At 38.8% G+C, this 60,948-nt stretch overlaps 2 protein-coding genes, 1 long non-coding RNA gene and 1 pseudogene across 3 annotated transcripts; 1 reads left to right on the top strand and 3 right to left on the bottom strand.

Moving 5' to 3' along the window:
* Positions 1-4,218: 4,218 nt before the first annotated feature.
* Positions 4,219-36,885, top strand: LOC125771633 (uncharacterized). The gene is made up of 2 exons (XM_049442437.1): positions 4,219-4,876; positions 35,439-36,885. The coding sequence occupies exon 2, from the start codon at positions 35,830-35,832 to the stop codon at positions 36,487-36,489; it is 660 nt and encodes a 219-aa protein (XP_049298394.1). The 5' UTR covers positions 4,219-4,876; positions 35,439-35,829; the 3' UTR covers positions 36,490-36,885.
* On the bottom strand, positions 30,127-33,422 carry LOC125771635 (uncharacterized). Its single transcript, XR_007419347.1, has 3 exons — positions 32,030-33,422; positions 31,130-31,319; positions 30,127-30,419 (listed from the first exon to the last, which is right to left on the bottom strand). It is a non-coding gene; the product is annotated as an uncharacterized LOC125771635 (long non-coding RNA).
* Positions 36,886-38,082: 1,197 nt separating the features above from the next.
* On the bottom strand, positions 38,083-42,701 carry LOC125771956 (uncharacterized). The gene is made up of 2 exons (XM_049443177.1): positions 40,827-42,701; positions 38,083-40,346 (listed from the first exon to the last, which is right to left on the bottom strand). The coding sequence occupies exons 1-2, from the start codon at positions 40,916-40,918 to the stop codon at positions 38,669-38,671; spliced, it is 1,770 nt and encodes a 589-aa protein (XP_049299134.1). The 5' UTR covers positions 40,919-42,701; the 3' UTR covers positions 38,083-38,668.
* A 94-nt stretch (positions 42,702-42,795) lies between these two features.
* LOC125771941 (mucin-2-like) lies at positions 42,796-60,671 on the bottom strand (annotated as a pseudogene).
* Between the last annotated feature and the right edge of the window lie 277 nt (positions 60,672-60,948).

A 60,948-nucleotide genomic window follows, 5' to 3' on the forward strand; every position in this document is an offset into this window, starting at 1 on the left:
AATTTTGGTTTTTTTTTTTAATTTTTTGATTTTTTTTATTATTTTTCACTCTTTTTTTTATTTCAAGCATTATTAGAGTGAAAAGAAACTCATTGCAACCCATTGGCATTAAAATAAAACAATTTAATTTTTTTTGCAAAATTTCCCAAAAAAATCGTAAGGGGTAAGCCTTATGAAATTTTCGAGTGGAATTTTTTTTTGAAATTTTTTTATGATTTGTTGTTCTTTTTTTAATTTAAAGCACTATTTAAGTGAAAAGAAACTTATTGCAACAAATTCCCATCAAAATATATCACATTTAAAATTTTTGCTACATTGCTCAAAAATGAGGAAAATTTTACATTTTCTCAAACAGGGTAAGGAACTTGGTTCCTCGAATAACTTCTGGCACAGACATCTGAGGGCATGGCCGTCCAAGAAGAAAATGTAGCCATTGGTGTCATCTACCGACCACAGGTTAAAGTTTGGTGATCCGTTGGATACCGACCGAGTTATAGGCGAAACTTGGTGCAAAAATGAAGAAAATTTTACATTTTCTCAAACAGGGTAAGGAACTTGGTTCCTCGAATAACCTCTGTCACAGACATCTGAGGGCATGGCTGTCCAATAAGAAAATGTAGCCATTGGTGCCATCTATCAACCACAGGTTAAAGTTTGGCGATTCGTTGAATACCGACCGAGTTATAGGCAAAATTTGGTGCAAAAATGAGGAAAATTTTCATTTCTTTTGAATTTTTTGATTTTTTTATTATTTTTCATTCTTTTTTTATTTCAAGCATTATTAGAGTGAAAAGAAACTCATTGCAACCCATTGGCATTAAAATAAAACAATTTAATTTTTTTTGCAAAATTTCCCAAAAAAATCGTAAGGGGTAAGCCTTATGAAATTTTCGAGTGGAAATTTTTTTTGAAATTTTTTTATGATTTGTTGTTCTTTTTTTAATTTAAAGCACTATTTAAGTGAAAAGAAACTTATTGCAACAAATTCCCATCAAAATATATCACATTTAAAATTTTTGCTACATTGCTCAAAAATGAGGAAAATTTTACATTTTCTCAAACAGGGTAAGGAACTTGGTTCCTCGAATAACTTCTGGCACAGACATCTGAGGGCATGGCCGTCCAAGAAGAAAATGTAGCCATTGGTGTCATCTACCGACCACAGGTTAAAGTTTGGTGATCCGTTGGATACCGACCGAGTTATAAACAAAACTTGGTGCAAAAATGAAGAAAATTTTTCATTTTCTCAAACAGGGTATGGAACTTGGTTCCTCGAATAATTTCTGGCACAGACATCTGAGGGCATGGCCGTCCAAGAAGAAAATGTAGCCATTGGTGTCATCTACCGACCACAGGTTAAAGTTTGGTGATCCGTTGGATACCGACCGAGTTATAAACAAAACTTGGTGCAAAAATGAAGAAAATTTTTCATTTTCTCAAACAGGGTATGGAACTTGGTTCCTCGAATAATTTCTGGCACAGACATCTGAGGGCATGGCTGTCCAAGAAGAAAATGTAGCCATTGGTGCCATCTATCGACCACAGGTTAAAGTTTGGTGATCCGTTGGATACCGACCGAGTTATAAACAAAACTTGGTGCAAAAATGAAGAAAATTTTTCATTTTCTCAAACAGGGTATGGAACTTGGTTCCTCGAATAATTTCTGGCACAGACATCTGAGGGCATGGCTGTCCAAGAAGAAAATGTAGCCATTGGTGCCATCTATCGACCACAGGTTAAAGTTTGGCGATCCGTTGGATACCGACCGAGTTATAGGCGAAACTTGGTGCAAAAATGAGGAAAATTTTCATTTTCTCAAACAGGGTAAGGAACTTGGTTCCTCGAATAACTTCTGGCACAGACATCTGAGGGCATGGCTGTCCAAGAAGAAAATGTAGCCATTGGTGCCATCTATCGACCACAGGTTAAAGTTTGGCGATCCGTTGGATACCGACCGAATTATAGGCAAAATTTGGTGCAAAAATGAGGAAAATTTTGGTTTTTTTTTTTAATTTTTTGATTTTTTTTATTATTTTTCACTCTTTTTTTTATTTCAAGCATTATTAGAGTGAAAAGAAACTCATTGCAACCCATTGGCATTAAAATAAAACAATTTAATTTTTTTTGCAAAATTTCCCAAAAAAATCGTAAGGGGTAAGCCTTATGAAATTTTCGAGTGGAATTTTTTTTTGAAATTTTTTTATGATTTGTTGTTCTTTTTTTAATTTAAAGCACTATTTAAGTGAAAAGAAACTTATTGCAACAAATTCCCATCAAAATATATCACATTTAAAATTTTTGCTACATTGCTCAAAAATGAGGAAAATTTTACATTTTCTCAAACAGGGTAAGGAACTTGGTTCCTCGAATAACTTCTGGCACAGACATCTGAGGGCATGGCCGTCCAAGAAGAAAATGTAGCCATTGGTGTCATCTACCGACCACAGGTTAAAGTTTGGTGATCCGTTGGATACCGACCGAGTTATAGGCGAAACTTGGTGCAAAAATGAAGAAAATTTTACATTTTCTCAAACAGGGTAAGGAACTTGGTTCCTCGAATAACCTCTGTCACAGACATCTGAGGGCATGGCTGTCCAAGAAGAAAATGTAGCCATTGGTGCCATCTATCGACCACAGGTTAAAGTTTGGCGATTCGTTGGATACCGACCGAATTATAGGCGAAATTTGGTGCAAAAATGAGGAAAATTTTCATTTTTTTTGAATTTTTTGATTTTTTTTATTATTTTTCACTCTTTTTTTATTTGAAGCATTATTAGAGTGAAAAGAAACTCATTGCAACCCATTGGCATTAAAATAAAACAATTTAATTTTTTTTGCAAAATTTCCCAAAAAAATCGTAAGGGGTAAGCCTTATGAAATTTTCGAGTGGAAAATTTTTTTGAAATGTTTTTCTGATTTTTTATTCTTTTTTTAATTTAAAGCACTATTTACGTGAAAAGAAACTTATTGCAACAAATTCCCATCAAAATATATCACATTTAAAATTTTTGCTACATTGCTCAAAAATGAGGAAAATTTTACATTTTCTCAAACAGGGTAAGGAACTTGGTTCCTCGAATAACTTCTGGCACAGACATCTAAGGGCATGGCTGTCCAAGAAGAAAATGTAGCCATTGGTGCCATCTATCGACCACAGGTTAAAGTTTGGCGATCCGTTGGATACCGACCGAGTTATAGGCGAAACTTGGTGCAAAAATGAAGAAAATTTTACATTTTCTCAAACAGGGTAAGGAACTTGGTTCCTCGAATAACCTCTGTCACAGACATCTGAGGGCATGGCTGTCCAATAAGAAAATGTAGCCATTGGTGCCATCTATCAACCACAGGTTAAAGTTTGGCGATTCGTTGAATACCGACCGAGTTATAGGCAAAATTTGGTGCAAAAATGAGGAAAATTTTCATTTCTTTTGAATTTTTTGATTTTTTTATTATTTTTCATTCTTTTTTTATTTCAAGCATTATTAGAGTGAAAAGAAACTCATTGCAACCCATTGGCATTAAAATAAAACAATTTAATTTTTTTTGCAAAATTTCCCAAAAAAATCGTAAGGGGTAAGCCTTATGAAATTTTCGAGTGGAAATTTTTTTTGAAATTTTTTTATGATTTGTTGTTCTTTTTTTAATTTAAAGCACTATTTAAGTGAAAAGAAACTTATTGCAACAAATTCCCATCAAAATATATCACATTTAAAATTTTTGCTACATTGCTCAAAAATGAGGAAAATTTTACATTTTCTCAAACAGGGTAAGGAACTTGGTTCCTCGAATAACTTCTGGCACAGACATCTGAGGGCATGGCCGTCCAAGAAGAAAATGTAGCCATTGGTGTCATCTACCGACCACAGGTTAAAGTTTGGTGATCCGTTGGATACCGACCGAGTTATAAACAAAACTTGGTGCAAAAATGAAGAAAATTTTTCATTTTCTCAAACAGGGTATGGAACTTGGTTCCTCGAATAATTTCTGGCACAGACATCTGAGGGCATGGCTGTCCAAGAAGAAAATGTAGCCGTTAGTGCCATCTATCGACCACAGGTTAAAGTTTGGCGATCCGTTGGATACCGACCGAGTTAGAGGCAAAACTTTGTGCGAAAATGAGTCTTATGAAATTTTTAAAATTTTATAATTTTTTAATCTTTATATATAAAATTCTCGTGTCGCGGTGTTAGTGTGCAAACTCCTCTGAAACGGCTCAAGTAGCCAATAGTATGAGTTCTTTTCTGTTTTTCCTACGGGAGTTATCAAGTAGGCGTAGCCATTTTTTTAACACGAATAATGTTAAAAACTTCTCAAAACAAAAAAGTTTTAACGAATAAATCAATCAAAGTAGGTACACATGACGATTTATTTGTGCAATTTTATTCATTCAAGCGTAAAGTGAGTGATAAATAATTAAAAAGCAAGTGTGTGAATAATTAAAAGATGCTATTTAGTGATTAGCGGCTAGGTGGTACATTCGGAATCGGCGCCTTACACGGAAGTACCAGGTATTAAATCCCAATCGTCAAGGAAAGCCAGAAATTTCTCCTGAAGTAGCAGAAAAGAAGAAGAAGAGCCACCAAATAAAGAAGAAAAATTGCTTTGATTGGGAATATGATTTGGATTAAGAATGGCAATAATTTAAGAATTTTCAAATAATCAACGATATTCTCTAATCGCCACTCTAATACTACCACACGAATCAAGATTGAACACTCAAAATGTTTGCTTTAATTACAAAAGGCATGTTTAAGGGCAAAGCTGGGTTTGACGGGTAACCTAGTTATAAATATCATCGTTCTAAGATACGTTTACGGGGACTTTTGTCCGACATTGAAAAACTAGCGTTTGTGGTCTTTGCCCGGAGTTCGATGAGGTAGTTATACTAGATCCAACAGATGGAACATTCACGACAGTTATACATATGCTACATTATAAATCTTCATGAAAACACCAAGTCTTTCTGGGTGCATAATGTTCGAATACATCCAAACAAACTCAGGTACGATCAGCAGTAATATTTATCCCGAGGGTCATGTTTTCGTCTAAGGTAAACAATTCTTCTACAGCAACTGTAGGGTAGTTAAGCGCATTTTGCGTAGAGGTAAATTTGTCAACCTTCTTCAACATATAAAAAGGGGACACAGCTGGATGGAACGACATCAGTCGCTAAAAGATATTCGTCACAGTAACGTGTGTGCATAAAACTAGCACGGCTATTCATCAGTTACTGGATCCTGTTCAAAACATCGAACAAAACATCGAGACTCAAGTCAACATGGCTTCTCATAACGACGGTACATCAAGAAAGTCAGCGAAGCTCCATGAAACAGAGGATACAACTCCGAGTTTCAGCATCGAAAACCTTTTACAACTGAAGCAGTCCAAACCCAGCCAGAATAGAGACATCGATGTGATAAGCAGTATGACAACAAACCGGAAGACTTCTACGTTGTCGGACAACTCGAGCTATTTAGAAAGTGACGACAGTTGCGACAGTGGACGCCTGCAGATCGCTTGGAGCGGCACCAACTCAACGAGCAACGACGCCCAATCAATGATGTTCTTCAGCAATTCACTTCGATCTCATCCGCTCAAACGATACAACGCACTAATATCGATGACAGATGCCAAAATTCCGTTTGTTTATCACAAGAGCATGGTACGACAATTCCCAACCATAGAACGCACCCCGGAACAAATGGAAATGCGTCGACGGAATACGGAAGCAGCACGAGTCAGCAGATCGAAGATGAAGATGGCGGAGCTTTTGATGCAGCAGGAAACGAATGAGCTGAGCACAGCGAATACAACCCACAAACAAATGATCGCATCACAGTTGGTGTATGCGAATACACTTTCCAAGCTGTTGGACATGCAACCGGTAGAGTTGAAATTTGTCGAACGAGTCGGCCGAAGGAATAGTATTAATGTTTAAAATCAAGCTTAGCTTGTATGTTCTGTTTCGAAAGTAATAATTTAAATCAAATAGAAAAGCTCTCAGTACATTATCTTTGTGTCATAACCGTTTTTTCTTGTTTGAAATAAAATGATAATTTCAAATGAAATACACAAACTATTCTGAACTGTTAGATGCCGAAAAAGGTTATATTCAATTACACAACATATGCCCTAAAGCAGATGTGTCAAACTCTATTCAGTCGCGGGCCGCATTTACACCGAATCATACCGACCGAGTTATAGGCAAAACTTGGTTAAAAAATGAGGAAAATTTTACATTTTCTCAAACAGGGTATGGAACTTGGTTCCTCGAATAACTTCCGACACAGACATCTGAGGGCATGGCTGTCCAAGAAGAAAATGTAGCCATTGGTGCCATCTATCAACCACAGGTTAAAGTTTGGTGATCCGTTGGATACCGACCGAATTATAGGCAAAACTTGGTGCAAAAATGAAGAAAATTTTACATTTTCTCAAACAGGGTATGGAACTTGGTTCCTCGAGTAACTTCTGGCACAGACATCTGAGGGCATGGCTGTCCAAGGAGGAAATGTAGCCATTAGTGCCATCTATCGACCACAGGTTAAAGATTGGCGATTCGTTGGATACCGACCGAGTTATAGGCAAAATTTGGTGCAAAAATGAGGAAAATTTTCATTTTTTTTTAAATTTTTTGATTTTTTTATTATTTTTCACTCTTTTTTTTATTTCAAGCATTATTAGAGTGAAAAGAAACTCATTGCAACCCATTAGCATTAAAATAAAACAATTTAATTTTTTTTGCAAAATTTCCCAAAAAAATCGTAAGGGGTAAGCCTTATGAAAATTTCGAGTGGAAAATTTTTTTGAAATTTTTTTCTGATTTTTTATTCTTTTTTTAATTTAAAGCACTATTTAAGTGAAAAGAAACTTATTGCAACAAATTCCCATCAAAATATATCACACTTAAAATTTTTGCTACATTGCTCAAAAATGAGGAAAATTTTACATTTTCTCAAACAGGGTAAGGAACTTGGTTCCTCGAATAACTTCTGGCACAGACATCTGAGGGCATGGCTGTCCAAGAAGAAAATGTAGTCATTGGTGCCATCTATCGACCACAGGTTAAAGATTGGCGATCCGTTGGATACCGACCGAGTTATAGGCAAAACTTGGTGAAAAAATGAAGAAAATTTTTCATTTTCTCAAACAGGATATGGAACTTGGTTCCTCGAATAACCTCTGGCACAGGCATCTGAGGGCATGGCTGTCCAAGAAGAAAATGTAGCCATTGGTGCCATCTATCGACCACAGGTTAAAGTTTGGCGATCGGTTGGATACCGACCGAGTTATAGGGAAAACTTGGTGCAAAAATGAAGAAAATTTTACATTTTCTCAAACAGGGTATGGAACTTGGTTCCTCGAGTAACTTCTGGCACAGACATCTGAGGGCATGGCTGTCCAAGGAGGAAATGTAGCCATTAGTGCCATCTATCGACCACAGGTTAAAGATTGGCGATTCGTTGGATACCGACCGAGTTATAGGCAAAATTTGGTGCAAAAATGAAGAAAATTTTCATTTTTTTTTAAATTTTTTGATTTTTTTATTATTTTTCACTCTTTTTTTTATTTCAAGCATTATTAGAGTGAAAAGAAACTCATTGCAACCCATTGGCATTAAAATAAAACAATTTAATTTTTTTTGCAAAATTTCTCAAAAAAATCGTAAGGGGTAAGCCTTATAAAATTTTCGAGTAGAAAATTTTTTGGAATATTTTTCTGATTTTTTATTCTTTTTTTAATTTAAAGCACTATTTAAGTGAAAAGAAACTTATTGCAACAAATTCCCATCAAAATATATCACATTTAAAATGTTTGCTACATTGCTCAAAAATGAGGAAAATTTTACATTTTCTCAAACAGGGTAAGGAACTTGGTTCCTCGAATAACTTCTGGCACAGACATCTAAGGGCATGGCTGTCCAAGAAGAAAATGTAGCCATTGGTGCCATCTATCGACCACAGGTTAAAGTTTGGCGATCGGTTGGATACCGACCGAGTTATAGGCAAAACTTGGTGCAAAAATGAAGAAAATTTTTCATTTTCTCAAACAGGGTATGGAACTTGGTTCCTCAAATAACCTCTGGCACAGACATCTGAGGGCATGGCCGTCCAAGAAGAAAATGTAGCCATTGGTGTCATCTATCGACCACAGGTTAAAGTTTGGCGATCCGTTGGATACCGACCGAGTTATAGGCAAAACTTGGTGCAAAAATGAGGAAAGTTTTCATTTTTTTTTTGAATTTTTTTGATTTTTTTATTATTTTTCACTCTTTTTTTTTATTTCAAGCATTATTAGAGTGAAAAGAAACTCATTGCAACCCATGGGCATTAAAATAAAACAATTTAATTTTTTTTGCAAAATTTCCCAAAAAAATCGTAAGGGGTAAGCCTTATGAAAATTTCGAGTGGAAAATTTTTTTGAAATTTTTTTCTGATTTTTTATTCTTTTTTTTAATTTAAAGCACTATTTAAGTGAAAAGAAACTTATTGCAACAAATTCCCATCAATATATATCACATTTAAAATTTTTGCTACATTGCTCATAAATGAGGAAAATTTTACATTTTCTCAAACAGGGTAAGGAACTTGGTTCCTCGAATAACTTCTGGCACAGACATCTAAGGGCATGGCTGTCCAAGAAGAAAATGTAGCCATTGGTGCCATCTATCGACCACAGGTTAAAGTTTGGCGATCGGTTGGATACCGACCGAGTTATAGGCAAAACTTGGTGCAAAAATGAAGAAAATTTTTCATTTTCTCAAACAGGGTATGGAACTTGGTTCCTCGAATAACCTCTGGCACAGGCATCTGAGGGCATGGCTGTCCAAGAAGAAAATGTAGCCATTGGTGCCATATATCGACCACAGGTTAAAGTTTGGCGATCCGTTGGATACCGACCGAGTTATAGGCAAAACTTGGTGCAAAAATGAGGAAAGTTTTCATTTTTTTTTTGAATTTTTTGATTTTTTTATTATTTTTCACTCTTTTTTTTTATTTCAAGCATTATTAGAGTGAAAAGAAACTCATTGCAACCCATAGGCATTAAAATAAAACAATTTAATTTTTTTTGCAAAATTTCCCAAAAAAATCGTAAGGGGTAAGCCTTATGAAAATTTCGAGTGGAAATTTTTTTTGACATTTTTTTCTGATTTTTTATTCTTTTTTTAATTTAAAGCACTATTTAAGTGAAAAGAAACTTATTGCAACAAATTCCCATCAAAATATATCACATTTAAAATTTTTGCTACATTGCTCAAAAATGAGGAAAATTTTACATTTTCTCAAACAGGGTAAGGAACTTGGTTCCTCGAATAACTTCTGGCACAGACATCTGAGGGCATGGCTGTCCAAGAAGAAAATGTAGACATTGGTGCCATATATCGACCACAGGTTAAAGATTGGCGATCCGTTGGATACCGACCGAGTTATAGGCAAAACTTGGTGCAAAAATGAAGAAAATTTTACATTTACTCAAACAGGGTATGGAACTTGGTTCCTCGAATAACTTCCGACACAGACATCTAAGGGCATGCCTGTCCAAGAAGAAAATGTAGCCATTGGTGCCATCTATCGACCACAGGTTAAAGTTTGGCGATCCGTTGGATACCGACCGAGTTATAGGCAAAACTTGGTGCAAAAATGAAGACAATTTTTCATTTTCTCAAACAGGGTATGGAACATGGTTCCTCGAATAACTTCCGACACAGACATCTGAGGGCATGGCCGTCCAAGAAGAAAATGTAGCCATTGGTGCCATATATCGACCACAGGTTAAAGTTTGGCGATCCGTTGGATACCGACCGAGTTATAGGCAAAACTTGGTGCAAAAATGAGGAAAGTTTTCATTTTTTTTTTAATTTTTTGATTTTTTTATTATTTTTCACTCTTTTTTTTTATTTCAAGCATTATTAGAGTGAAAAGAAACTCATTGCAACCCATGGGCATTAAAATAAAACAATTTAATTTTTTTTGCAAAATTTCCCAAAAAAATCGTAAGGGGTAAGCCTTATGAAAATTTCGAGTGGAAAATTTTTTTGAAATTTTTTTCTGATTTTTTATTCTTTTTTTTAATTTAAAGCACTATTTAAGTGAAAAGAAACTTATTGCAACAAATTCCCATCAATATATATCACATTTAAAATTTTTGCTACATTGCTCAAAAATGAGGAAAATTTTACATTTTCTCAAACAGGGTAAGGAACTTGGTTCCTCGAATAACTTCTGGCACAGACATCTAAGGGCATGGCTGTCCAAGAAGAAAATGTAGCCATTGGTGCCATCTATCGACCACAGGTTAAAGTTTGGCGATCGGTTGGATACCGACCGAGTTATAGGCAAAACTTGGTGCAAAAATGAAGAAAATTTTTCATTTTCTCAAACAGGGTATGGAACTTGGTTCCTCGAATAACCTCTGGCACAGGCATCTGAGGGCATGGCTGTCCAAGAAGAAAATGTAGCCATTGGTGCCATATATCGACCACAGGTTAAAGTTTGGCGATCCGTTGGATACCGACCGAGTTATAGGCAAAACTTGGTGCAAAAATGAGGAAAGTTTTCATTTTTTTTTTGAATTTTTTGATTTTTTTATTATTTTTCACTCTTTTTTTTTATTTCAAGCATTATTAGAGTGAAAAGAAACTCATTGCAACCCATGGGCATTAAAATAAAACAATTTAATTTTTTTTGCAAAATTTCCCAAAAAAATCGTAAGGGGTAAGCCTTATGAAAATTTCGAGTGGAAAATTTTTTTGAAATTTTTTTCTGATTTTTTATTCTTTTTTTTAATTTAAAGCACTATTTAAGTGAAAAGAAACTTATTGCAACAAATTCCCATCAATATATATCACATTTAAAATTTTTGCTACATTGCTCAAAAATGAGGAAAATTTTACATTTTCTCAAACAGGGTAAGGAACTTGGTTCCTCGAATAACTTCTGGCACAGACATCTAAGGGCATGGCTGTCCAAGAAGAAAATGTAGCCATTGGTGCCATATATCGACCACAGGTTAAAGTTTGGCGATCCGTTGGATACCGACCGAGTTATAGGCAAAACTTGGTGCAAAAATGAGGAAAGTTTTCATTTTTTTTTTAATTTTTTGATTTTTTTATTATTTTTCACTCTTTTTTTTTATTTCAAGCATTATTAAAGTGAAAAGAAACTCATTGCAACCCATTGGCATTAAAATAAAACAATTTAATTTTTTTTGCAAAATTTCCCAAAAAAATCGTAAGGGGTAAGCCTTATGAAAATTTCGAGTGGAAATTTTTTTTGACATTTTTTTCTGATTTTTTATTCTTTTTTTAATTTAAAGCACTATTTAAGTGAAAAGAAACTTATTGCAACAAATTCCCATCAAAATATATCACATTTAAAATTTTTGCTACATTGCTCAAAAATGAGGAAAATTTTACATTTTCTCAAACAGGGTAAGGAACTTGGTTCCTCGAATAACTTCTGGCACAGACATCTGAGGGCATGGCTGTCCAAGAAGAAAATGTAGCCATTGGTGCCATATATCGACCACAGGTTAAAGATTGGCGATCCGTTGGATACCGACCGAGTTATAGGCAAAACTTGGTGCAAAAATGAAGAAAATTTTACATTTACTCAAACAGGGTATGGAACTTGGTTCCTCGAATAACTTCCGACACAGACATCTAAGGGCATGCCTGTCCAAGAAGAAAATGTAGCCATTGGTGCCATCTATCGACCACAGGTTAAAGTTTGGCGATCCGTTGGATACCGACCGAGTTATAGGCAAAACTTGGTGCAAAAATGAAGACAATTTTTCATTTTCTCAAACAGGGTATGGAACATGGTTCCTCGAATAACTTCCGACACAGACATCTGAGGGCATGGCCGTCCAAGAAGAAAATGTAGCCATTGGTGCCATCTATCGACCACAGGTTAAAGTTTGGCGATCCGTTGGATACCGACCGAGTTATAGGCAAAACTTGGTGCAAAAATGAGGAAAGTTTTCATTTTTTTTTTAATTTTTTGATTTTTTTATTATTTTTCACTCTTTTTTTTTATTTCAAGCATTATTAGAGTGAAAAGAAACTCATTGCAACCCATGGGCATTAAAATAAAACAATTTAATTTTTTTTGCAAAATTTCCCAAAAAAATCGTAAGGGGTAAGCCTTATGAAAATTTCGAGTGGAAAATTTTTTTGAAATTTTTTTCTGATTTTTTATTCTTTTTTTTAATTTAAAGCACTATTTAAGTGAAAAGAAACTTATTGCAACAAATTCCCATCAATATATATCACATTTAAAATTTTTGCTACATTGCTCAAAAATGAGGAAAATTTTACATTTTCTCAAACAGGGTAAGGAACTTGGTTCCTCGAATAACTTCTGGCACAGACATCTAAGGGCATGGCTGTCCAAGAAGAAAATGTAGCCATTGGTGCCATCTATCGACCACAGGTTAAAGTTTGGCGATCGGTTGGATACCGACCGAGTTATAGGCAAAACTTGGTGCAAAAATGAAGAAAATTTTTCATTTTCTCAAACAGGGTATGGAACTTGGTTCCTCGAATAACCTCTGGCACAGGCATCTGAGGGCATGGCTGTCCAAGAAGAAAATGTAGCCATTGGTGCCATATATCGACCACAGGTTAAAGTTTGGCGATCCGTTGGATACCGACCGAGTTATAGGCAAAACTTGGTGCAAAAATGAGGAAAGTTTTCATTTTTTTTTTAATTTTTTGATTTTTTTATTATTTTTCACTCTTTTTTTTTATTTCAAGCATTATTAGAGTGAAAAGAAACTCATTGCAACCCATGGGCATTAAAATAAAACAATTTAATTTTTTTTGCAAAATTTCCCAAAAAAATCGTAAGGGGTAAGCCTTATGAAAATTTCGAGTGGAAATTTTTTTTGACATTTTTTTCTGATTTTTTATTCTTTTTTTAATTTAAAGCACTATTTAAGTGAAAAGAAACTTATTGCAACAAATTCCCATCAAAATATATCACATTTAAAATTTTTGCTACATTGCTCAAAAATGAGGAAAATTTTACATTTTCTCAAACAGGGTAAGGAACTTGGTTCCTCGAATAACTTCTGGCACAGACATCTGAGGGCATGGCTGTCCAAGAAGAAAATGTAGCCATTGGTGCCATATATCGACCACAGGTTAAAGATTGGCGATCCGTTGGATACCGACCGAGTTATAGGCAAAACTTGGTGCAAAAATGAAGAAAATTTTACATTTACTCAAACAGGGTATGGAACTTGGTTCCTCGAATAACTTCCGACACAGACATCTAAGGGCATGCCTGTCCAAGAAGAAAATGTAGCCATTGGTGCCATCTATCGACCACAGGTTAAAGTTTGGCGATCCGTTGGATACCGACCGAGTTATAGGCAAAACTTGGTGCAAAAATGAAGACAATTTTTCATTTTCTCAAACAGGGTATGGAACATGGTTCCTCGAATAACTTCCGACACAGACATCTGAGGGCATGGCCGTCCAAGAAGAAAATGTAGCCATTGGTGCCTCAGGTCCATTGGTGCCTCAGGCCATCGACCACAGGTTAAAGTTTGGCGATCCGTTGGATGCCGACCGAGTTATAGGCAAAACTTGGTGCAAAAATGAGGAAAGTTTTCATTTTTTTTTTTAATTTTTTGATTTTTTTATTATTTTTCACTCTTTTTTTTATTTCAAGCATTATTAGAGTGAAAAGAAACTCATTGCAACCCATTGGCATTAAAATAAAACAATTTAATTTTTTTTGCAAAATTTCCCAAAAAAATCGTAAGGGGTAAGCCTTATGAAATTTTCGAGTGGAAAATTTTTTTGAAATTTTTTTCTGATTTTTTATTCTTTTTTTAATTTAAAACACTATTTAAGTGAAAAGAAACTTATTGCAACAAATTCCCATCAAAATATATCACATTTTAAATTTTTGCTACATTGCTCAAAAATGAGGAAAGTTTTTCATTTTCTCAAACAGGGTAAGGAACTTGGTTCCTCGAATAACTTCTGGCACAGACATCTAAGGGCATGGCTGTCCAAGAAGAAAATGTAGCCATTGGTGCCATCTATCGACCACAGGTTAAAGTTTGGCGATCCGTTGGATACCGACCGAGTTATAGGCAAAACTTGGTGCAAAAATGAAGAAAATTTTTCATTTTCTCAAACAGGGTATGGAACTTGGTTCCTCGAATAACCTCTGGCACAGACATCTGAGGGCATGGCTGTCCAAGAAGAAAATGTAGCCATTGGTGCCATCTATCGACCACAGGTTAAAGATTGGCGATCCGTTGGATACCGACCGAGTTATAGGCAAAATTTGGTGCAAAAATGAGGAAAATTTTCATTTTTTTTGAATTTTTTGATTGTTTTTATTATTTTTCACTCTTTTTTTTATTTCAAGCATTATTAGAGTGAAAAGAAACTCATTGCAACCCATTGGCATTAAAATAAAACAATTTAATTTTTTTTGCAAAATTTCCCAAAAAAATCGTAAGGGGTAAGCCTTATGAAATTTTCGAGTGGAAAATATTTTTGAAATTTTTTTCTGATTTTTTATTCTCTTTTAAATTTAAAGCACTATTTAGGTGAAAAGAAACTTATTGCAACAAATTCCCATCAAAATATATCACATTTAAAATGTTTGCTACATTGCTCAAAAATGAGGAAAATTTTACATTTTCTCAAACAGGGTAAGGAACTTGGTTCCTCGAATAACTTCTGGCACAGACATCTAAGGGCATGGCTGTCCAAGAAGAAAATGTAGCCATTGGTGCCATCTATCGACCACAGGTTAAAGATTGGCGATCCGTTGGATACCGACCGAGTTATAGGCAAAACTTGGTGCAAAAATGAAGAAAATTTTACATTTACTCAAACAGGGTATGGAACTTGGTTCCTCGAATAACTTCCGACACAGACATCTAAGGGCATGGCTGTCCAAGAAGAAAATGTAGCCATTGGTGCCATCTATCGACCACAGGTTAAAGATTGGCGATCCGTTGGATACCGACCGAGTTATAGGCAAAACTTGGTGCAAAAATGAAGAAAATTTTTCTTTTTCTCAAACAGGGTATGGAACATGGTTCCTCGAATAACCTCTGGCACAGACATCTGAGGGCATGGCTGTTGAAGAAGAAAATGTAGCCATTGGTGCCATCTATCGACCACAGGTTAAAGATTGGCGATCCGTTGGATACCGACCGAGTTATAGGCAAAATTTGGTGCAAAAATGAGGAAAATTTTCATTTTTTTTTAATTTTTTGATTTTTTTTTATTATTTTTCACTCTTTTTTTTATTTCAAGCATTATTAGAGTGAAAAGAAACTCATTGCAACCCATTGGCATTAAAATAAAACAATTTAATTTTTTTTGCAAAATTTCCCAAAAAAATCGTAAGGGGTAAGCCTTATGAAATTTTCGAGTGGAAAATTTTTTTGAAATTTTTTTCTGATTTTTTATTCTTTTTTTAATTTAAAGCACTATTTAAGTAAAAAGAAACTTATTGCAACAAATTCCCATCAAAATATATCACATTTAAAATGTTTGCTACATTGCTCAAAAATGAGGAAAATTTTACATTTTCTCAAACAGGGTAAGGGACTTGGTTCCTCGAATAACTTCTGGCACAGACATCTAAGGGCATGGCTGTCCAAGAAGAAAATGTAGCCATTGGTGCCATCTATCGACCACAGGTTAAAGATTGGCGATCCGTTGGATACCGACCGAGTTATAGGCAAAACTTGGTGCAAAAATGAAGAAAATTTTACATTTACTCAAACAGGGTATGGAACTTGGTTCCTCGAATAACTTCCGACACAGACATCTAAGGGCATGCCTGTCCAAGAAGAAAATGTAGCCATTGGTGCCATCTATCGACCACAGGTTAAAGTTTGGCGATCCGTTGGATACCGACCGAGTTATAGGCAAAACTTGGTGCAAACATGAAGACAATTTTACATTTTCTCAAACAGGGTATGGAACATGGTTCCTCGAATAACCTCTGGCACAGACATCTGAGGGCATGGCTGTCCAAGAAGAAAATGTAGCCATTGGTGCCATCTATCGACCACAGGTTAAAGATTGGCGATCCGTTGGATACCGACCGAGTTATAGGCAAAATTTGGTGCAAAAATGAGGAAAATTTTCATTTTTTTTTTAATTTTTTGATTGTTTTTATTATTTTTCACTCTTTCTTTTATTTCAAGCATTATTAGAGTGAAAAGAAACTCATTGCAACCCATTGGCATTAAAATAAAACAATTTAATTTTTTTTGCAAAATTTCCCAAAAAAATCGTAAGGGGTAAGCCTTATGAAATTTTCGAGTGGAAAATATTTTTGAAATTTTTTTCTGATTTTTTATTCTTTTTTTAATTTAAAGCACTATTTAAGTAAAAAGAAACTTATTGCAACAAATTCCCATCAAAATATATCACATTTAAAATGTTTGCTACATTGCTCAAAAATGAGGAAAATTTTACATTTTCTCAAACAGGGTAAGGAACTTGGTTCCTCGAATAACTTCTGGCACAGACATCTAAGGGCATGGCTGTCCAAGAAGAAAATGTAGCCATTGGTGCCATCTATCGACCACAGGTTAAAGTTTGGCGATCGGTTGGATACCGACCGAGTTATAGGCAAAACTTGGTGCAAAAATGAAGAAAATTTTTCATTTTCTCAAACAGGGTATGGAACTTGGTTCCTCGAATAACTTCTGGCACAGACATCTAAGGGCATGGCTGTCCAAGAAGAAAATGTAGCCATTGGTGCCATCTATCGACCACAGGTTAAAGATTGGCGATCCGTGGGATACCGACCGAGTTATAGGCAAAATTTGGTGCAAAAATGAGGAAAATTTTTCATTTTCTCAAACAGGGTATGGAACTTGGTTCCTCGAATAACCTCTGGCACAGACATCTGAGGGCATGGCTGTCCAAGAAGAAAATGTAGCCATTGGTGCCATCTATCGACCACCGATTAAAGATTGGCGATCTGTTTTATACCGACCGAATTATAGGCAAAATTTGGTGCAAAAATGAGGAAAATTTTCATTTTTTTTTTATTTTTTGATTTTTTTATTATTTTTCACTCTTTTTTTTTATTTCAAGCATTATTAGAGTGAAAAGAAACTCATTGCAACCCATTGGCATTAAAATAAAACAATTTAATTTTTTTTACAAAATTTCCCAAAAAAATCGTAAGGGGTAAGCCTTATGGATACACCCGGGAAGGCGTACGAGCGAGTATTGCTGAACCGCCTGAACGACCATATCGAGATGCCGACAGAGCCGCTGCTCTCGGAACACCAATTCGGCTTTCGACGTGGTCGGTCAACGCTTCAGGCGGTTGGGCTGGTGACGGAAGCCGCCAGATTGGCGATGAGTTTTAAACGGACGAACCGACGAGACAAGCGCTGCTTGCTCGTTGCCGCCCTGGACGTCCGCAACGCTTTTAATTCCGCCAACTGGCAGGACATCGCACAGGCGCTGCAGGATAAAGGAGTTCCCTCAGGACTGCGCAATATCCTGAAGGAGTACTTCTCGGACCGTGAGCTCACGTACGACACCAGCTCCGGTACGGTGACACGTCGAGTAACGGCAGGAGTTCCACAGGGGTCCATCCTGGGCCCCACCTTGTGGAACATATTGTACGACAGCGTGTTACGAGTGCAGCTGCCGGAAGGTGCATCCGTCATCGGCTTCGCCGATGACCTAGCAGTACTCGCTCAGGGGTGTACAACGGAGGAGGCGGCAGGTGTAGCGGAGGAGGCCGTAGCAGTGATCGCCGCTTGGATGGAGCAACATCAGTTGCAGCTGGCCCCGGAGAAGACCGAGATCGTCCTCATCTCGAGTCTGCGCCGGGGACATCCGGAAGTGCCAGTACTCATCGACGGTGTGGAAGTTCGCCCGAAGCCGGCGATTCGCTACCTCGGGGTCATGCTTGACGACCACCTATCGTGGAAGCCACATGTGGAAAAAGCCACCGCCAAGGCACTCCGTGTGGTGAAGCTGGCCACCAGAGTGATGCACAATCACGCCGGACCGAGGATGGCTAAACGTCGGCTGCTAGCAGCAGTAGCGGACTCGGTGGTGAAGTACGCGGCACCCATCTGGGCGGAAGCGGTCAGGCTCCAGTGGTGTAGGAAGAAACTGCAGCAGCTGCAACGGCCTCTGTCGAAAGGTGTTGCCAGAACCTTCCGTACTGTGGCGTACGACACGGCGGTGGTGCTGGCGGGACTGATTCCGCTACACCTACAGGTGAAGGAGATAGCGCGGCGGTACGAGAGACACCAGCAGGCGCTACAGAGAGGCGTCCTCATCGATAAGGACGCCATCAAGAGGTTGGAGCGATCGGCAACCATCGCGCAGTGGCAGACATCGTGGGACCAGGATGCCGCTCATCCGGAGGCGAGCAGGTTCAGACGATGGGCTCACCGCGTGCTACCGGACATCGCCGGCTGGGTAGGTAGGAAACATGGCGAGATGGATTTCTTCCTTAGCCAGGTGCTCTCCGGACATGGCTTTTTCCGGGAGTACTTGCACGCTATGGGATTCACCTCTGCCCCTACCTGCCCCTTCTGCGCCGACGACACCGTGGAGTCGGCAGAGCACGTGGTGTTCCACTGTCCGAGGTTCGCTGATGTACGCACACAGCTTCTGACGAACGCGGAAGGCGTTGTCATCACCCCGGAGGAGCTGGAGCGTGTCCTGCTGTCGAGCCCGGAGGCTTGGCAGAGTACGGCGAAGGCAGCAAAGCGGATCTGCAGCTTCCTGCAGCAACGGTGGCTGGAGCAGCAGGTTGCCGAAAACGCGGCAATCACGGGCGAGATCATATCCGCCAATGAGCTGGCGGAACGCATTCGGCGGCAGGCCCGCAATGCTGCCAGAAACGCCGGCCAACGACGAAGACGCCGAGAACGACAGCAGCAGGTGGTACCAGCAGCCGACGAGGACGGAGGGCAACATCGTCCAGCTAGCAGGCAGCCGGAGAGCCATCCTCCCAATCGGCCCGTACGAGACCCGCCATCGGCCGAAGAACTGCTTCGTCGTCGGCAGAGGCGGAATCTTCGGCAACAAGAGTTCCGCGCCCGACTACGCCCCGGTACACTGTCACCACCACGTCCGGGCCAAACGAGGAGGAGCCGAGTACCGCCGACGGAGGAAGAGCTAGCCGAACGACGGGAAAGCCCGACGTTGAGGCAGCCATCTCAACCATGAATACGTCCACGCGCTGATCGATGATTAGGAGGGGTGAAAGCCGTTATAGACGGCTTAGGAGGAAAGTGGGGCTATTGACCGGGAGAGACCGGCATTCACCGTAGCCGTCTCCGTTCTGCGTGGCAGTAGAACCTGCATTTGTGTGTGTAAATGTTTTCGTATAATTAGGCGCCAGGGCAAACAGCGGCAAGCCCGCATCGTAAAATGCCAGAAGTTTTGTGTTGTATTGTGTACTTGTAAAAATGTTACGTCAATACAAAAGACAGGGGGGGCGCGTGCCCTTACGGAATGTAGCAGGGACGCGAATGCTGCCGGTGGCTACGCCTTCGCCGGGAAGGCTGCCGGTAATGGAGATATTTGTTTATTGTAAATTTGCGTATTGTACTTGCGTGTTTTATGTTTCGTTGCGTAAACTTTATGTATTACCGCGGCAATTTATGTAAATTTACGTCTCAATAAACAAAAATGCATTCAAAAAAAAAAAGGGGTAAGCCTTATGAAAATTTCGAGTGGAAAATTTTTTTGAATTTTTTTCTGATTTTTTATTCTTTTTTTAATTTAAAGCACTATTTAAGTAAAAAGAAACTTATTGCAACAAATTCCCATCAAAATATATCACATTTAAAATTTTTGCTACATTGCTCAAAAATGAGGAAAATTTTTCATTTTCTCAAACAGGGTATGGAACTTGATTCCTCGAATAACTTCTGGCACAGACATCTAAGGGCATGGCTGTCCAAGAAGAAAATGTAGCCATTGGTGCCATCTATCGACCACAGGTTAAAGTTTGGCGATCCGTTGGATACCGACCGAGTTATAGGCAAAACTTGGTACAAAAATGAGGAAAATTTTACATTTTCTCAAACAGGATATGGAACTTGGTTCCTCGAATAACTTCTGGCACAGACATCTGAGGGCATGGCTGTCCAAGAAGAAAATGTAGCCATTGGTGCCATCTATCGACCACAGGTTAAAGATTGGCGATCCGTTGGATACCGACCGAGTTATAGGCAAAATTTGGTGCAAAAATGAGGAAAATTTTCATTTTTTTTTTTAATTTTTTGATTTTTTTTTATTATTTTTCACTCTTTCTTTTATTTCAAGCATTATTAGAGTGAAAAGAAACTCATTGCAACCCATTGGCATTAAAATAAAACAATTTAATTTTTTTTGCAAAATTTCCCAAAAAAATCGTAAGGGGTAAGCCTTATGAAATTTTCGAGTGGAAAATATTTTTGAAATTTTTTTCTGATTTTTTATTCTTTTTTTAATTTAAAGCACTATTTAAGTGAAAAGAAACTTATTGCAACAAATTCCCATCAAAATATATCACATTTAAAATGTTTGCTACATTGCTCAAAAATGAGGAAAATTTTACATTTTCTCAAACAGGGTAAGGAACTTGGTTCCTCGAATAACTTCTGGCACAGACATCTAAGGGCATGGCTGTCCAAGAAGAAAATGTAGCCATTGGTGCCATCTATCGACCACAGATTGATTGGCGATCCGTTGGATACCGACCGAGTTATAGGCAAAACTTGGTGCAAAAATGAAGAAAATTTTACATTTACTCAAACAGGGTATGGAACTTGGTTCCTTGAATAACTTCCGACACAGACATCTAAGGGCATGGCTGTCCAAGAAGAAAATGTAGCCATTGGTGCCATCTATCGACCACAGGTTAAAGTTTGGCGATCCGTTGGATACCGACCGAGTTATAGGCAAAACTTGGTGCAAAAATGAAGAAAATTTTTCATTTTCTCAAACAGGGTATGGAACATGGTTCCTCGAATAACCTCTGGCACAGACATCTGAGGGCATGGCTGTCCAAGAAGAAAATGTAGCCATTGGTGCCATCTATCGACCACAGGTTAAAGATTGGCGATCCGTTGGATACCGACCGAGTTATAGGCAAAACTTGGTGCAAAAATGAAGAAAATTTTTCATTTTCTCAAACAGGGTATGGAACTTGGTTCCTCGAATAACTTCCGACACAGACATCTAAGGGCATGGCTGTTCAAGAAGAAAATGTAGCCATTGGTGCCATCTATCGACCACAGGTTAAAGATTGGCGATCCGTTGGATACCGACCGAGTTATAGGCAAAATTTGGTGCAAAAATGAGGAAAATTTTCATTTTTTTTTAATTTTTTGATTTTTTTAATATTTTTCACTCTTTCTTTTATTTCAAGCATTGGGGTCTATGATACCTTCCACTAGTTTTTTTATATGGACTTTGACGTTTGGCGGCTTATTTGCTGCATGTTTTCCATACAAACCGCTCAGCAAAATAAGCCTGCGTATTTCAGATTAGAAAATTTTTCTAATGTTAGTTTCGATCAGCTGCTCGACAAATGTCAAAACAAGGCATTTTTCTAGCAGGTCTGAAACAGGTTAGGCCATATTTGATTCGGGTGAATGTTGATTGAATTAGGATTTAAAACAACAATGAAATTACATGAGTTTAATTATGTTCAGCTTTTTATGAAAAATAATACAAATTTTTACTTGTGCTATGCCTTTATTTCGAACTACATTTCGACGCTGTAATTCCAGTTTCGTCAAAATGCGGTTCTACAAAACTGCAGCCTAATGTAAATCTTTATGTCAAAATGCTAGGTCCTTGAGGAATCCTTGCATGATGATATTACGTGTCAACAATTTTCCGCTCGATTCTGCTCGATGTTTTGACAGATCCGGGCTAAAAATTTTAGCTTTCTAACTTAAGGTATCAAAGACCCCATTATTAGAGTGAAAAGAAACTCATTGCAACCCATTGGCATTAAAATAAAACAATTTAATTTTTTTTGCAAAATTTCCCAAAAAAATCGTAAGGGGTAAGCCTTATGAAATTTTCGAGTGGAAAATATTTTTGAAATTTTTTTCTGATTTTTTATTCTTTTTTTAATTTAAAGCACTATTTAAGTGAAAAGAAACTTATTGCAACAAATTCCCATCAAAATATATCACATTTAAAATTTTTGCTACATTGCTCAAAAATGAGTAAAATTTTACATTTTCTCAAACAGGGTAAGGAACTTGGTTCCTCGAATAACTTCTGGCACAGACATCTAAGGGCATGGCTGTCCAAGAAGAAAATGTAGCCATTGGTGCCATCTATCGACCACAGGTTAAAGTTTGGCGATCGGTTGGAAACCGACCGAGTTATAGGCAAAACTTGGTGCAAAAATGAAGAAAATTTTTCATTTTCTCAAACAGGGTATGGAACTTGGTTCCTCGAATAACTTCTGGCACAGACATCTAAGGGCATGGCTGTCCAAGAAGAAAATGTAGCCATTGGTGCCATCTATCGACCACAGGTTAAAGTTTGGCGATCCGTTGGATACCGACCGAGCTATAGGCAAAATTTGGTGCAAAAATGAGGAAAATTTTTCATTTTCTCAAACAGGGTATGGAACTTGGTTCCTCGAATAACCTCTGGCACAGACATCTGAGGGCATGGCTGTCCAAGAAGAAAATGTAGCCATTGGTGCCATCTATCGACCACAGATTAAAGATTGGCGATCTGTTTTATACCGACCGAATTATAGGCAAAATTTGGTGCAAAAATGAGGAAAGTTTTCATTTTTTTTTTTAATTTTTTGATTTTTTTATTATTTTTCACTCTTTTTTTTATTTCAAGCATTATTAGAGTGAAAAGAAACTCATTGCAACCCATTGGCATTAAAATAAAACAATTTAATTTTTTTTTACAAAATTTCCCAAAAAAATCGTAAGGGGTAAGCCTTATGAAAATTTCGAGTGGAAAATTTTTTTGAAATTTTTTTCTGATTTTTTATTCTTTTTTTAATTTAAAGCACTATTTAAGTGAAAAGAAACTTATTGCAACAAATTCCCATCAAAATATATCACATTTAAAATGTTTGCTACATTGCTCAAAAATGAGGAAAATTTTACATTTTCTCAAACAGGGTAAGGAACTTGGTTCCTCGAATAACTTCTGGCACAGACATCTAAGGGCATGGCTGTCCAAGAAGAAAATGTAGCCATTGGTGCCATCTATCGACCACAGGTTAAAGATTGGCGATCCGTTGGATACCGACCGAGTTATAGGCAAAACTTGGTGCAAAAATGAAGAAAATTTTACATTTACTCAAACAGGGTATGGAACTTGGTTCCTCGAATAACTTCCGACACAGACATCTAAGGGCATGGCTGTCCAAGAAGAAAATGTAGCCATTGGTGCCATCTATCGACCACAGGTTAAAGTTTGGCGATCCGTTGGATACCGACCGAGTTATAGGCAAAACTTGGTGCAAAAATGAAGAAAATTTTTCATTTTCTCAAACAGGGTATGGAACATGGTTCCTCGAATAACCTCTGGCACAGACATCTGAGGGCATGGCTGTCCAAGAAGAAAATGTAGCCATTGGTGCCATCTATCGACCACAGGTTAAAGATTGGCGATCCGTTGGATACCGACCGAGTTATAGGCAAAATTTGGTGCAAAAATGAGGAAAGTTTTCATTTTTTTTTTAATTTTTTGATTTTTTTTATTATTTTTTACTCTTTCTTTTATTTCAAGCATTATTAGAGTGAAAAGAAACTCATTGCAACCCATTGGCATTAAAATAAAACAATTTATTTTTTTTTTGCAAAATTTCCCAAAAAAATCGTAAGGGGTAAGCCTTATGAAATTTTCGAGTGGAAAATATTTTTGAAATTTTTTTCTGATTTTTTATTCTTTTTTTAATTTAAAGCACTATTTAAGTAAAAAGAAACTTATTGCAACAAATTCCCATCAAAATATATCACATTTAAAATTTTTGCTACATTGCTCAAAAATGAGGAAAATTTTACATTTTCTCAAACAGGGTAAGGAACTTGGTTCCTCGAATAACTTCTGGCACAGACATCTAAGGGCATGGCTGTCCAAGAAGAAAATGTAGTCATTGGTGCCATCTATCGACCACAGGTTAAAGATTGGCGATCCGTTGGATACCGACCGAGTTATAGGCAAAACTTGGTGCAAAAATGAAGAAAATTTTACATTTACTCAAACAGGGTATGGAACTTGGTTCCTCGAATAACTTCCGACACAGACATCTAAGGGCATGGCTGTCCAAGAAGAAAATGTAGCCATTGGTGCCATCTATCGACCACAGGTTAAAGTTTGGCGATCCGTTGGATACCGACCGAGTTATAGGCAAAACTTGGTGCAAAAATGAAGAAAATTTTTCATTTTCTCAAACAGGGTATGGATCTTGGTTCCTCGAATAACCTCTGGCACAGACATCTGAGGGCATGGCTGTCCAAGAAGAAAATGTAGCCATTGGTGCCATCTATCGACCACAGGTTAAAGATTGGCGATCCGTTGGATACCGACCGAGTTATAGGCAAATTTTGGTGCAAAAATGAGGAAAATTTTCATTTTTTTTTAATTTTTTGATTTTTTTAATATTTTTCACTCTTTCTTTTATTTCAAGCATTATTAGAGTGAAAAGAAACTCATTGCAACCCATTGGCATTAAAATAAAACAATTTAATTTTTTTTGCAAAATTTCCCAAAAAAATCGTAAGGGGTAGTAAGCCTTATGAAATTTTCGAGTGGAAAATTTTTTTGAAATTTTTTTCTGATTTTTTATTCTTTTTTTAATTTAAAGCACTATTTAAGTGAAAAGAAACTTATTGCAACAAATTCCCATCAAAATATATCACATTTAAAATGTTTGCTACATTGCTCAAAAATGAGGAAAATTTTACATTTTCTCAAACAGGGTATGGAACTTGATTCCTCGAATAACTTCTGGCACAGACATCTAAGGGCATGACTGTCCAAGAAGAAAATGTAGCCATTGGTGCCATCTATCGACCACAGGTTAAAGTTTGGCGATCCGTTGGATACCGACCGAGTTATAGGCAAAACTTGGTGCAAAAATGAAGAAAATTTTTCATTTTCTCAAACAGGGTATGGATCTTGGTTCCTCGAATAACCTCTGGCACAGACATCTGAGGGCATGGCTGTCCAAGAAGAAAATGTAGCCATTGGTGCCATCTATCGACCACAGGTTAAAGATTGGCGATCCGTTGGATACCGACCGAGTTATAGGCAAATTTTGGTGCAAAAATGAGGAAAATTTTCATTTTTTTTTAATTTTTTGATTTTTTTAATATTTTTCACTCTTTCTTTTATTTCAAGCATTATTAGAGTGAAAAGAAACTCATTGCAACCCATTGGCATTAAAATAAAACAATTTAATTTTTTTTGCAAAATTTCCCAAAAAAATCGTAAGGGGTAGTAGTGCCTTATGAAAATTTCGAGTGGAAAATTTTTTTGAAATTTTTTTCTGATTTTTTATTCTTTTTTTAATTTAAAGCACTATTTAAGTGAAAAGAAACTTATTGCAACAAATTCCCATCAAAATATATCACATTTAAAATTTTTGCTACATTGCTCAAAAATGAGTAAAATTTTACATTTTCTCAAACAGTGTAAGGAACTTGGTTCCTCGAATAACTTCTGGCACAGACATCTGAGGGCATGGCTGTCCAAGAAGAAAATGTAGCCATTGGTGCCATCTATCGACCACAGGTTAAAGTTTGGCGATCCGTTGGATACCGACCGAGTTATAGGCAAAACTTGGTGCAAAAATGAAGAAAATTTTTCATTTTCTCAAACAGGGTATGGAACTTGGTTCCTCGAATAACCTCTGGCACAGACATCTGAGGGCATGGCTGTCCAAGAAGAAAATGTAGCCATTGGTGCCATCTATCGACCACAGGTTAAAGATTGGCGATCCGTTGGATACCGACCGAGTTATAGGCAAAATTTGGTGCAAAAATGAAGAAAATTTTCATTTTTTTTTAATTTTTTGATTTTTTTATTATTTTTCATTCTTTCTTTTATTTCAAGCATTATTAGAGTGAAAAGAAACTCATTGCAACCCATTGGCATTAAAATAAAACAATTTATTTTTTTTTTTGCAAAATTTCAAAAAAAATCGTAAGGGGTAATGAAATGTAATGAAATGCCTTATGAAATTTTCGAGTGGAAAATTTTTTTGAAATTTTTTTCTGATTTTTTATTCTTTTTTTAATTTAAAGCACTATTTAAGTGAAAAGGAACTTATTGCAACAAATTCCCATCAAAATATATCACATTTAAAATTTTTGCTACATTGCTCAAAAATGTGGAAAATTTTACATTTTCTCAAACAGGGTATGGAACCTGGTTCCTCGAATAACTTCTGGCACAGACATCTGAGGGCATGGCTGTCCAAGAAGAAAATGTAGCCATTGGTGCCATCTATCGACCACAGGTTAAAGTTTGGCGATCCGTTGGATACCGACCGAGTTATAGGCAAAATTTGGTGCAAAAATGAAGAAAATTTTCATTTTCTCAAACAGGGTATGGAACTTGGTTCCTCGAATAACTTCTGGCACAGACATCTGAGGGCATGGCTGTCCAAGAAGAAAATGTAGCCATTGGTGCCATATATCGACCACAGGTTAAAGATTTTCGGTCCGTTGGATACCGACCGAGTTATAGGCAAAATTTGGTGCAAAAATGAAGAAAATTTTCATTTTTTTTTTGAATTTTTTGATTGTTTTTATTATTTTTCACTCTTTTTTTTATTTCAAGCATTATTAGAGTGAAAAGAAACTCATTGCAACCCATTGGCATTAAAATAAAACAATTTAATTTTTTTTGCAAAATTTCCCAAAAAATCGTAAGGGGTAGTAAGCCTTATGAAATTTTCGAGTGGAAAATTTTTTTGAAATTTTTTTCTGATTTTTTATTCTTTTTTTAATTTAAAGCACTGTTTAAGTGAAAAGAAACTTATTGCAACAAATTCCCATCAAAATATATCACATTTAAAATTTTTGCTACATTGCTCAAAAATGTGGAAAATTTTACATTTTCTCAAACAGGGTATGGAACCTGGTTCCTCGAATAACTTCTGGCACAGACATCTGAGGGCATGGCTGTCCAAGAAGAAAATGTAGCCATTGGTGCCATCTATCGACCACAGGTTAAAGTTTGGCGATCCGTTGGATACCGACCGAGTTATTGGCAAAACTTGGTGCAAAAATGAAGAAAATTTTTCATTTTCTCAAACAGGGTATGGAACTTGGTTCCTCGAATAACTTCTGGCACAGACATCTGAGGGCATGGCTGTCCAAGAAGAAAATGTAGCCATTGGTGCCATCTATCGACCACAGGTTAAAGTTTGGCGATCCGTTGGATACCGACCGAGTTATAGGCAAAACTTGGTACAAAAATGAGGAAAATTTTACATTTTCTCAAACAGGATATGGAACTTGGTTCCTCGAATAACTTCTGGCACAGACATCTGAGGGCATGGCTGTCCAAGAAGAAAATGTAGCCATTGGTGCCATCTATCGACCACAGGTTAAAGATTGGCGATCCGTTGGATACCGACCGAGTTATAGGCAAAATTTGGTGCAAAAATGAGGAAAATTTTCATTTTTTTTTTAATTTTTTGATTTTTTTATTATTTTTCACTCTTTTTTTTATTTCAAGCATTATTAAAGTGAAAAGAAACTCATTGCAACCCATTGGCATTAAAATAAAACAATTTAATTTTTTTTGCAAAATTTCCCAAAATAATCGTAAGGGGTAAGCCTTATGAAATTTTCGAGTGGAACATTTTTTTGAAATTTTTTTCTGATTTTTTATTCTTTTTTTTAATTTAAAGCACTATTTTACTGAAAAGAAACTTATTGCAACAAATTCCCATCAAAATATATCACATTTAAAATTTTTGCTACATTGCTCAAAAATGAGGAAAATTTTCCATTTTCTCAAACAGGGTATGGAACTTGGTTCCTCGAATAACTTCTGGCACAGACATCTAAGGGCATGGTTGTCCAAGAAGAAAATGTAGCCATTGGTGCCATCTATCGACCACAAGTTAAAGATTGGCGATCCGTTGGATACCGACCGAGTTATAGGCAAAATTTGGTGCAAAAATGAAGAAAATTTTTCATTTTCTCAAACAGGGTATGGAACTTGGTTCCTCGAATAATTTCTGGCACAGACATCTGAGGGCATGGCTGTCCAAGAAGAAAATGTAGCCATTAGTGCCATCTATCGACCACAGGTTAAAGTTTGGCGATCCGTTGGATACCGACCGAGTTAGAGGCAAAACTTTGTGCGAAAATGAGTCTTATGAAATTTTTAAAATTTTATAATTTTTTAATCTTTATATATAAAATTCTCGTGTCGCGGTGTTAGTGTGCAAACTCCTCTGAAACGGCTCAACTAGCCAATAGTATGAGTTCTTTTCTGTTTTTCCTACGGGAGTTATCAAGTAGGCGTAGCCATTTTTTTAACACGAATAATGTTGAAAACTTCTCAAAACAAAAAAGTTTTAACGAATAAATCAATCAAAGTAGGTACACATGACGATTTATTTGTGCAATTTTATTCATTAAAGCGTAAAGTGAGTGATAAATAATTAAAAAGCAAGTGTGTGAATAATTAAAAGATGCTATTTAGTGATTATCGGCTAGGTGGTACATTCGGAATCGGCGCCTTACACGGAAGTACCAGGTATTAAATCCCAATCGTCAAGGAAAGCCAGAAATTTCTCCTGAAGTAGCAGAAAAGAAGAAGAAGAGCCACCAAATAAAGAAGAAAAATTGCTTTGATTTGGAATATCATTTGGATTAAGAATGGCCATAATTTAAGAATTTTCAAATAATCAACGATATTGTCTAATCGCCACTCTAATACTACCACACGAATCAAGATTGAACACTCAAAATGTTTGCTTTAATTACAAAAGGCATGTTTAAGGGCAAAGCTGGGTTTGCCGGGTAAGCTAGTTATAAATATCATCGTTCTAAGATACATACAGGTGAACTTCTGTCCGACATTGAAAAACTACCGTTTGTGGTCTTTGCCCGGAGTTCGATGAGGTAGTTAGACTAGGTAGTCCGACAGATGGAACATTCACGACAGTTATACATATGCTACATTATAAATCTTCATGAAAACACCAAGTCTTTCTGGGTGCATAATGTTCGAATACTTCCAAACAAACTCAGGTACGATCAGCAGTAATATTTATCCCGAGGGTCATGTTTTCGTCTAAGGTAAACAATCCTTCTACGGCAACTGTAGGGTAGTTAAGCACATTTTGCGCAGAGGTAAATTTGTCAACCTTCTTCAACATATAAAAAGGGGACACAGTTGGATGGAACGACATCAGTCGCTAAAAGATATTCGTCACGGTAACGTGTGTGCATAAAACTAGCTTCTATTCATCAGTTACTGGATCCTGTTCAAAACATCGAGACTCAAGTCAACATGGCTTCTCATAACGACGGTACATCAAGAAAGTCAGCGAAGCTCCATGAAACAGAGGATACAACTCCGAGTTTCAGCATCGAAAACATTTTACAACTGAAGCAGTCCAAACCCAGCCAGAATAGAGACATCGATGGGTTAAGCAGTATGACAACAAACCGGAAGACTTCTACGTTGTCGGACAACTCGAGCTATTTAGAAAGTGACGACAGTTGCGACAGTGGACGCCTGCAGATCGCTTGGAGCGGCACCAACTCAACGAGCAACGACGCCCAATCAATGATGTTCTTCAGCAATTCACTTCGATCTCATCCGCTCAAACGATACAACGCACTAATATCGATGACAGATGCCAAAATTCCGTTTGTTTATCACAAGAGCATGGTACGACAATTCCCAACCATAGAACGCACCCCGGAACAAATGGAAATGCGTCGACGGAATACGGAAGCAGCACGAGTCAGCAGATCGAAGATGAAGATGGCGGAGCTTTTGATGCAGCAGGAAGCGAATGAGCTGAGCACAGCGAATACAACCCACAAACAAATGATCGCATCACAGTTGGTGTATGCGAATACACTTTCCAAGCTGTTGGACATGCAACCGGTAGAGTTGAAATTTGTCGAACGAGTCGGCCGAAGGAATAGTATTAATGTTTAAAATAAAGCTTAGCTTGTATGTTCTGTTTCGAAAATAATAATTTAAATAAAATAGAAAAGCTCTCAGTACATTATCTTTGTGTCATAACCGTTGTTTCTTGTTTGAAATAAAATGATAATTTCAATGCCAATGCCATCTATCGACCACAGGTTAAAGATTTCGTTGGATACCGACCGAGTTATAGGCAAAACTTGGTGCAAAAATGAGGAAAATTTTTCATTTTCTCAAACAGGGTATGGAACTTGGTTCCTCGAATAACCTCTGGCACAGACATCTGAGGGCATGGCTGTCCAAGAAGAAAATGTAGCCATTGGTGCCATCTATCGACCACAGGTTAAAGATTGGCGATCCGTTGGATACCGACCGAGTTATAGGCAAAATTTGGTGCAAAAATGAGGAAAATTTTCATTTTCTCAAACAGAGTATGGAACTTGGTTCCTCGAATAACTTCTGGCACAGACATCTAAGGGCATGGCTGTTCAACAAGAAAATGTAGCCATTGGTGCCATCTATCGACCACAGGTTAAAGTTTGGCGATCCGTTGGATACCGACCGAGTTATAGGCAAATTTTTTTGCAAAAATGGGGAAAATTTTCATTTTTTTTAAATTTTTTTATTTTTTTTTATTATTTTTCACTCTTTTTTTATTTCAAGCATTATTAGAGTGAAAAGAAACTCATTGCAACCCATTGGCATTAAAATAAAACAATTTAATTTTTTTTGCAAAATTTCCCAAAAAAATCGTAAGGGGTAAGCCTTATGAAATTTTCGAGTGGAAAATTTTTTTGAAATTTTTTTCTGATTTTTTATTCTTTTTTTAATTTAAAGCACTATTTAAGTGAAAAGAAACTTATTGCAACAAATTCCTATCAAAATATATCACATTTAAAATTTTTGCTACATTGCTCAAAAATAAGGAAAATTTTACATTTACTCAAACAGGGTAAGGAACTTGGTTCCTCGAATAACTTCTGGCACAGACATCTAAGGGCATGGCTGTCCAAGAAGAAAATGTAGCCATTGGTGCCATCTATCGACCACAGGTTAAAGTTTGGCGATCGGTTGGATACCGACCGAGTTATAGGCAAAATTTGGTGCAAAAATGAAGAAAATTTTACATTTTCTCAAACAGGGTATGGAACTTGGTTCCTCGAATAACCTCTGGCACAGGCATCTGAGGGCATGGCTGTCCAAGAAGAAAATGTAGCCATTGGTGCCATCTATCGACCACAGGTTAAAGATTGGCGATCCGTTGGATACCGACCGAGTTATAGGCAAAATTTGGTGCAAAAATGAGGAAAATTTTCATTTTTTTGTTGAATTTTTTGATTTTTTTATTATTTTTCACTTTTTTTTTATTTCAAGCATTATTAGAGTGAAAAGAAACTCATTGCAACCCATTGGCATTGAAATAAAACAATTTAATTTTTTTTGCAAAATTTCCCAAAAAAATCGTAAGGGGTAAGCCTTATGAAAATTTCGAGTGGAAATTTTTTTTGAAATTTTTTTCTGATTTTTTATTCATTTTTTAATTTAAAACACTATTTAAGTGAAAAGAAACTTATTGCAACAAATTCCCATCAAAATATATCACATTTAAAATTTTTGCTACATTGCTCAAAAATGAGGAAAATTTTTCATTTTCTCAAACAGGGTATGGAACTTGATTCCTCGAATAACTTCTGGCACAGACATCTAAGGGCATGGCTGTCCAAGAAGAAAATGTAGCCATTGGTGCCATCTATCGACCACAGGTTAAAGTTTGGCGATCCGTTGGATACCGACCGAGTTATAGGTAAAATTTGGTGCAAAAATGAGGAAAATTTTCATTTTCTCAAACAGGGTATGGAACTTGGTTCCTCGAATAACTTCTGGCACAGACATCTGAGGGCATGGCTGTCCAAGAAGAAAATGTAGCCATTGGTGCCATCTATCGACCACAGGTTAAAGATTGGCGATCCGTTGGATACCGACCGAGTTATAGGCAAAATTTGGTGCAAAAATGAGGAAAATTTTCATTTTTTTTTTTAATTTTTTGATTTTTTTATTATTTTTCACTCTTTTTTTTATTTCAAGCATTATTAGAGTGAAAAGAAACTCATTGCAACCCATTGGCATTAAAATAAAACAATTTAATTTTTTTGCAAAATTTCCCAAAAAAATCGTAAGGGGTAAGCCTTATGAAAATTTCGAGTGGAAAATTTTTTTGAAATTTTTTTCTGATTTTTTATTCTTTTTTTAATTTAAAGCACTATTTAAGTAAAAAGGAACTTATTGCAACAAATTCCCATCAAAATATATCACATTTAAAATTTTTGCTACATTGCTCAAAAATGAGGAAAATTTTACATTTTCTCAAACAGGGTAAGGAACTTGGTTCCTCGAATAACTTCTGGCACAGACATCTAAGGGCATGGCTGTCCAAGAAGAAAATGTAGCCATTGGTGCCATCTATCGACCACAGGTTAAAGTTTGGCGATCCGTTGGATACCGACCGAGTTATAGGCAAAATTTGGTGCAAAAATGAAGAAAATTTTCATTTTCTCAAACAGGGTATGGAACTTGGTTCCTCGAATAACTTCTGGCACAGACATCTGAGGGCATGGCTGTCCAAGAAGAAAATGTAGCCATTGGTGCCATCTATCGACCACAGGTTAAAGATTTTCGGTCCGTTGGATACCGACCGAGTTATAGGCAAAATTTGGTGCAAAAATGAAGAAAATTTTCATTTTTTTTTTGAATTTTTTGATTGTTTTTATTATTTTTCACTCTTTTTTTTATTTCAAGCATTATTAGAGTGAAAAGAAACTCATTGCAACCCATTGGCATTAAAATAAAACAATTTAATTTTTTTTGCAAAATTTCCCAAAAAAATCGTAAGGGGTAAGCCTTATGAAAATTTCGAGTGGGAAATTTTTTTGAAATTTTTTTCTGATTTTTTATTCTTTTTTTAATTTAAAGCACTATTTAAGTGAAAAGAAACTTATTGCAACAAATTCCCATCAAAATATATCACACTTAAAATTTTTGCTACATTGCTCAAAAATGAGGAAAATTTTACATTTTCTCAAACAGGGTATGGAACCTGGTTCCTCGAATAACTTCTGGCACAGACATCTGAGGGCATGGCTGTCCAAGAAGAAAATGTAGCCATTGGTGCCATCTATCGACCACAGGTTAAAGTTTGGCGATCCGTTGGATACCGACCGAGTTATTGGCAAAACTTGGTGCAAAAATGAATAAAATTTTTCATTTTCTCAAACAGGGTATGGAACTTGGTTCCTCGAATAACTTCTGGCACAGACATCTGAGGGCATGGCTGTCCAAGAAGAAAATGTAGCCATTGGTGCCATCTATCGACCACAGGTTAAAGTTTGGCGATCCGTTGGATACCGACCGAGTTATAGGCAAAACTTGGTACAAAAATGAGGAAAATTTTACATTTTCTCAAACAGGATATGGAACTTGGTTCCTCGAATAACTTCTGGCACAGACATCTGAGGGCATGGCTGTCCAAGAAGAAAATGTAGCCATTGGTGCCATCTATCGACCACAGGTTAAAGATTGGCGATCCGTTGGATACCGACCGAGTTATAGGCAAAATTTGGTGCAAAAATGAGGAAAATTTTCATTTTTTTTTTTAATTTTTTGATTTTTTTATTATATTTCACTCTTTTTTTTATTTCAAGCATTATTAGAGTGAAAAGAAACTCATTGCAACCCATTGGCATTAAAATAAAACAATTTAATTTTTTTGCAAAATTTCCCAAAATAATCGTAAGGGGTAAGCCTTATGAAATTTTCGAGTGGAACATTTTTTTGAAATTTTTTTCTGATTTTTTATTCTTTTTTTTAATTTAAAGCACTATTTTACTGAAAAGAAACTTATTGCAACAAATTCCCATCAAAATATATCACATTTAAAATTTTTGCTACATTGCTCAAAAATGAGGAAAATTTTCCATTTTCTCAAACAGGGTATGGAACTTGGTTCCTCGAATAACTTCTGGCACAGACATCTAAGGGCATGGCTGTCCAAGAAGAAAATGTAGCCATTGGTGCCATCTATCGACCACAAGTTAAAGATTGGCGATCCGTTGGATACCGACCGAGTTATAGGCAAAATTTGGTGCAAAAATGAGGAAAATTTTCCATTTTCTCAAACAGGGTATGGAACTTGGTTCCTCGAATAACTTCTGGCACAGACATCTAAGGGCATGGCTGTCCAAGAAGAAAATGTAGCCATTGGTGCCATCTATCGACCACAAGTTAAAGATTGGCGATCCGTTGGATACCGACCGAGTTATAGGCAAAATTTGGTGCAAAAATGAAGAAAATTTTTCATTTTCTCAAACAGGGTATGGAACTTGGTTCCTCGAATAATTTCTGGCACAGACATCTGAGGGCATGGCTGTCCAAGAAGAAAATGTAGCCGTTAGTGCCATCTATCGACCACAGGTTAAAGTTTGGCGATCCGTTGGATACCGACCGAGTTAGAGGCAAAACTTTGTGCGAAAATGAGTCTTATGAAATTTTTAAAATTTTATAATTTTTTAATCTTTATATATAAAATTCTCGTGTCGCGGTGTTAGTGTGCAAACTCCTCTGAAACGGCTCAACTAGCCAATAGTATGAGTTCTTTTCTGTTTTTCCTACGGGAGTTATCAAGTAGGCGTAGCCATTTTTTTAACACGAATAATGTTAAAAACTTCTCAAAACAAAAAAGTTTTAACGAATAAATCAATCAAAGTAGGTACACATGACGATTTATTTGTGCAATTTTATTCATTAAAGCGTAAAGTGAGTGATAAATAATTAAAAAGCAAGTGTGTGAATAATTAAAAGATGCTATTTAGTGATTATCGGCTAGGTGGTACATTCGGAATCGGCGCCTTACACGGAAGTACCAGGTATTAAATCCCAATCGTCAAGGAAAGCCAGAAATTTCTCCTGAAGTAGCAGAAAAGAAGAAGAAGAGCCACCAAAAAAAGAAGCAAAATTGCTTTGATTTGGAATATCATTTGGATTAAGAATGGCCATAATTTATGAATTTTCAAATAATCAACGATATGGTCTAATCGCCACTCTAATACTACCACACGAATCAAGATTGAACACTCAAAATGTTTGCTTTAATTACAAAAGGCATGTTTAAGGGCAAAGCTGGGTTTGCCGGGTAAGCTAGTTATAAATATCATCGTTCTAAGATACATACAGGTGAACTTCTGTCCGACATTGAAAAACTACCGTTTGTGGTCTTTGCCCGGAGTTCGATGAGGTAGTTAGACTAGGTAGTCCGACAGATGGAACATTCACGACAGTTATACATATGCTACATTATAAATCTTCATGAAAACACCAAGTCTTTCTGGGTGCATAATGTTCGAATACTTCCAAACAAACTCAGGTACGATCAGCAGTAATATTTATCCCGAGGGTCATGTTTTCGTCTAAGGTAAACAATCCTTCTACGGCAACTGTAGGGTAGTTAAGCACATTTTGCGCAGAGGTAAATTTGTCAACCTTCTTCAACATATAAAAAGGGGACACAGTTGGATGGAACGACATCAGTCGCTAAAAGATATTCGTCACGGTAACGTGTGTGCATAAAACTAGCTTCTATTCATCAGTTACTGGATCCTGTTCAAAACATCGAGACTCAAGTCAACATGGCTTCTCATAACGACGGTACATCAAGAAAGACAGCGAAGCTCCATGAAACAGAGGATACAACTCCGAGTTTCAGCATCGAAAACCTTTTACAACTGAAGCAGTCCAAACCCAGCCAGAATAGAGACATCGATGTGATAAGCAGTATGACAACAAACCGGAAGACTTCTACGTTGTCGGACAACTCGAGCTATTTAGAAAGTGACGACAGTTGCGACAGCGGACGCCTGCAGATCGCTTGGAGCGGCACCAACTCAACGAGCAACGACGCCCAATCAATGATGTTCTACAGCAATTCACTTCGATCTCATCCGCTCAAACGATACAACGCACTAATATCGATGACAGATGCGAAAATTCCGATTGTTTATCACAAGAGCATGGCACGACAATTCCCAACCATAGAACGCACCCCGGAACAAATGGAAATGCGTCGACGGAATACGGAAGCAGCACGAGTCAGCAGATCGAAGATGAAGATGGCGGAGCTTTTGATGCAGCAGGAAGCGAATGAGCTGAGCACAGCGAATACAACCCACAAACAAATGATCGCATCACAGTTGGTGTATGCGAATACACTTTCCAAGCTGTTGGACATGCAACCGGTAGAGTTGAAATTTGTCGAACGAGTCGGCCGAAGGAATAGTATTAATGTTTAAAATAAAGCTTAGCTTGTATGTTCTGTTTCGAAAATAATAATTTAAATAAAATAGAAAAGCTCTTAGTACATTATCTTTGTGTCATAACCGTTTTTTCTTGTTTGAAATAAAATGATAATTTCAAATGAAATACACAAACTATTCTGAACTGTTAGATGCCGAAAAAGGTTATATTCAATTCAACAACATATGCCCTAAAGCAGATGTGTCAAACTCATTTCAGTCGCCGACCGCATTTACACATTTTCGATAATTTGCGGGCCGCATAGTTCAACTTGAAAAGATAATCAGTTTGGTCGTGTTTCAAGTAAGTATTATTTGCTTAATCAATTTCTTTACTAGATTTCTCGATTGAAATCTGGCAACGTTTGTTTTCCACAATTTGGTCGATATGCTACGGGGAGACGGTCCGGATGGGATTTGAACCCCAGTCCTGCCGTATGAGCCGGCGCCGTTTATTACATACACCACCTGGCCACCCCTCTTTAAAAAACTTAATGCACTCAGATTGATTGTAATCAATTTTTGATTGATTGATTTTTCGGTAATCAATGCTTTCAATAAAAAAAACTCTATATTTTCTCGAGGGCCGCATCCAAATTTTATGCGGGCCGCCAGTTTGACATGCCTGCTTTAAATAAAAAAAGAAGTTAAAATAAAAAAGAATTCTATAAATTTGAAAGCTTCCTAAGGCTTCAGCCTTACCTATTTGGTTGGGAAATTTAGCAAAATTTTTAAATGTGTTATATTTGAATGCGAATTAGTTGAAATAAGTTTCTTTTTGCTCAAATAATGCTTAAAAAAAGAAGTAAAAACAATAAAAAAGTTTAAAATCATCTTTAAATTTGAAAATCTCGTAAGGCAATAACCTTAGCTTTCTTTTGGGAAATTTAACAAATTTTATAAATTGAAGTATTTTAATGCGAATTTGTTGAAATAAGTTTCTTTTCACTGAAATAATGCTTTAAATAGAAAAAAGAACGCGACAATTGCAAAGCATGTAGTCACAGGGTCTCGTTGGAGCGGACACTTTCGCGCTAAAATTTTTTGAAAATTTTAATTTTGATAAAAAAATTTAATTTAAATTGACATTAAATAAAAACGCGTTAATTGAGCCACAGTTTTGAGCTAGTCGGGTTTTCTCAAGATGTACGGAAGTTAAAATATAGAAAACTTACCGTGTTTCTTCATTTGAAATCAATAATAACTATAAAGAAAATAGACATAATATAACCATTCCCTTGAGATATTTTCTTTCGGGAGGATTTGACTTAAGATTTGATATCTGATTGAACTTGTCTTAATTAAAAAGCATTTCCTGTTTGAATTTGTCTATGCTTAATGTTGCTGAAGAACATCTGCTCATGCACATTTACCCAACTTGTAAAGATCTGCCGGCTATCGTTACAATTAGATAATTTGGTCTATTAATTTAAAATATTAAGTTGCCGGTGAAACTGTATCGAAATACACCAGAAGGGATAGTAATCGATCTACAACACACCTGTTGCAATAAGCTAACGAACAAGCCGTCGATCGTATTTTTCCTTTAAAATTCTTCACTAGAGATGCATTCTCAAGAAGCTTGGCATCCACGAGAGCTTTTCATGATTTTTGTCTCCAACAACAGAAGACAATTAAAACGACTGTGGACAAATATAGGGACGGTGTCGGTGCAACAGGTCTTATCGGTGCCGGGTTACTTGTTAGTTCCGGGTATCAAAACCCATCAGGATTGTACCTAGTTACGCAATACTAACTATTCTTCTACGGATAAATAAAGTCAAGGAGAGCCAGAAATGGCAGGCTCTTGAGAAAATGCTTCAAAGAAGAAATGGACAGTTATTGGAATCCGATTCAAAACATTCAATCAGTGCAACAACGCAATCGCAAGTTAACAAAATTTGAAGATCGTGTTGGTAGACGTCTAAGCAACTAAATAACAGTCAACTAACGCACCTCCCGAACACCAAAGTACGCCAGTAACAGCAAATCAATAAATAGATTGATCACACTCATACCGAACGATGACTGGTACTGACGAATCCGTTCTATCTTTCTGCCATTACAATACTCATTCTAATGCACATACTCCCAGCCTAAGCTTACCCTAAAGTAACTACGTTCATTAGTATATCATAATCTACGAAGCTCTACAAACAAATGCACCAATGTTCCTTCACACTCGCAACCCTCCGTTCCAAACGTTTCTAGTGGCATGTTCGTCACTGGTCCAACGACTAAAGGACGGTAACGGTGGTGGAGGATTGCGTCCCAGTGGTACATGATCGAAGTTGATCTGCGTCGGTATTTCAATCGACTTTATCACCTCCACCGTTGATGTGACCGGTGCCATCGTTCCAGGTGGTTCTTCGCTGGTAGTTTGTATCCGCTGTTGCTGTTCTTCACCCTTGTTTAGCTCGAGCACTTCCAACGAAGCAGGCGTAGTGTGATCGTGTCCCGATTCTCGACGTTCCGCCACCTGCGAGATCGGTTGATGCCGCGGGTAGATGTTAAAGTGTACCATCAAACGACCCGGTGCAATAAATGGTGCCGAAAACGGTGGAATCCTTGGTGGCATACGACCCTCCTTGCGGAAATAATTTTCACCCTCGTATTCGTTACTTCCGGCCTGCCCGAATGCCGTCCGGAAGGGTTGCGTTGGCGATGGTCGCACACGCTGCTGGTAGGGAGCTAACTGGGCAAAGGATTGTTCCGGCCAGGCCGGTGGTTGTCGGTACGGATTTCGATATGGATTCCGAACACGCTTCCTGTATCTTTGTTGTTGATGCTGCTGAGAAAGCCCTTTAGTACCTGGTCCCACAATCGGCATCGGTTCTAGATTAAGCATCACTGAGAAAGGCATTCCACGTGTAGACCACTCTTCGCTTTCCGGTAGTTGAGTGCTAGCGGGCGCAAAGCGAAACTGTTCCGTCGCTAGCAAATTTACTTCGCTCGGGTTTGATGGTTTAAAGTTGTACAACCGGTCGGGTTGTAGCTGTTGGTTTATCAGCTGCGGTGCCTGCAGATGTACTTCGCGCGGACGTTGCGAAGCCGCACCAAACAACGTCGTTATGTCGCCTTCTTTGCGCGGGTGACGATAAATGCCGCTGAACTTGACGCGATGATTAGGATGCACCGGATGATTAAACTCTGCCGGTTGTAGTGAAGGATTGTACGGATAGTTGTAGTAGAGAAGATGTTGCTGTTGAAGTTGCTGTTGCTGCTTGCGCTTGGCCAGCGTTAGCTGACGTACAATGTCCTGCACGTTGGAAGGTGTCCAATCGTTTGTCAGTGCTTTCGTTGTACGGTTTACACGCGGTTGCTGAAACCCGATCGGTACCAGCCCGTTTATTGCCACCTGGAAGGGTTTCGGCTCTACGGCCAACGTGTCGCGGCGCCGTTCAGCTTCCTCCACGGTGGAAGGAATAGGTTTCGTTTCCTCCCACGACGATGACCATTCGGGAGCACGGGAAGGTGGTTTAAGAAATCGTGCCGGAAGCAGTACTAAACGATCGCGCCCTTTAGCAGGCTTTTCTGCTGCACTGTAATATCTCAGACGGCGTGTTCGCTTCATAGAAGCCTCTTCCTCCGGGGAAGTGTTGTTTCCAGTCGATGGTAAACGCGACGAAAGAGGTGTCGTTAGGATGGTATTGTACCCGCCAGCACTTGGTTCGATAGCTGTCTCATTGGTGAAGCTGGATTCGATCAGTATTTGACGAGATTTACGATCAGCTTCGTGCACTATCATGAATAGTGTAAAGAAGGCCACAAATGCCATCGCTAGGATGCTGTATAGTGCGATCTTCCGGTGCTGATGGTTCGGTTTCCGCAACACATCCTTTGGTGACTCATATCTACGAAGAAAAGAGTATGAAACACAAACGATCTGATATTAGTATCGATCATTAAAGAACAGTATTGCTATTGCTAGCAACTTTCTTAAATACACATTACACATGAAGGTCAGACAATGTGCTTAACATGACAAAGCTTAGAAAGCAGCTTAGCTTAATGAGTAAACTTTCAAAATGCACTCAACCGTAGTTGCTTACTCTACCACTTGGTACCAAATGAAGAAAAGGAGGTAAAATAAATATACGTTTGAATAGTCAAGTAATAAAAAAAAATTAAAAAAATTAAAATAAATCTCAAAATGTGAGAAATGAAAAGAGGAAGTTAAACATTAAAAAATTAATGAAAGATGTTAGTACGGAAAAAACGTAGTAGAAACAAAAGATAAAATTATAAAAAATGTAATAGATAAAGTAGAAATAGAAATAAAATTGAACAACTTAAATAGTTAACTGAAATGGTTCAATAAGGATGAAACTCACTTGTAAACGGCTCCCAGCTGCGATAACCAATTATTGCTGTACGCCTTTACGAACCCATGGCCACTGCCGGTAAGTTTTCTGTCGTTGAACATTCTGCCGTGCTTTTGCCGTCCAATATTTACAAGCTACGGAACGGGTAAGGATCTTCAACCAAATAACACGAACCAAAATCATTCACATCACTTCTAGTTTTTTGCTTAAGAACGTTCCTTAATTTCACTCTTTCACTGCAGCACAGTCACACAAAGCTTTAGACACCAAAACCATCACCAACGACACCGTGCCGTGTTCACCGTCGCAGCGAAACTGTCACCAGCGGTGCCACAATTCGGGCCACAAAGCAACCTTCTTCCAGTGCTCACTTCCAACGCAACACATGCATGCCAAACGAGCCTCTCCGGGGGCTGTCGTTCGCATTTGCCGCATGTGTGTGAAGATTTAATTCATGGCTGTCGATATGGCCGCGTGACTTACTTGTCGCGCAATCTTCAAACGCACCCTAGCATGCATTGTAATGTGTAATGGCTTGCTAGCATGTGGGGAACGAAGGTTTCGGTTTTGTTTCGAGCTAAAGTAAACACTTTTCCTTCCCATTCGCATCAGTCGCAAGCACACCGGAACACCTGTTTCGATGCTTTTTTGATACGCCGTCATTAGCGTCCATACTTTGCGAAGGGGGAGAGGTTCATTTCCATCTCTATTTTCACACTAGCGGGAGCCTATACTGCGAGGTATTGACGGTTGCTTGGCTACGCTTTCCTACTTCCAAACGCAACAAAAACATAAAACGGAAGCTAAACACCATCTTCCGGCCAAGGGACACCTCCCCATCACCTGTCTGTTTGTTATCGCACTTTTGTAATCGTGTCTGTTGATACCTCTTTGGTAGGTTTTGCGGACAGGAATCTTTAAGTGACACCTCACAAAGCTTACCTGCGAGAATGTTGCACCCGTTGCTTTGTGGCACTGGCTGAGCAATACGCATTCGAAGCCTCGTTGTAAGAGACCGTGAAGCGAATAATTACCCACGAACAACAACAATCGCCGGTGTGCTTCGACGAACGAGTCGGAAGTGTTGGAGTGCTAGGGTGTTTGACTAGGATGTGCCATAGTTTCGTGTTTGCTTAGCTACCTAGAAAGCTTCCATCACAAAGATTTACTTTTATTCCAGTGCTTATACGATGCTTTTCTTGTGGACAAAGATGTTTTAGGGCTTTTGTTTTTTTTTTCTGTCTCGATCTTTATGATCTTCACAACCTTCTCTCTCTTATTAGATTCTGTTTTCATTTTCTAGCTTCAAAACGATGTGACGATCATTTAACACCACCTTTACTAATTCCATGGGCCTTCTTTTTAGTGAGTTTTGTTGGAACACGAGGTGACATCATTTTTTTTTTTTTGGTTTTACTTTTCTTTCAACCACATAACTGATTTCAACGATGCTGACGGTCCTCCACTGTACTGGCCAATGGGTACTGTAAATGGTGCCGGTGGTGGCTCCTTATGCTTTCTACGTACGTTCGTAGTTATCGCTGATTCTCGACCGATTCGCAACGATCCACCCTCCCCCCATTTACTTGCGCTTTCGTTCAAGATCTTCCACCCAGATCCACCCAGATTGGTTTGGGGACAAAGCGGGTTAGGGTTGTATTTCGTTGATAGAATATTAATTTACGCATCCCCCTTTCTGTTTGCCAGTCGCCGTTGGTTAGCGTCCCAATTGGGCTTGCATCATCACTGATCGCGACTGATTATTTTTTTCTGCAAAAAAAAACAAATATATAGAAAACAATATTATATGGCCGTTTTTCGTACGGCAGGAACATAAACATAAAACATAACATAAATTTTGAAGTGAATAGGTCATTCAGAAAAAACGGCATAAACAAACATAAAGTAATGTAGGGCAAAATGGGTTAACTGCGACAATATGACACACACACAAAAACAAACATACATACAAATATCGTAAAATTATTCACCTTTTCTCTAGTGGTTTCTTTATTCCACAGCTTCTTTAATATCTTTACTCTTCGGGTACTAATTTTCTGCACGATTTTCGAACACACTTCATATATGGAAGAAGAAAAAAACACACACACTCGATCGGAAGAGCAAAAGATCTACATTCTACTGGCCTCTCAACACGGGAATGGTTTTGACTAACTTATTACAATGTTTTATGAGTATTTTCCATACACATTGGTTTTCCTTCCAGTACGATTTTACCGTAATCTAAATTAATCAGTTTTGTTACCAACAAATGAAATGAAACAGGAAGAATTCAAAAACAGGAGAAAAAAAAGATTAGATTGCTTTCGTGGTAGTCTAGAACACGGCGATATTCTACTAGCTATGCCTTAAACTATGCGAAAAACAGACGAACCGATGTTTACCGATGTACACAGCACATACGCGAAAAAAAAAACAAACACAGCAAACACGCTAAACAATAAAGAGGATTAAGGAAAAAGGGCTATAAAACACTAGTTTCTGGCGGGATGGGGAGAATCAAAACAAAAAGGGATCAATATGAAAGGGATCGATAAAGCGTCCTAGAAGTTAAACGGTATGGCTGGCTTAGGGTACGCATAGCCGGTCGTTTCCTCCGGTGGCAGATATTCGGGTGCGGCCGTTGTCCGGACGGTGGTGGTCGGAATCTTTGGTGGCAGTGTGAGTGGGTTGGGTGGTTTCGGATAATCATAACCACAGGTACCGTCCGGATTGAGCTCGGATTCGCTACATCCCTTCACCGTTGTCGTGGTTGGCCGGGGTGTTGTCGTCGTCGTAGTGGTGGTAGTTGTTCGCTACAAGTAGAATTACAAAATTTCATAAGCAATGGGTGAAAAAACTGTACTACTGTAAAACAATTCCGATCATTACCCTCGTTGTGGTCGTTGGTGGAAGATATTCTTGGGGTGGTGTTGTACGGCGCGTAGTTGTAGTGGTCGTTGTGGGTCGTGTGGTCTGCAAAACAAAATGTAAGATTAGTATGCAAATGCATGGCTTTTTTTCTGACGCTCTATCCATCTTACCGTCGTCGGTCTCGGAGTGGTGGTAGTTGTGGAGACACGATTCGGAAACGTAAAGGATTGATCGGGTTTGGGATAATCGTAACCACAGCTTCCATCAGGGTTTTGTTGTGACAACGCACATTTGGTCGTTGTCACTACGCGAGCTGTCGTACGCGTTGTTGGCCTAGTGGTGGTTGTGGTTGTACGGCGTGTAGTCTATAAAGAGATAAAAAATTCATATTACTATTCATTGCAGAATTCTTTCCCATTGCTGTAGTGTACATTAAAAATGATTTTCAATAGCGATGAAAAAAACTATTGCAGATAATTGAATGTAACAAATTTGGCTTGAATGCTAAATTTTATAAGTCATCTAGATAAATGACTCGAAGGCCTACGCAAGTTGGCCAGAACATAACAAAAGGCCACTCAAAACATAACTGTAGGCATTTGATTGATCATTTTTCTGGGTTTTGTTGGATGATTGTCACAACGTTTTGGCCTCAAAATTATTGGAATAAATGCTCCGTTTGAAATTTTCCCTTAAACTTCTGTTTCCGCCGATTTTGTACATCCACTTCTTCACTGGTCGGCCCGATTGCTTCAATCCCCGATTAGGTACGAAGAGCTCATTTTGCTACCGATCTTCTCGACTCTACTGCTCTTGACGGTGATAGATATCTATCTTCCGACGACTTTGGTCTATCTCCTAATAGGAGGTTATTTAATAGATATTAAATCGACTTTTGCCCGGTAGGACACGACCTGTCTTACTATGTAAAATCTCTTCGCTCCGGTATGACACTTGATTTTTTTTTTAACGAAACTACGAAAGGAATTGCCTTACCGTTTCGGCAATGGCTCCTACAAATAAACTAAAAATTTTGTCAAATTTTGCCCTTAAACAATGCGATAGCTATAAAAAACGACATAACGCTTAATATGCCACTAGGTGACAGAGAATTCGTATGAAAATTGCATAAGCTATAACTCACTGTTGTCGTTGGACGCGGGCGGGTTGTTGTACGCAGTGTCGTAGTGGTTGGCGGTAGATACTCCACAGCAGGTGTTGTTCTTCGTGTCGTCTAATAAGTAATTGAAATGGGTGTTTTAAAAAGAAAATTCTATTTGTAGCATAAATGCACATTACCGTTGTTGGGGGGCGAGTGGTGGTGGTTGTCGTACGGCGTGTCGTTGTAGTCGTTGTGGGTCTTCGGGTGGTTGTAGTCGTTGGTGGTAGATATTCCTGAGCAGGAGTCGTTCGACGTGTGGTCTAACATCAATAAACAAATATTAAAATATATTTTCAAATAAGAGTCACACAGCAACAATGTTCGTACCGTTGTTGTTCGTGGTGTGGTAGTAGATACACGGTTTGGCAAAGTAAATGATTGATCCGGCTTTGGATAGTCGTATCCACAACTGCCGTCAGGGTTTTGTGACGAAACTGGACACTTTGTTGGTCTTGTTGTCGTTCTACGGGTAGTAGTCGTGAGTCTGGTAGTAGTTGTAGGCCTTGTGGTGGTGGTCGTACGGCGTGTGGTCTAAAAAAAAGCATGCAATACAGTTAGGAGTGTATAAATAAATAAATTAACTTAATTTTATATTACCGTAGTGGTTGGGCGGGTCGTCGTTGTCGTTGGACGACGTGTAGTAGTTGTCGGAGGTAGATACTCTTGGGCCGGAGTTGTCCTGCGCGTAGTTGTCGTAATTGGTCGTGTGGTCTGTGAATAGAATAAATAGAAATATGAAAAATACATTTCAAACTAAATCCTTTTCCAAATAGATCATTTAGCTAACCGTAATTGGTCGTCTGGTGGTCGTGGTAGACACTCGGTTAGGCAAAGTAAATGAATTATCCGGTATCGGATAATCATATCCACAGCTTCCATCGGGATTCTGTTGCGACAGCGGACACTTCGTTGTGGTTACGATTCTTTGTGTTGTCCTTGTCGTGGGCCTTGTAGTAGTTGTGGTTCTTCTGGCGGTCTGTGATGTAGAACAAAATACATTAAATTACCTCTAATACTTTAAAGATCAATTCGGCATTCACCGTTGTCGTTGGACGAGTAGTGGTAGTTGTGCGCCGCGTTGTTGTTGTCGGCCTAGTTGTCGTTGTTGTGCGACGAGTTGTTGTCGTTGGTGGAAGGTACTCCTGGGCAGGTGTGGTTCTTCGCGTTGTCGTTGTAATACGGCGAGTTGTCTGCAGATCAACAAACAGTATTAGTATTCATTTTTAAAGTTACATCCTTTTACCCATTACAACGTACAGTGGTTGGTCGGGGTGTTGTTGTTGTCGATACACGATTGGGCAGTGTGAAAGATTGATCCGGTTTTGGATAATCATAGCCACAGCTTCCATCTGGATTCTGAGCTGATGGAGCACACTTCGTAGTCGTTACGATACGCTGTGTCGTTCTAGTTGTTGGGCGTGTAGTAGTTGTTGTTCTTCTTGTGGTCTAAAACACAAAAAAAAACATAATTTAATAATCGGAACTCATATATTGATAATTTTAACTTATCCACTTACCGTTGTGGTTGGACGAGTTGTAGTTGTTGTACGTCGTGTGGTAGTTGTTGTTGGTCGTGTCGTTGTTCGGCGTGTGGTCGTTGTTGGAGGCAGATATTCTTGTGCCGGTGTAGTCCGACGAGTGGTCTACAATTGTAACAAAATTGTTAACCATTTTCTTTGTAAGCATTTCACACTTCCTTACCGTCGTTATTGGTCGGCGGGTTGTGGTCGTAGAAACTCTGTTCGGTAGCGTAAATGATTGATCCGGTTTTGGATAATCATAGCCACAGCTTCCGTCTGGATTTTGAGATGAGGGAGGACACTTTGTCGTCGTTACAACGGGGCGCGTCGTTGTTCTTCGTGTTGTTGTGGTTGTTGGGCGTGTTGTTGTCGTTGTGCGACGAGTTGTCTGATTAGAAAAAAATGAAAATTTTTACATAAGGAAATCTTTCCTTGTTAACTCTTTTGTTAGTAAATTTACCGTCGTGGTGGGACGCGTGGTAGTCGTTGTACGCCTTGTTGTAGTCGTAGGAGGAAGATATTCTTGTCGTGGTGTTGTTCGACGTGTGGTGGTCGTTGTGGACACACGATTTGGCAGTGTGAATGACTGATCGGGCTTTGGATAATCATAGCCACAGCTACCGTCAGGATTCTGTTGGGAAGGAGCACACTTTGTCGTCGTTACGATCCTCGGTGTGGTTGTTCGACGGGTTGTTGTAGTTGGAGATGTCGTCGTAGTAGTGCGACGAGTTGTCTATTTAAGAAAAGATAAGTTTAGAGAAAACGAATACGAATTATTTAAGTAAACTATTAATACATACCGTTGTTGACGGCCGTGTTGTTGTTCGCCTGGTAGTTGTCGTAGGAGGAAGATATTCCTGAGGTGGCGTTGTTCTACGCGTTGTTGTTGCACGACGAGTGGTCTAACAAAAATAACATTAATTGTTTAATTAATTAAAATTAATTTAAAGTATTATGCAAATCACATACCGTTGTGGGTCGAGGCGTTGTAGTGGATACACGATTTGGCAGTGTAAAGGATTGATCCGGCTTGGGATAATCATAGCCACAGCTACCGTCCGGATTCTGGGCGGAAGGAGCACACTTGGTTGTCGTCACTATGCGTTGCGTTGTTCGCGTAGTTGGTCTCGTAGTGGTGGTCGTACGACGCGTGGTCTAGTAGGGATGTAAAATGAAGCATAACATTAAGCATAATTATAAATTCAACGTGGTTTATTCAAAAAAGCAACAAAAAAAACTCACCGTCGTTGTTGGCCTTGTGGTGGTTGTCGTCCTACGGGTTGTTGTCTAAAAGATAATGTAAAACACAAACCGAAGGTATTATTAGATTATCATAAAGTTTCCCGACGGTTATAAAATCACTCCACCAAAAAAAAAACCGGCACTGTTTCAGCACAAAATTTTTAAACGTGAAGATCCAAAAGCACGACAGTTCCTAAATCGCCAAATGTCCAAGAACCTTTATCTACCATCAATTGGAGCTATTTCGTTTGTTTCGTTACCAAAACAAGTGTTAATATATTCACAATTCAATCGCCAACTGGTCTTCATGAAACTCGTTTGGATTGATTAATGCCACAAACTACTTGCCATCGCTATACGAAGGGCACGCAAAACGATTCCATTTGCAAAAGCTAACCAAAAACAATTTGAATTTGAATTTGCTCACATACCAATGGATGGGTTTATGGAATTCATTGAAAAAATGACCAAAAAACAAATAAACCCTTATTTATTTGTTCTGTCGATCCAGGGCTGCCATACAAAGAAAACCGGAAGTCACTATTGTCAATACGTTTCGGAAGAAGTGTAAAATTGTGTACCGTACAAGAGTGGAAGTAAATACAACTGTTTGCTGTTTGTAAACACCTTTATACCTAGACCGAATATTAATCAAAAGAAGGGCTGTTTTAAATATTCCTACCGTTGGTCTTTGCGTAGTGGTCGAAACACGATTCGGAAGGGTGAAGGACTGATCTGGCTTCGGATAGTCGTAGCCACAGCTGCCATCAGGGTTCTGTGCCGATGGTGGACATTTAGTGGGCGTTGGACGCGTGGTTCTGGTAGTTCTTTGTGTAGTCTGCAATGAAATGATGATGTCGTAACTTTCGGTAAATATTGACCAAACGGCGTTGTTAAAGAGCGCACAAACGATCGTACCGTAGTGATAGGCCGTCTGGTTGTTGTCCTGGTAGTAGTGGACACACGGTTCGGTATGGTAAACGATTGATCTGGTTTAGGGTAATCATAACCACAGCTACCGTCAGGATTTTGGGCTGACGGTGGACATTTGGTCGTAGTGAAGACACGCGGGGTAGTTGTTCGACGCGTTGTCGTTGTAGGTCTGGTGGTGGTGGTTGTTGTACGACGGGTGGTCTAGAAATAGAAAAGGTCAAATCAAGATATTGCTATATTGCTGCAAAAAGTCCACAACAAACAAGAATCATTTTAAACAGTGCAAAATTACCGTAGTCGTGGGACGGGTAGTTGTTGTCGTTCGACGGGTAGTACTCGGTGGGAGATATTCCTGCACAGGAGTAGTTCGGCGAGTAGTCTGCAAGAAAAGGGCAGAAGATACAGTTGAAATTAACGACAATTGTTCCCATATTACTGACAAGTTTACATTCCAACTTACCGTTGTTGTCGGACGCGTCGTCGTTGTCGTTCTTCTCGTTGTGGTAGTTGTAGGACGAGTAGTGGTTGTTGTCCTTCGGGTAGTCTACAACAAGAACAGTATCAAAATAAATTAAAAAAAAAGTAAAATTTGGCATGAAAATGATCGTCTTACCGTGGTTGTTGGTGGCAGATATTCATTGGGCAGTGTAAAAGATTGATCCGGCTTAGGATAATCGTAGCCACAGCTTCCATCCGGATTTTGGTCCGTTACCGCACACTTGCGAGGTGTCGTGGGCTCCTCAAACGGTACCTTTGGTTTGTCGTAATGGTAACCATCATCCTGCAGGATATTGTTGCTCGAGTAACCACCACGCAGTAGCGTCGAAATGTCGGCCCTTGCCGTTCCAACGGCTAACAGCACACCAAACAATATGGTAGTGCTCTTCTAAGGATGTAAAAAAGAAGATGCACAAGAGAAGTTAGCATGTAATAAATTAATGACCTACAAAATTACCCAATCCCTACACACAACTGATCGGTCGGTAGCTAACGATCAGTAGCTCGTCTATCAATAAACACATCTGAGATTCGCCAGTATACAAACACCCTCCCAAGTCAAGGGTTAACTCGACCAATCCGGTCCAAAGGCCCCAATGATTAATCGACCCAAGCAACGATCTGCAAAGTCATTCAGAAACGGGGCAAACATCTCCTGAAGCGCCGACCCGAGGTGTTAAATCATAGTACGGGAAGGTTACGTCTGGGGGACATTGAGGACATGCGGGATGTCAACCGGGCCGAGCCATTTGTAACGCACCGTTGACAGGTTCACATCACATCGATAAGGAAGATACGTACATACTCGGTATGATGGCACACGCGACGCGTTTAACGCTGCCGTTAACGACCGTACTGTATGGAGTTTACAACTTCGTTCTCACTTTTACCCACTTCTTCCGGTGCTCCTTCACTTGAGCTCTCGGTGAAGTTTTGCAGAGAGCTCACACCGAAAGGCTAAACGTCAAGGTCTGTCAAGGTCCACGCGGCAAGGTTCTACCGTGACGCAAGGAGCGTCACTATTTGTCTAATTTACGATCACCTACATATAGCTTCGGCTGGTTTTGATACGATCCAACACTCCTCCAGCGCCTGGGTGCGTATTTCGATTTGTGGCGCTATCTTCGAAAAGCCAACCCCTGAAACTGACTTACCGAGCACTTACGGTTCAACTACGCGGTGGTCGTTTGTTTCCCGTTTTTTTTTTTCGTTTGCGTCCACTTCCACACACGGAATGAAATTAATTTGCTCAAGGTCCATCACATACCTTTAGTGACGGTTGGAAGGATGACACGGTTTCACCGTTTGCCGATCGATCCTTCGCGTGGCACTTACTTTCGATTTCCCCTCTATCGCGTTCTGATCGTCTGAGCTCGTTTCATGGAATGATCGATTGTGTAATGGTTCGTGTACGTTTGCGAACTTATTTGCAATCCTGAAAGAATCCCACACGAAGGTGCCCGCAGACGCGAACGTAGGTGATCTTTATCTTTACTTTGTATATCGCTAATGAGTGTTTTGCGTTTTTCTTCCAGCGAACTCTTTCTGTACTGGCTTTGAACGAAGATATATCGACCGGTGGGAAATGTATTGCTAATTAGAATTCATTGTTAAACAAACGATTGGTGGAATAATTTGCTAATGAAGAATATTGGAATATTGGAAAGAATTGTTTACTTTCGTTGTATTGATCAACCTCGTAACGATCGTCGCATCATCTCGTTACTTTGTATCAGAGTTCTTAGACATGTTTTAAAATTTGTGAATGTTTAAATGTTTAACCTTGTTAGTAACTAGCCCATACCTAACAGCACATGTACTATTCATTAAAGACGCCCTCCATAAGATGCTAGTCGGAATCTAATTCCACTCCTGCTGATGTTTGATTAACATTTAATTGCTATTAATTTTGATTAATAATCGTCATCTAAGAGATGAGTCCGAACACCTTGAAGTTTCCACGCTGACCTACATATCGACGATAACAGCATACATACGGTAATACTGCTGTGAAAACGTGTCCACCATTGATAATGATGATGGTGATATTAATCAAAGCAACAGCGTACGCGATCGTAACAGATCGTGGAAGCAGAAGAGTTAAAGAATGTTCTTGCTGAAGCTTATTGAATACTGAACGATGTTACTGTCTTACTGTTTACCAGACTTTGATTTCTTCCTTCCTAACAGCAACCTTGAAGTTTTGCAGAAAAGCATTAGATATCATCATGTTTGTAGCTTGCCATTCCGACTGGTTCTCCTTACAAACGAGTAGATCACTCATTTATTTATTCAATTATTATCAGTTCCACCGAGCAGAAAACAGCTGACGTTACTGATGTAAAGGAAAGGTTATTTTATTCCAGTAGCCACAACTATAATGCCGTTTTGTCGCACCTAACCGAGACAAACCACTAACGCTGTTCCATTCTCTTTCATATGATCGCACGAAATCTCACCTCCAAACATGCTTGTCAGCGAAGATTCATCAGACAACCCGTTCACCCGTACTGCTCAACACAGCATACAGTGCCGAGAACATTAACAGTGCACGGCAACAACAATAACTAATTACTTTCGATTATCGACCACTTATGAATAGCAAACAGATGCCCCGAGCGAAGCTACTCACACGGTGAACGAAATTGTGGAAAATAAGGCGCAAGATGGGAAGCGATGGGAGCGACACCGAAGGGTCACAAGTATTAATGTACACACACGCAAATGTCGCACGGTCGGGTTCGGGCAGTTTGCCGGCAATACAAAAAACGGTTCTGCCCGATGCTCCGTAGGTGTCATCAAGTACGTGTAGTACATGAGCGTCCAAAAGCCGTAATCGTACGACCATCGTTCACATAGGTGTTGTTCTTGCCGAAAGGTATGCAAATAATGACCCACTTCTGGAATGATTCTACGAGTATGTCTTTTTTCGAGAGGAGGAGACAATGTTTGCCTTTCCATTCGTTTCCTTCTCCCTCTCTAGCTTCAAGCAATTCTTGGGGGGGTTTTTTAACATCCCACAACCATATAACAGAAGAATTCTCAAGGATAGATATTCTAATTTTGGGTTAGTGTGTGATAATGATTAGCGAATACTTGACGAAAGCTAAGAGAATCATATTCTGAGAATTTAGAATAAAACATACAAATGTGTCCAAGTTTTAGATTATCTCGCGACATTAAATTTCATTATGAAAAAAAACACATGGAATTAACAAAACCGAATTTCCCGTGCTGTAATCTCTTTTACTTCGCAATTAACCCCATTAAAAAACGAAAGATTTCAACGTTGCCTAAAGCGACGAACCCAACACTCACGTAGTGTAGTACAAGACACTTACATTTTTTTTCTTTTTTGTTGGGAGATGTTACATAAAATAGTAAATCACAAAAAAAAATGAAATTGTCTAAGTCTTAATGAATAAGAGTTTCCTGCCCAAAAAAAACACGATTTGATGAACACTCTTCTAACAGCAAGCAAGCAAATAGGACACTATCTGCACTATTTCAAGCTTAAGGTAGTGACCACTATTTCAACAATCTGTTATGACAGGGAGTTAATGACGATCATTCTAAGGTTGCATTAATTCCATGCAACCATTATGCGATCTTGAACATCCCCAATATGGAAACTAAAGGATGCAACGAATTAGATGCTCTGGGTAGACGATTTTTTTTTTCGCTTCTGTCTCTCATATTCAACCTCGAACGATAATTCCATGTCACACAGCTAGCACCGTATGGAACAAACCGTTCAACCGCTGTACGCGCACATACGGTAATCGCATACAGAGAATCGTACAGGACATAACCACCTACTCGTGGCTAACCTTCCCATCGAATAGCTCTACCTCTGCGGCATGCTGCACAAGGTCACATCCTGCAGTGGATAATCGGTTAACCCCGTACCGTACTAAGAAACAAGCGAACAGCAAACACTGAACGAAAACCAGTTAATATAACGATCATCATCTTTCGATGTCGCAGCCTCACTAAAGATGATGCTCGTTACGCAACCAAACCACGACACGAACGCATTATAACTGGTTCGACAGGGCTGCGACGCGTTCGGCAGATCGACCCTCGAAGGGCACAATGGTTTCGATTCGGTGACTGTCAATCCCTCACCCACTAGACTGCGCTTGTACGGTGAAAAGAGATGTAGACGAGTAGTTTGCCTTCTAAATCGTTGGAATAAAAAATCGATTTCCGATAAAAGTCATCGTTCAAATTGATTCTTCATTAGTAAAAGCAGTAGGTACACTACTACACACTTCTGCTCACCAAAATATGTTATTCATTCGGTTTGATTAAAGATCCATTCATTTTGTCTCATTAGGTTCTGTTTTCCTTACAACCCCAAACAGCATATCTTAATTTAACAAAATAAACTTTACCGTTTCTCATAATGGTCATCCGAAATGGGCGTTTCTCACCACAACTCGATCACCTGAGGCATGATCGCGATCATGCGAGATAAAAAGACATTAAGCTAATGATCGTCCAATACGCCTAAGGCGCTCTAAAAATTAGATAAAATAATCTTGTACAAAAAAAAACACAGCTCAACCTTTTGTCTTCACGCTTGATTGAAGTGCTATTTTACTGATGACAAAAACTCGTCTCAAGTGGACAACTTTGCACTGTACGGTTCGGTCGGATAAAACCGTCCTTCGGTCAATTGAGTTCCGTTTTGTCCCGTGCTCAAGACGGATGACAGAATTTACCATCTACGGACACTGTTTGGGCCGCTTGGGGCGTTATACAGCGTCTTAGAAGAAGACGCGTGTTGTGCATTATTTGTTTGCCCGATTTTAACTCGACCGTGATCATATAGCTCGGATCGACCTACGGGTTGAAATTAACACGATTTGAGTACGCGGCCACCAGGTGGAGGAAGAAATAGATCCGGTGGTCGAGTGGCGATGATACCGATTCAAGGTCACCACCGGTAGAGATGCTAATGGAATTCTCAAGTATGTTATGATGCTTGGTGATAGCGTCCTCATGGGTAGCCCTTTCCCTTTCGATCGATATTTAAACCATGTTGAGGTAAAGTTGAAAAAGCTCTTTAAAAAAACAGTCAAGTTATGAAAATTGTGAAGAGCAAGAGAGTGAAATTTGAGATAATAAATTTTTGGTTACAACTTTTGTAAATAATATAACCTTTACTACATTATACACCAAATAAAAAATTGCATAAAATAAATAATTAAAAATATATCTTTTTTAATTATTCTAACCAATATATAACTAATATTCAAATAAAAAAAAACAAAAGCTATGTAATAAAAACCTCATTTAATATGCACAAATTCACAATTGTAATTAGAACTAATTGCATAGCCCCACGATATCATCTCAATTCACATTGTTTTCCCATTAATCATGTTTCTTCCCTTTCTTGCATCCAAACAGCTTCTTTACAGTTTAGGAAACTTCCCTTTCCATCTCACTTTTTTTCCTCGCTCGTGTATCTAATCATGCGACAAACAAATCGCACCTTTTCAGTTACGGTCATTGGTCAAATTACGACACGCAACATCACCCTTCACGCCACACATTCCGACGACAAATTGGTGAGACGCTTTGCTATCTTAATTGAATTATCTAAAAGAACTCACACGACTCACACTGGCGCAATGGTGCTGCTGGAAAAGCTGGAACGGAAGGTGAAGGTTTCCTTCCACTATCGGTGCTTGTGCTTGTCAACTCGGTCTGTGTGGAGCAAGAGTCACACAACACGCAACCAAACATTAGCGCCACAAACTACCGATCTCACATAGGCGCACTCCGGAACACATTTAGCGTATTTTTTTCCGGTCGCTTTTGGTCTAAGCGACAAAATTGCGCAGAATGGATTGCCACCTATCTACACCCTTGTGCGCTTAATCTTTGTCACCTTTTGACATGATAGGTTGCTCGGTGGTCTGTTGAAGGGAGAGAGAGAGAGAGGGTGAGGGAGGGGAAAAAATGGGACCACCAAAATGGGAGCTTTGCACAATCGCATCTGCAGCCCAAGCGAAAGAAAAAACCCACCATCATTTATCGGGCTAGTAGGTTACGAGAGGAAACACATCCACATGCCCAGTGGCTGCACAAGATGAAGAAGTAAAAATTGCATCTGCACCGGGTGGAGTTGAATGTAATCGCGTGGGAAACATTGTCACCATCGTCGTTGACGGGTCAACAAGATGCGAGCAGAACAGTGTCATGGTCCAGCCCTGCAGGTTGTACTTTTGTTCCCGAATTCGTTAAATAGTATGCATTCCTTTAATATATTTGTACAAATACCCCTTCTTAAAGATCATAAAATTAAGTTTTTTTTTCGAAAAAGGATTGACATCCGACACCATGTCTGGAAAAATGGCATTGCCGAAAGACTCAAACGTTGTGACAAATGTAGCAATACTGTTTAATGATCAATTGGACAGCCAATAAAAGATCGTTACTGGAACGATCTACAGTAAACGCTTTGACACCACACACCTTGACATGAAAGTAATCGATTGCAAAGAATTTTGAAAGAAACAAGGACCACCAAACGAAGAAAGCTATCTAATCTAATAGGTTTTTCCGTTTACTTCTCCACTGACGAAAAGAACGAATAAAATTAATCAGCAGCCATACATATTTTGAAGCTTCTAGCAGGTGAAACCATCGCACCACAAAGTTCGACGACCCGCACAGAACGATCGCGCCTTAAAGCACATCTGACGTCAACGAGAGCGTTAAAGTTTAATGCGATTTTGCATGCACAGGTTGCTGGCCACATGTTTGGTGTAGATATAGCAATAACAAAAAAAAAAACAAAAAGCCACACATAACATTTACACAATTATTTGACAAACAAGCCGCTAGCAAATTCTTGTTTTTCTAAAGTTACCCCCGCCTTATCCCGCACGGGAAACGAGCGAAAGAGCTAAAGTAAGTTAACGATCTTTCTTTATTCGAGGTGTGTGCTCATATTCTTGGCTTAAGCTTTACCGCAGCTAGATCGCCGTTTTTTTGTTGTTGTAAGAGATCGCTTCCTAGGATAATAGGATTAGTATGCCGACATACGCTTTTATGAGCGATCGTGCCGATGGAATCAAGTGTAGGAATGAAAAAATAATGCCAGGAGCTATGATTTACATGAAATTGGTCTGAGAATGATAAAAGGAAATTGAAACACATGGGAATAAAAACTCCAACGGTGGTATAAATTCCGTTGAATGTAATTAAAGTGATTTGAATACTTACAACCTTGAGGAATCCTATCATACGAATGCCATCATTAAATGTCTTTTGTTACTTATTGTTTGCTTTCTATCCTGTTCGGGAAATGAAGTCACATCAAATAGTCTTTAATAGATATTTAAAATCTTAATTTGTAGAATTGCACAAGAATGACTCACTCTCTATCTCTCTCCCTTTCTCTTATCGAACTGATGTATTGTTGATTGCAAATAATCATTATTGCCAATGTAATGTATTGTATTGAGATTGTTGATGTATCAGCTGTATGATTCACTACTCAACAAGTTGCTATTTGCATTTTTGCAATCATCCTCTTGAAAGCACTTCATTGTTAGCTCATTCAGTGCTATCAAATTATTATATACGATCTTCCTTTCAAGTACGAATTTGATGATTGATCGTTTCCGAACCAATATCTAGTGACAGCTTATTATTTATTCTGTCAAATTTAATGATTTTTTGCTACAGTTTTACATTGTGCTTTTGTATAATATGACATTTAAAAAGATCATAATTTTATTTTATGAAATTTTACATATTTATAATGATGTTTATCTGATTTTCGTTTAAAGGTTCTGCTTGAATTTAGCTAACTTCAAAAGATCCAAAACATTCATACTCAATAGAGCGCTCTACATCTATTTCATCTAGCCACTGTTAACCTTCAAAATGCATTACAACATATGACACGATAAGACGGTTGCAACACGCGCAGCCCTACCGCAGCACGACACATTGTTTAGCGTCTGTTCATCATCGCGATGCTGAGGCTGATTGACAAAATCGAGATTCCATCGGCACATAAACATCACACACCAGTTCAGTCGTCAAAATGTCGATAATTATTATCGGAGACACTCATAAACAACACCCCAACAGCCGAATACGACCTTAACTCACTGACTCGACATGCAGCGACCATCCTGCGGGGCATTGCGAACGATCCAGTTTCGAAAATCATTCACCAATGAAAACAAAAGTCTCCCAACCGGTTGTTTGGATGGCGCGGTAGGACGTACATTTCAACCTGTTTGTTGGTCGGGCATGGGGAGATGTCACAGTGACCTATCCGATCTATCACAACCCCTCTTCTGCTCAGTGATCTTCCCCTTGGCAGCCTTATTAGCATCGGTAGATATACGGGAGGTGTGCGATCTTCATGTGATCTTCCGAGCATAGCTGTTTCAGTGTCAGTGCATCGCTTCTAGTCGTTCATCCTAACCGTTATATAACCGAATCTGCACTGATTTTAGTTCGCTTTTTTGAGGACGGTTCGCAGCATATTCAGGTTTGGTGAACTGTTAACCGACTTGTTGCAATCTTGTGGCGCAGGCAGTTATGAATCCCGAAGTTGCTATTGAGTTTTTGGGGGAGAAATGCAACGACATGTCTGGGTCATTCTCCCACATCAAATCAAGCCACTGCAAACACTGGCGATACTATGGTCGGTTACTAGGGCACATAAAAGACCCTCCGTTGATAACAACTCAAACCACGTGGGGTGGGAGTCACTCCTTCGAACCGGCTGCAAGTGGGAAAACAAGCATTAGCATAACCAAATATCAATCATCCATATTTATGAGCCAACATGCACCGCCAACATTATAAGCCTCGTTGTCCAAAAATCTTCATCAAGCGATTTTGTCCCTCTATCAATTTTGCGCTCGGCACCTCCAAGCGGAAAGCATAGAATAGTGTTTTTGGGGTGACAAATCGCAGTGCTTAGTTTTTATGTTTTTTTTTTATTTCTTGACCTACGAGTACGCAAGAAAACTGTCCACTCACAGTAGTTGTTCGCAAATCCCCCCAAAAACGTTGTCAACTGATGCAAACTCAAAATGATAATGAAGTTTCCATGTTTCGTTCCTTTTCGTTTGCTCTAGTGGCCGTGCGCCCGTGCTGCGAAAGAAGATCATATATTTCGCATTCCACCCTCTTACGTGTGTGGGACGTGCGAGGGGTCCACATAGAAACTACGTTGGGTGATTGTGTGCATCGTGCAACATTACTCGTCCACTTGCTGCTTTTGTTTTTTGTCACCACACTTTTGACGTTTTTCGAATCAGTTTCGGTCCGACCGGTCCGGGGTCGGTTGATCAAACAATGAGCTCGTTATGTATTTTACCACTGTACACAGTACAAAACCGTTCGTTTAAATCAGCACGATACAGTTGAACTAGAAGATCGCGAAAGAGAAGTAGCGAACGTTGACAATGGAGGAAATACACTTAAAAGGGGCTGGTTGGAGTTTTTAGGAGGAAAATTAAACAAAACCTTCTCAAACCATCTCAAAAGCGAACTGTTCGATATGTGGGGGGGAAGGAATGCAACCTCCGCGAACATGTATGCCATAGTTAGATAATAAGGAAGTATTTTGATATGATAAACCAAACAAAAACGAAACCATTTCGACATCATTTTTTTGTGGAATTTTGGTAAATGGGAATAGTAGACCAAACGACTATGCAAAATTTTACTCTTCGTCCACTGATGTTTTAACATATTTTATAAAATAAAAGTACATAAATTATTGTGTATACTTGAGAATCAATTTTTAACGAACAATTTAAACTATTTTAATATTTAACTTTTGTTCATTGTAGTATCTAAGAAGAAAAAAATCTAGAATAGTAGTAAACGATTTCATTCGTAAACTAATTTAGTGCCAGAATAAGATTTCAAAACACTTTAAATGTAACAAGTAATATCAAAAGCTTTACGGGACACATTGTTTTTATCGTAATTAAAACAATCGACTCTAATGAATACCATTTCGCTTCATATGAAGAAATGTTGTTACCTCCAGACCACATCTACGCATTATTAGCTGTGACGAACTTCGAACTTGACTAATTTGCTAATTAACACACTTGTGAACGCGAAAATCTTCCCAAGAATTCCTTAGCAGAGTGTTGTACGATCCTCCGACTCATCATCATCTACAATGTTACAACTTTCCCTCCACTGGAGACTGTGAATCACTTCAAGGATTCTTTATCAGCAAACAACTCTCCATTCAAGGTGTTGTATTAAATTAGAAATTAGAAAATTCCCCACAAACCATTGACTCATCGCCATGATGTCCTGATGGGTTTGAGATTCTACCAGCAAATCATCATTCACGTGTTTGCCATTCATCGTTCTACAAAAAAAAACAGATGGTACGTAAAGCTGCTGTTTTGTCTCAATCAGAACAATCCTTTGCTTCTTCGTTCGTGGAAGCTACGGAAGATAGTACAAGAGTACGGTTTTCTCTTGCGCACAATCTGTAGTAAATCGAAGCGCAATACATTTGCATAAACAACACATTCACCGTAAATCATGACAATTTATCCATCAGTTTTATCTATATACGTGCTGAAGGAGACGCTCTGGCTGCAACCCCTTCAGCAGCAGTAAACCCAGTGGCCAGTAATGACGGTTTCGGTTCTCTAGCATCGACCAAGTGTCTCCGGTCGACGCCAAACGCCAAGTCAGATGATCCGCAAGGCGATATAATGAGTAGAAGTCGTCACGAAATATCAACATTCTTCCCTTCACAAACGAGCTGACAGATCACCAAGAATCGGCGATATATTCTACTAAGCACAGACAAAACACAGCACAGAGCACACACACACACACACACACATGTACAAATGTACGCACGCGCACGCATTCCACAAAGGCCTTCCTACTCGGACATCGTGTCTAGCATCCGCGATGCGATGTGTGAGAACGCAATTCCCGGTTTGGAATCGGCGCCCAAGACGATGGTACGATCCTGGAGATTGGGGACTCGCACTCGGGACGTGTCCTGGGTTTCATGTCACAGGATTGACTCACTCTCTGAATACCACCCAAAAGGCCCGGTAACGTAATCCTCCTGTAGATGACATCCTCTTCCACCTTAACACTTGAGTAACATGAGCACGAACGGCGGACGTGCTCGACATACGCGTGCCACCTTCGCGCCTTTTAAACATCATTTTTCATTCTAAGTGACTTAAGCGATCACCGTCCACCCAGCACAACTCACCATTTTAGAGCACACGGCAGCACTAGGTTTTTGGTTGGGATGTTCACAACAGAGACTCTTTTGATCCTCCGAGAAAACAATTTTAATCCATAAAGTTAACGTCTCTCGTGTACGGCTACAATACACTACACAAGGATGGCACCTGTTTCTAATAATAAGTACTAAGTTCTATCACGGTTACACCTGGCAGTGTTGTTCTTTACAAACGAAAAAAAATCACTTTTTATAGCAACATTTACATCACTAGCTTCGGGCACCGACGGCGAGCGCACGAGATGTCCCCACGCGCGGAGTTGGACACGAAGAACGATCCAAAACGCGCCAAAATCCACAGCGGACTGAAATGCGCTGCGAATTTCAAAGGCTTATTTATACGCGCCATCCCATCATCTGCGGTACCGCGACGGGAGATGACGATCTCTCACCATGGTGAGCAGATGCGGCTCAGCCGTACGTTGTAAAGCGTGCGTGCTGTGTCGCGCGACATGATCCGTTGTAACACATTCCGGCCATAACGAAAGCTCTTTAGTCGATTGTCGTTTTTTATTACTAAAGAATAGCAAAAGTGATGAATTTTGCATTTATGTTGCATAATTTCAATAATTAGTATTACAGTGAAAAATGCCCTATCAAATATAGGGTATA

The sequence above is a fragment of the Anopheles funestus genome, chromosome 3RL, assembly GCF_943734845.2.
Source record: "Anopheles funestus chromosome 3RL, idAnoFuneDA-416_04, whole genome shotgun sequence".
Taxonomy (NCBI): Eukaryota; Metazoa; Arthropoda; class Insecta; order Diptera; family Culicidae; genus Anopheles; species Anopheles funestus.

Excerpts from the sequence above, each read along its gene's own strand:
- LOC125771956 (XM_049443177.1), bottom strand. The coding sequence starts at position 40,918 with ATGTTCAACGACAGAAAACTTACCGGCAGTGGCCATGGGTTCGTAAAG. Across the intron at positions 40,347-40,826 it reads CAGCTGGGAGCCGTTTACAA|ATATGAGTCACCAAAGGATG; the intron begins GTGAGTTTCATC and ends TTTTCTTCGTAG.
- LOC125771633 (XM_049442437.1), top strand. The coding sequence starts at position 35,830 with ATGGCTTCTCATAACGACGGTACATCAAGAAAGACAGCGAAGCTCCAT.